The sequence below is a fragment of the Erythrolamprus reginae genome, chromosome 10 (assembly GCF_031021105.1).
Source record: "Erythrolamprus reginae isolate rEryReg1 chromosome 10, rEryReg1.hap1, whole genome shotgun sequence".
In the NCBI taxonomy this organism is placed as follows: domain Eukaryota; kingdom Metazoa; phylum Chordata; class Lepidosauria; order Squamata; family Dipsadidae; genus Erythrolamprus; species Erythrolamprus reginae.
The window spans coordinates 14,509,814-14,581,612 of record NC_091959.1 but is presented as its reverse complement, the minus strand read 5'-3'; the positions used below and the strand labels follow the sequence as shown (position 1 = coordinate 14,581,612).

Sequence of the window (71,799 nt, the reverse complement as noted above, 5' to 3'; positions counted from 1 at the left end):
TTTATAATGAAAATTCACTTAAACTAAGCCCTCTTTTGGTATAGCAAAGAGCACTCGTCTCCAAACAAACTGGTAATTTGTACAAGACCCTTATCAGTTCTGTGACACTTAGCTTGCAGCTGTGAGGCAATTCACAATCCTTCTTCTTTCACAAAGTGAAACACACTTTGCTCTGGTTTAGTTTCAAAGCAGGAAAAAATAGCACACAAAAGGTCAAAGTCAGTAAAGCAGGCACGAAACACAACGATCAGATAATCCTCCACAATGGCCAAACCCACAGGCTGCTATTTATAGCAGCCTCACTAATTACCACAGCCCCACCCAACCACAGGTGGCCTCATTTTCTTTGATAATAATCTCTCAGTTGTTGTTGCCTATGCATCGCTCTCCGCATACCTGGCTGTATCCTTAACTCTTGTTCTGAATCCAAGGAGGAGCTAGATAATTGATCTCCTTCTGAGCTGTCTGCCACACTCTCCTCCTCCCTGTCACTCATGTCTTCTTGGTCAAAGGAGCCTTCAGCAGATTCCACCGGGGGCAAAACAGGCCTGCAGCATGTGGATGTCTCCCCCACATCCACAGTCCTTGGGGCAGGAGCTGGGCCAGAGCTAACCACAACATTATGTAGAAACGTTTTGTAAGAAGAAGCAATTTCCCCCATAGGAATCAATGTAAAAGGAAATAATGCGTGTGATTGGGGAAACCACAGGGAGGGTGGAGGCCCTGTTTCCTCCCAGGAGATTCCTAGGGAGGCCCCACGGAGACTTCTCCCTGCCTTTTCCAGTTACAGTTTCAGAGGCTCAGGTTTGTAAGTGAAAAATGGTTCTTGAGAAGAGGCAAAAAAATCTTGAACACCCGGTTCTTATCTAGAAAAGTTCGTAAGTAGAGGCATTCTTAGGTAGAGATACCACTGTACTAAAGGCCCAAACAAGAACAATGTCCTGGAGGAAGAGAGACGAAGGACTCCAAAACCCAGCATGCTTGCACAAAGAGATCCATCTGAATGCATTTCCTCTTTGGAAGGTTCTTTATGGGAATCTGGACAAGGGGAAAAGGGGAAAACCACAGCATATATGTGAGGACATAGTTATGCAAATGTTATGACTGACGCATACTTGCATAAGTCGTCCTGATCATGTCAGTCATCCTTTTTGGCATCATCACAATCAGCTGAGATGTTGCAACTTCTTGTCAAATCTTTTCTTTGCAGTGGGCACACCCCTTCTTTTGTCTTCCTTGATAACCTATCCAAAAAAGGACCTTCCAGCAGGATTCAGTGGGAAATATGAATGGGAAAACACCCACAATGAACCCAAAGATTCAGATACTTGGGTTTGACAGATAAAATATGAGTGAATGGTTTCAAAATGCATTTAAGGGCTTTTAACAGAAATAAAAGCCAGCACTAATAAAAGGTCATGGTTGTTGTGTTGCAAGATTAGAAACATTATCAAGAGGAGGGAAAAATCTCCCTGAATCAAATCCATCTTACCGTATTCTGCCCGCCATTGTCCTTGGAGAGGGGTGGCATACAATTTTTAAAAAAATGTTTATTGGTTATATACATTAAAAACAGGGTACAGAAAAGTAAATGGAATATATATAATGTACATTCTAGCAATTATAGTTTACTTATATAGCATGCGTGATTGGGGAGGGAGAGAGAAAGAAAGAAAGAAAGAAAGAAAGGGAAAAGGATTTAGAAAGAAGGGAAAGAAATACAAGAGGAGGACGAATGGAAAAATAGAGCAAAAAAAGAGTAGTAAGAAGAGTGGGGGGGCAGCGTTAGAGCTGGGGCTTCTATGTTTTGCGGCCTGTGGTTTAAGCATATAGGTGGTGTAGATTTTCCTGAAGTTTTATCCATATGTATTTGACGTAGTTGCTAATGCCATCATTTATCAGTGATTTATGAGTTTGTTCATTCAGTTTCTTTGTAGTTCAAAATTTGTGTCGATCGATGTTTACAGTTTATCATTTCAATTTGGTATTATGATTCATGTCATTGTTTACTGGTTTTACATGTTGTTTTAGCTGGACATTTTTCTTGATGTACAAAAGCCCGGCCGATTTGGAGATTGTTCATGTTGCACACGTAGTTTCTTTCGTCCCTCGTCGCCAGTGAAGTAGACCCAGAGGCAGGGTTTGTTGAGAACGGTACTTTTATTCAGCTCAGCATAGGTAAGTGACTTTCAGCGAGTACCGTCTGCTCTGCTTGGGAGAAACCGCTTCTTTTATACATTTGCGGTTCCCGCCAAAGCAAGAGCAGGGCGCGTCTGAGCCAATCAGGAGCGACTTCCTGATTTCCAGCTCAGACAGCGCTTAAGCAAGGAACAAACTATTTACAGAGATACAAGGTAGCCATTACAGGATACAACACAAATTATTATTATTATTATTATTATTATTATTATTATTATTATTATTGCGCGGTCTGCAAATTTAATGAGTTCCTCTTCTATCCCTTCATCATGAATGATCTAGCTGAGTGGATACAAGGAGAACTCGTCAAATTTGCAGGCGACACCAGGCTGGGTGGAGGGGGAGATTAGCCAACACTTTGGAAGACAGGCTCAAGATCCAGAAGAATCTTAACAGACTTGTCCAACAAAATACAATTTAATGGTAAGAAATGCAGGATTTCACACTGTTATGCAAGAAAACCCAAATGCACAGGTACAGAAGAAGTGGTACCTAGCACAACAGTAGCAACTGTGAGAGGGATCGAGGTGTCTTAGGGCAGTGTTTCCCAACCTTGGCAACTTGAAGATATTTGGACTTCAACTCCCAGAATTCCCCAGTGATGCCGAACCTTTTATTTCCTCAGGTGCTGAAAGATTGTAAGCATGTGCTATCGCGCATGCACGAGTTCCCACACCCATAATTCAATGCCTGGGGAGGGCGAAAACAGCTTCCCCCACCCCCCAGAGGCCGGAAATGGCCTGTTTCCCAACTTCTGGTGGGCCCATTAGGTATGTGTTTTGCCCTCCTCAGGCTCCAAAGACTTCCCTGGAGCTGGGGGAGGGTAAAAATGCCCCCCCCGAGCCTCTGTGCAAGCCAAAAACCAGCTGGCTGGCACACACATGCAGGTTGGAGCTAAGCTAGGGAAACAACTTGCGTGCCAGCAAATGACAGTGAGAACAATTAAACAGTGGCTTGTCTTCCGCAATTGTTGGTTATGACCTATAAAGCCCTACATGGCATCAGACCAGGATACCTCCAGGACCGCCTTCTGCCGCACGAATCCCAGCGACCGATTAGGTCGCATAGAGTTTGTCTTCTCCGGGTCCCGTTGACTAAGCAATGTCATCTGGCGGGGTCCAGGAGAGGAGCCTTCTCTGTGGCGGCCCCAGCCCTCTGGAACCAACTCCCCCTGGAGATTATGACCGCCCCCACCCTCCTTGTCTTTTGTAAACTTCTGAAAACTCCTCTATGTCGCCAGGCATGGGGAAATTAATATACCCCTTAGTTATTATAATTTATGTATGGTTTATTTGAGCTGTATGACTATTTTATAAGGGTTTTAAAAATTGTTTTTAGCTATTAGATTTGTATATTGTGTATTGTCTTGTTGTGAGCCACCCTGAGTCCTCGGAGAGGGGCGGTATACAGATTTAATAAATTATTATTATTATTATTATTATTATTATTATTATTATTATTTATTAATTGTTGGTGCTTCATCACTAATAGTTTTTAAGAAGAGATTGGACAACTATGGCAGTTAGAAACGAAACCGAGTCTTCATTTAATAATTGCTGGGATCCCTTCTACTGTTGGTTAAAAAAAAGAGAACAATTCGCTTAATAAATGAAATGAATTGTATATATTTGAACAGATACAAATCTGGTATAAAACTTTTCCTTTTTTTCCAATAGTCGTAAGAGATATTAGATATTTAAATATGGAATGTACTTTTTATTTTCAAAATCTCTATACCGTGATTTATTCAAAGTTTGCTTTTACCTGTTCATATTACCAATTTCGATGTAAGGTAATGAGCTACTGAATTTAAAAATAGTTCATATTCTTAACTCAGCTCCATCGCACACTCACACACCTTTTTCTTCCTTTCTTTCTCCTCTTTTTCTCCTTTGTTTCTTTCTTACCTTCTTTCTTTCCTTTCTTTGTAAGTTTATATGTTTATTGATTGTTGTGTTTTTATATTTTGGCCTATCGTTTAAACACACGACTATTGCCTATGTAATGTGCTAGGTCTCAATTGTCAATTGTCATTAACGTCTTTTATGTATTTATTGTATATCTGTAAATAAAAACTTTTATATAAAAAAAAGAGATTTGCAACAGCAAAATGATTTTGGCTGCTGCAATAAAAGAATGTTTATTGGTGCTTGTTCCAAAAAAAAAAAAAAGAATGAAAGAGGCAGGAAGTTCAACGAACAAAAAGGACATGGAGGGAGAATGGAATACAATGACAGAAAGCCATGGAGAACTGGAACTCTATTTCCAGGCTTACTCGTAAGTCCAGAAATACAGAATAAGAGTTAGCAAAGTTTTAAAAGAAATTCCTTCCAGGATAGTCTATATTTAGCAGACAAAAAATAGATATTTTTCAAATTTATTATGTCTACAAAAAGAATTAGAGCTGGTGTGCAAGTAACATAATTTTAGGAGTTTGTAATTCTCATGGCTATTAAGAAGTTAGGTCTATAATAGAAACTTAAGACTCCTCCTTTGGTTGTGGTTTCACATTTTTGCACCATATATGGTCCTCCCAAAAAGGCAGAACCAAGACCTTTAAGCCAATTCCCAAAGCTCTCCCGGCACAGCAGCCTCTGAAAACTCTATTTTCACATTGACTCTTGGCTGTATTCCAAGGGAAGATTTATTTCTCCAGAATTATTTATAGCTAACCCAAGTTCCTTCTTAGCTATTTTATTGTCTCTTGTGAATGGTGTATAAGAAAAGTCTGTAAAATAGAGGGCGTTTCAGAGATATGAATACTCCATTTTATGTTTTATACAAATCGTGTGCAAAGTGGTGCATAAATGTGTATAAAGTAGAGATAAACTGAATTTTAAAAAACCATTTACAAGAGTTAAAAAAAGCTCAGAAAGAAAAGGAAAGATCATAATGTCTCCTCTTCAGCAGCCAACACCTATTATTATTATTATTATTATTATTATTATTATTATTATTAATTAGATTTGTATGCCGCCCCTCTCCGAAGACTCGGGGAGGCTAACAACAATGAAAAGACAATGAAAACAAATCTAATATTAAAAATAATCTTAAAAAACCCAATTAAAAGAGCCACTCATACATACAAGCTAGATAAGTAGAAAGCCTAATGAAGGAACAAACAAGGAGCAAACCCCACAGCCGACACAGGGAGGGCAAACAGCTGCATATAAACAGGAAACAACCCACCCAACTCACTTGGTTATTTATTTATTTATTTTATTTATTTATTTGTTTTGTCTAGTATATAATGTAGGTGTGTGAAGATACAATCATATTAATATACATGAATAAAACATTAGAAAAAACATTAGAAATGATAGTACAGTGGTACCTCCACTTAAGAACGCCTGTACTTAAGAACTTTTCTAGATAAGAACCGGGTGTTCAAGATTTTTTTTGCCTCTACTTAAGAACCATTTTATGCTTAAGAAAAATTTCCCAGGAAATTTGAGAGCAGCACGAAGGCCCGGCCAGTTTCCTGCCATTCTCGCTTTAATCCCAGCCATCTTGGCTGCCAGAGGAGCCTTTTGGTGGCACTTAAGGAGGCTTTGGCAGTCCAGAGCGAACGAAGCATTTTCCTTTCTCTGGGCACTTGGAGAGGGAATAAACCTCTGCCAGCACCCAGAGAAAAGAAACGCTCCCTTCGCTCTGGGCAGCCAAGGAGTCACCACAACGAAGGAAAGGCGCCGTGTATTGGAGGTGCGTGCTCTTCCTCGCTGCCTCTGAGTCCCTCTTTTTTTATTTAAGCCTTAAAGTTTTGGATTTTTTTTTATTCCTCTCACCTTACCTTCTTCCTTCTGCAGCGACTGTCCTCCTCCTCCTCTTCTTCCTCCTCCTCCTCCCACTCAAGTTCCAAGCTTTTATTTCTTTCCTAATGGGTTTGCACGCATGATTTGCTTTTATATTGATTCCTATGGGAAAAATGCTTCTACTTACAAACCTTTCTACTTAAGAACTTGGTCACAGAACGAATTAAGTTCATAAGTAGAGGTACCACTGTACTTGGAGGTTACAGGGGGCTGGATGGGAAGGACCAGGCTTAAACTCCACCCAGTTCGGACTGTTGCCTTCTGGCAGAAGATAGAGAACAATTAAAACTTGGACCACGTGTTTTCGGAATAGTTTTTATCCCAAAGCTATAATTGAACTTAACTAAAGGGTCACAGCAGTGAGCTGTTGGGGAGTGTTACTTGGTCTGTTGCGTGGGTGTCTGGATGGTTCAGGGTGGGGAATTTGTGGTGGGTGGGGCATGTTTTTGGGATTGTTATATATGTTGGGTTTGGTCTTTAAGTGTTATTGAATTTCGTTGCATGGATATTCTGTGTATATACAGGGTGCGTTCCAAAAGTCATGCAATTATTTTTTTTAAAGTAATTTATTGAACAGATTTGCACAAACACTTAAAATTCTTCAAAGTACTGTCCTTGGGCCTCTACACATTTTTTCCAGTGACTCTGCCATGACCGGTACGTACCCCGGAAGTCATCTTCAAGGACCTCTCGCAGGATCTTCGTCACGGCTGATTGGATCTCTTCTATGGATGAAAAATGCGCCTTGCCACAACGCGCTACCAGTCCGCAAGTTCCTCGCCAAACACCAGGTGCCAACACTGCCCCACGCTCCCTATAGAAACATAGAAACATAGAAGACTGACGGCAGAAAAAGACCTCATGGTCCATCTAGTCTGCCCTTATACTATTTCCTGTATTTTATCTTACAGTGGATATATGTTTATCCCAGGCATGTTTAAATTCAGTTACTGTAGATTTACCAACCACGTCTGCTGGAAGTTTGTTCCAAGGATCTACTACTCTTTCAGTAAAATAATATTTTCTCATGTTGCCTTTGATCTTTCCCCCAACTAACTTCAGATTGTGTCCCCTTGTTCTTGTGTTCACTTTCCTATTAAAAATATAGTTCTGCCGTCACCTCAGATGACTTCTTTTTGTTCCCAGACCTGAAAGGGGAGGGTCTTAGGGTGTCATTTTGTGTCATTTTGGTTGGTGGTGTGCCCCAGGATTTTGTAAATGTAAAAAAATGTGCCGCGGCTCAAAAAAGGTTGAAAATCACTGCATTAGAGGACTAGGTAGCATCATCCTTGGACTCCTTAGGGTGGCTTACAACATGTTAGCATTAGCACTTTTTAAAACAGCCAACCTATTTTGCCCCCCACAATCCGGGTCCTCATTTGACCCACCTCGGAAGGATGGAAGGCTGAGTCAACCTTGAGCTAGTGATGAGATTTGAACCGCTGACCTGCAGATCTAGCAGTCAGCTTTAGGGGCCTGCGGTACTGCACCACCTTGGCTCATTGGTTCCTGGCTCCTTGCCCAGGCAGTCTTCCAACTGGAACTCAGTTGTGCCCAATTAGCCTGTAAGGACCAGTTCCACAGCTTTTTCTTCCCCCAGCAACACAATCACCCAACTGGTGTGGGAAAGTAGAGTGTTGCCCCTTCGTGTGTGAGAAAGCTGGGTCTCAAGCGAAGTAAATTGATAGAGTTTACCCTTTGCCCTCTAGCAGTTCTGTGCTGAGACAAGACGTGGCTCCTTCGGGCTAAATCAAATGCTCTTTATTCTAGTGCTTCTAGAGTTGGGGGGCTGAATTGAAATTCGTATGAAAACATTTGCTCTTGACATTGGATATTGCCTATCTGACATCAACACAATTGAGAGAGTCCAGAAATATTTCACAAGAAGAGTTCTGTGTTAGCAAGTACTTCAAAAGAAAAGGATTTAGGGGTAATGATTTCTGACAGTCTCAAAATGGGTGAACAGTGCAGTCAGGCGGTAGGGAAAGCAAGTAGGATGCTTGGCTGCATAGCTAGAGGTATAACAAGCAGGAAGAGGGAGATTATGATCCCGCTATGTAGAATGCTGGTGAGACCACATTTGGAGCACTGTGTTCAGTTCTGGAGACCTCACCTACAAAAAGATATTGACAAAATTGAACGGGTCCAAAGACGGGCTACAAGAATGGTGGAAGGTCTTAAGCATAAAACGTATCAGGAAAGACTTCATGAACTCAATCTGTATAGTCTGGAGGACAGAAGGAAAAGGGGGGACATGATCGAAACATTTAAATATGTTAAAGGGTTAAATAAGGTTCAGGAGGGAAGTGTTTTTAATAGGAAAGTGAACACAAGAACAAGGGGACACAATCTGAAGTTAGTTGGGGGAAAGATCAAAAGCAACATGAGAAAATATTATTTTACTGAAACAGTAGTAGATCCTTGGAACAAACTTCCAGCAGACGTGGTAGATAAATCCACAGTAACTGAATTTAAACATGCCTGGGATAAACATATATCCATCCTAAGATAAAATACAGAAAATAGTATAAGGGCAGACTAGATGGACAATGAAGTCTTTTTCTGCCGTCAGACTTCTATGTTTCTATGTTTCTATGAGTCCTTCATTCCTCTTCTCACAACAAAATACCTTACTCCGCCAGACTTGAAATTCTTGGTTTAGACAACTTACAACTCCGTCGTATCCGTTCCGACTTAAATATAGTTCATAAAATCATATACCAAAATGTCCTCCCTGTTAATGACTACTTCACCTTCAACCGCAACAACACATGAGCACGAAATCAATTTAAACTAAATGTCAACCGCTCCAAACTTGACTGCAAAAAATACGACTTCAGCAGCAAAGTAATCAACGCCTGGAATGCACTACCTGATTCTGTGGTTTCTATTCCTAACCCCAAAACCTTTAACCTTAGACTATCTACAATTGACCTCTCCTCCTTTCTAAGAGGTCTGTAAGGGGCGTGCATAAGCGCACCATTGTGCCTACCGTCCCTGTCCAATTGTCTTCTTTTGTTACTTTTTATCATTACTTATCTAATGTTTAATATGTACAAATTATCACCCTATAATTGTTTGACAAATAAATAGAAACATAGAAACATAGAAGTCTGACGGCAGAAAAAGACCTCATGGTCCATCTAGTCTGCCCTTATACTATTTTCTGTATTTTATCTTAGGATGGATATATGTTTATCCCAGGCATGTTTAAATTCAGTTACTGTGGATTTATCTACCACGTCTGCTGGAAGTTTGTTCCAAGGATCTACTACTCTTTCAGTAAAATAATATTTTCTCATGTTGCTTTTGATCTTTCCCCCAACTAACTTCAGATTGTGACCCCTTGTTCTTGTGTTCACTTTCCTATTAAAAACACTTCCCTCCTGGACCTTATTTAATCCTTTAATATATTTAAATGTTTCGATCATGTCCCCCCTTTTCCTTCTGTCCTCCAGACTATACAGATTGAGTTCTTAAGTCTTTCCTGGTAAGTTTTATGCTTAAGACCTTCCACCATTCTTGTAGCCCGTCTTTGGACCCGTTCAATTTTGTCAATATCTTTTTGTAGGTGAGGTCTCCAGAACTGAACACAGTATTCCAAATGTGGTCTCACCAGCATTCTATATAGCGGGATCATAATCTCCCTCTTCCTGCTTGTTACACCTCTAGCTATGCAGCCAAGCATCCTACTTGCTTTCCCTACCGCCTGACTGCACTGTTCACCCATTTTGAGACTGTCAGAAATCACTACCCCTAAATCCTTTTCTTTTGAAAAGGATTTAGGGGTAATGATTTCTGACAGTCTCAAAATGGGTGAACAGTGCAGTCAGGCGGTAGGGAAAGCAAGGCGGTAGGGAAAGCAAATAAATAAATAAGATAAAATAAATGAATAAAATAAAAAAATATTTTGGGACAACAGGGTTTTCTGTCTACTACATGCGCTGAGTTATTCTAGCTAGGAGAAGAAAAAAAACCAAAAAATGAACATGATCCAACTGTCAGGATCTTCCTGCTATTCTGTTTAACTTGGATTGTGGCCTGTAGCCTGTATTTAGAAGCATTGCTTATATTTGTGGGGGGTCATTCTTCTTCGTTTTATTGTGCAGCTTTGGCTGGAAGGATCTTTTAGGATGATGGATGCCAAGTCACCCACCAATGCTCTGGATTTGCTATCCAGTAATATTTATTTTACCTTCCTTGGTGTTGTGGTTAGCTCTGGCCCCGCTCCTGCCCCAAGGACTGTGGATGTGGGGGAGACATCCACATGCTGCAGGCCTGTTTTGCCCCCGGTGGACTCTGATGATGAAGGCTCCTCTGACCAAGAAGACATGAGTGACAGGGAGGAGGAGAGTGTGGCAGACAGTTCAGGAGATCAATTATCTAGCTCCTCCTTGGATTCAGAACAAGAGTTAATGATACAGCCACGCATGCGGAGAGCGATGCACAGGCAACAACAACTGAGAGATTATTATCAAAGAAAATGAGGCCACCTATGGTTGGGTGGGGCTGTGGTAATTAGTGAGGCTGCTATAAATAGCAGCCTGTGGGTTTGGCCATTGTGGAGGATTATCTGATCCTTGTGTTTCGTGCCTGCTTTGCTGACTTTGACCTTTTGTGTGCTGATTTGAAACTAAACCAGGGCAAAGTGTGTTTCACTCTGTGAAAGAAGAAGGACTGTGAATTGCCTCACAGCTGCAAGCTAAGTATCACAGAACTGATAAGGGACTTGTACAAATTACCAGTTTGTTTGGAGACGAGTGCTCTTCGCTATACCAAAAGAGGGCTTGGTTTAAGTGAATTTTCATTATAAAGAACATTGTTTTGAATTTTCAAACGTGTGTGTGTGTCTGAAATTTGTACCTGTGCATTTTTGGGAGGATTCTACCAGAGAGCTCGACAGAACATTTGGTGGGAAGGTAACAGTGTTCCATGCGCCTTCGGTGTTTAGCCATGCTGGCTCCATGACCCTGAACGCCTCTTCGAACAGCGCTGGCTCTTCAGCTTAGAAACGGAAATGAGCACCGCCCCCTAGAGTCGGAAACGATTCACAGGTATGTGCGAGTGGAACCTTTACCTTTAAAAATATTTATATTGCCAATGAGATGGCTTCTTTGCAAAGTATCCGAAAAATATTGCTGCAAGCTGTATATTAATGTGGAAATGACTTGGTAACTCTTACCTTATCCTGTGGCATTTTAATTGATTGAAAGTCATCAACTGGTGTTCTGAAATTCTGCTGTTGTTAAAAACATGCAAGGACTTGCACCTGCCACTTGTATTAAACCAGTTCCTCTCCCTTCCGGCGAATTTATAATTTATAATTTATTAGATTTGTATGCCGCACCTCTCCGAAGACTCGGGGCGGCTCACAATAATAATAAACAGTCTACAAATCCAATATTTGTCTTTTTTACTGCTGTTAGCCACCCCGAGTCTGGCGGCATAGAAATCTAACTAATAAATAAAATAAATAAATAAATATTAAAAAAACAATTTAAAAACCCTTATAATAAAATAATCCCACAATCCATTCAAACCATACACAAACCAAGATAGTTGGGGGATAGTTTCCCCATGCCTGGCTACAAAGATGAGTTTTCAACAACTTACGAAAGGCAAGGAGGGTGGGGGCAGTTCTAATCTCCAGGGGGGGTTGATTCCAGAGGGCCGGGGCCGCCACAGAGAAGGCTCTTCCCCTGGGTCCCTCCAGATGACATTGTTTAGTCGACGGGACCCGGAGAAGGCAAAATCTGTGGGACCTAATCGGCCTCTGGGATTTGTGCGGCAGAACGCGATCCCGGAGGTATTCTGGTCCGGTGCCATGTAGGGCTTTGTAGGTCATAAGCAACACTTTGAATTGTGACCGGAAACTGATCGGCAACCAATGCAGACTGCGGAGTGTTGGTGTAACATGGGCATATTTGGGAAAGCTCATGATTGCTCTCGCAGCTGCATTTTGCACGATCTGAAGTTTCCGAACACTTTTCAAAGGAAGCCCCATGTAGAGAGCGTTACAGTAGTTGAACCTCAAGGTGAGCACTGACTCCCGGTCCAGATAGGGCCGCAACTGGTGCACCAGGCGAACCTGGGCAAACGCCTCCTTCGCCACAGTGTTAAAGAGACATGGGCAAATCTAGGTAGCCGAGAATGTTTACCGGCAGGTCAATGGATTCCCTACTTGCCTGGCTGGAGCCCAGAAGCACCCCAGTAGACCCTCAGCCGCCACCTGGAAGACAGAGAAGGCCGATGCCCGTAATAGGGGAATCCTGGAAAACCCCTGGGGGGGCATCTTGAGAGGGTGGCGGGACGGTTGGAGGGAGGGAGGGCTGGGCAGGATATTTAGCAATTGGCCACTTCATGCTTCCTCGATTATCCTCCTTTTCCTAAAACCACAAGACAAGTGCCCAAACCAGTTGTGCCAGCCCAGGGCTACACCCGCAAGACTCTCCTTGCCAGGAGCACTTGGGACCGAAGGACCGAGCAAAGGCAGGCGGGACTCCCTCCTCATCAGGCAGGTCGGGATTGCCCTCTGGCCACTGTCCGCAGAGGCGTTTTCCAGTCACCCCGAAGGCTCAGGTTTGGGATTTGGCCGCGACCTCCTGCTTTGAAAATGTGCTATGGGGATGGGGGTAGAATGGTTGAGGGAGGGGTCATTTCAGCAGCTGCTGGCTGAGACCCTTGGCCATCTATCACAGCGCAGAGCTCCTGGCGCATCGACAAGGGTGGGGATGGGTGGGCTGGCTCTGGGCTTCGGGTGGGTTCTCTCAATGTGCCCGTTTCAGCAGGACGAAGGTGCCGCCTTCTGCAGCTTTGAGTAGGAGGCAGCTGCTCAGTTTCACTCCACATCCCGTTTACTCCGAGTGCAGAGCCCCCCACTCCCGAGAGCCCATACAACAATCCAGCAGCGCAGCAATTCTCAGCGTTGCTGAGCAACTGGCTCTTCCCGTCGTCCCTCACCTTGAGGACACAGCAGGGTGGCCTTTGTCCATCTGCTCCCAGGGGCCAGGCTGTGCCAGGCAGGGGAATGGCAGTGCCAACTTGGTGGTGGGAGACTGGGCAGATTGCTTTTACCAGCCTCTGCTGGCCTCCTCTTCCACCTGGAGACGCTCAGAGGCCGGCAGCTGCTCTCCAGCCTGTGCAGCCTCTTCTCAAGGGAAGCCCTTCCCTCCCTGAACAGCCTCTTGGGGTGCATGTACATGGGGCTACTTTTGAAAAGTGTTCGGAAACTTCAGATCGTGCAGAATGCAGCTGCGAGAGCAATCATGGGCTTCCCCAAATATGCCCATACTCCTGCATTGGTTGCCGATCAGTTTCCGGTCACAATTCAAAGTGTTGGTTATGACCTATAAAGCCCTTCATGGCACCGGACCCGATTATCTCCGGGACTGCCTTCTGCCGCACGAATCCCAGCGACCAGTAAGGTCCCACAGAGTTGGCCTTCTCCGGGTCCCGTAAACTAAACAATGTTGTTCGGCGGGCCCCAGGGGAAGAGCCTTCTCTGTGGCGGCCCCGGCCCTCTGGAATCAACTCCCCCCGGAGATTAGAATTGCCCCCACCCTCCTTGCCTTTCGTAAGCTCCTTAAAACCCACCTCTGCCATCAGGCATGGGGGAACTGAGATATTCTTTCCGCCTAGGCCTCTACAATTTATGCATGGTATGTTTGTATGTATGATTGGTTTTGTAAATAAGGGTTTTTTAGTTGTTTTAGTATTGGATTGTTACAAGCGTTCGCTGGCTGGGGAATTCTGGGAGTTGAAGTCCAAATATCTTCAAGTTGCCAAGGTTGGGAAACACTGCTCTAAAGCATCGACAGCCCCTCTCCCTTTGGCTCAAGCAACCAAAACTTCAGAAACATCCCAAAGGCAAAACATAAATCTTGTAAGCAAGTAGATGAACATCTGGAGGAAGAGGAAATCCTGCCCATTCCCCCACCACCACCTCCTGCTGCTTCCAAGGCTGGGTTCCCACACTTGGAGGGTCCAGTTCAGACCCAGGGTTTGCATTTGCACAAGAGTCCCCCGGGAAGGAGGCTCTCTAGACCCCTTTGGATCCCGGGTCAGGCTGTGTCTGGTGATCTGTTTCAGCGGGAGACGCTCCCTGGGCTTTCTGTCTTTGGGGGGGGGGGGCTCCTCCTCTGAGCGAGGGTCACAAATCGCTGACGGCGAGGGAGCCCCCCCCCCCCACCACTAGGCCCAGGAAGGGCTGCCTGCCTGCGCGGAGTAACTCGGGTTCAATGCCAGCCAGCCGGAGCTGCGCTTTGCGGCCGTCCAGGCGGGGCCCCGAGGCCGTTTCCGCGCTGCCCGTCGGGGGGCAGAAGCGCGGGCTGCTTCGCCCTCCAGCCGCGGCCGCCCTTTCCACACCCCCCCGCGCCCCTGGCAGCCAGCCGGCCGGTCTCCCTCCCGAGGGCGGCGGGGCGCCCGCAGATGCTTTCCAGATGTGGTGGCCTGGCCGCTGACGGGGAGGCGGGACCAGTCTGGCTGTGCCGCGTCCGGCCCGGTCGGAGTCCCCGCCAGTGGCCAGCCCGCCCTGCCAGGTGACGCAGCCGCCGCCCACGGCCAGGACCCCCCGACTGCCCAGCCAGCCCCAGGCCAGCGGCTCCGGGACGCGGCCAGGGGGCCGAGCAGGTGAGTCGGCGCGCGCGGCCGTCCGGAGAAGGGCAGTACTGGCCCGGTGCCGTCGGGCGGGCAGGGTCAGACGGATCCAGGCGTCGCGGAGCCCCGTGGCCGCCTCCCTTTGGCCCCCGCGGGCGTCGGGCAGCCGCTCTCCTCCAGGGGCCGCGCGTGGGCCGGGCTGCCTCTCCCCCTCCCCGTCGCGGGCTGTGAAGTAGACCCAGAGACAGGCAGGCTGGACCCCGAAGGACCCGCCATGCTCGGCCGGGAGCCTCCCACGGGGCTTTTCCCGGGCATCCGACGCCGGCCCGGAGCCTTGCGGGGAGAAGGCGGCGACTCTGCCCGGAATCCGATTGGGAGACCCGGGAGGCGTCTAACTTCCCCCGCGGTCCCCCCCCTTCCCCGCTCTGTTTATTGGTTTGGAAATTGCCGCCTGTTCGCTGATGGCAACTCAAGGCGGCTCCGAGGAAAGAACGTCGCCTCCCTCCCACCCTCCCGGGTCTTGCTCGAGGGCCGCTGCCGACTTTCCGCCTCCTTCTCCCTGCTGCGCGTCTCCCCCTCCCCTCGTGTGTGTGTGTAGTAAAAAACGGCAACTCCCTGCCCCCCTCGTGCAGCCACGTGGCCCACGTCACTTTTCAGGATGCCCCCAGCTCGGGTGCCGGACCTTGGAGGCTTTGCGGAGCGCTGGGCGGGGGGCTGGGGCAGAGGTGGGCTGCTAAGCTGGCCCGGGGACGTGTGCTCGCCCCCGGGGCTCTGAGGGCTAGCGGAGTCCAGCGCAATTCCGCCACGGCACCTGGGCAGGGAGCGAAATCGTGGCGCCCCTGCGTGTTGGCGCGCGATTTCTATATTATTATTATTATTATTATTATTATTATTATTATTATTATTATTATTATTATTAGAAGGGTGGCATACAAATCTAATAAATTATTATTATTATCATCGTCATTATTATTATTATTATTATTATTATTAAGAGAGGGGTGGCATACAAATTTAATTTAATAATAATAATAATAATAATAATAATAATAATAATAATTTATTAGATTTGTATGCCGCCCCTCTCCGAAGACTCACAACAACAATACAGAGTACAAATCCAATGATTAAAAACCAAACAGTTAAAAACCCTTAATTTAAAAAGCACCCAATCATACAACCCAAACAGACCACACATAAAACGGAACAGCCGAGGGGTATGTCAATTTCCCCATGCCTGGCGACATAGGTGGGTTTTGAGAAGTTTGCGAAAGGCAAGGAGGGTGGGGGCAGTCCTAATCTCTGGGGGGAGTTGATTCCAGAGGGCCACCACAGAGAAGGCTCTTCCCCTAGGCCCCGCCAGATGACACTGTTTTGTCGACAGGACCCGGAGAAGGCCAACTCCGTGGGACCTAATCGGTCGCTGGGATTCGTGCAGTAGTAGGTGGTCCCGAAGGTATTCTGGCCTGATGCCATGAAGGGTTTTATAGGTCCTAACCAACACTTTGAATTGTGACCGGAAACTGATCGGCAACCAACTCTACCTGCCCAGGTGCAGTTGCAGAATTGTGCTGGACTCTGCTAGCACTCAGAGCCACAGGGGCAAGCACCTGTCCCCGGGCCACCTGAGCAGCAGGGTGAATAAGAAACTTGGTAATTTTGCCCTCCAATGCTGCTGGCCGTTTTGAGCCTTCTGGATCTTTCCTCTTCCTGCAGGAGAGTGTGAGTGTCCCCCCCCCCTTGCTGCACCTGATGTGGTTCTGGAAAGGGAGAAGTCAGCACTTCCTTCTGCCCATGGCCCCCCAGGAGTAGAGGAGACAGCAGAAGCAGGCATCGCCCTCTGCCTCCCCAACACCGTGTTCCTTCAGTAATCAACCTCTCAACCTCTCCTGGTTATCAGTGTGTTCCTTTCAGCAATGGTATCTAATCATCCCCCCTCCCAAACTGATAATGTCCAGGGTTCATTTCAATTCTGCCCATGCCAGCAGCATTTCGTAAACAGATAAGGGCACCAATTTGAAAGATACTTTGCACACCCGCGGCATGAATACGCCATCGTAAACGCAGCCATAAAAAAATCAATGATTTCCTAAAGAGAACGGGTGAGAGGCAGGGTGGGGTGGGGATGAAGACACTTCGGGCAGCCCCTCACTCTCAGCCCTAGGAAGCGGCCGATGATGTCACTTCTGGGGGGGAAAAACGCACCAAGAAAGACTAAGTAGTTTCTGAGAATTGAGCATGACTGAACGGAACAAAAACTAAAATTAGGCAACTCTAAGGAGAGTGGGCTTGACAGGTGGTTAGGCAACAGGCTAGATATTAGGAGGCTGACTTCTAGTCCTGAACCACAAAGCCAGACACACTCTCCTGGAAAGCAGGTAAGGGAAAGCCACAAACCTTACCAAGAAACTGCAGGAACTGGCTCAGGTGGTCACCAGGTGTTGAGAGAGACTGACTCAAAGGGGAAAGAAGGAAAGAAAAAAAGACCCGCCAGAGAGAGTCTCCTCCAAGGAGGCCTGAAATACCTTCTCGGGAGCTCCAGACCTGTGTAAGTGGCTCTCACCAATGCTGCCAAGGGGCCTTTCCTGCTCTTTGGCCTCCTTGCTTGGGCGCTGTTTCTAGACCAATGGCCAGGACTCGTTCTCTAGGGCAGTGTTTTTCAACCAGTGTGCCGCGAGACATGGTCAGGTGTGCCGCGAAGCTCAGAGAGAGAAAGAAAACAAGAGTGAGAGAGAGAGAGAGAAAGAATGCAAGAGAGAGAGAAAGAAAGAGAGAGAGAGAGAAAGCAAGAGAGAGAAAGAGATAAAGAAAGAAAGAAAGAAAGAGAGAGAGACAAAAAGAAAACAAGAGAGAGAGAAAGAAAGAAAGAGAGAAAGAGAGAGAGAAAGCAAGACAGAGAGAAAGCAAGAGAGAGAAAAAGAAAATGAGAGAGAGAAAGAAAGAAAGAAAGAAAAGAAAGAAAGAGAGAGAGAGAAAGAAAGCAAGGGAGAGAGCAAGAGATAGAGAGAAAGAAAGAGAGAGAGAGAAAGAGAGGGAGGGAAGGTGGGAGAGAGAAAGACAGAGGGAGGGAGGGAGGGAGGGAGAAAAAGAGCAAAAAAGAGGAAGGAAGGAAGAGAGAAAGAAAAAAAGAGGGATGAAGAGAGAAAAAAAAGAAGGGAGAGAAAGCAGGAGGGAGAGAGAAATAAAGCAAAAGGGAGGAAGAGAGAAAAAAAACTTGTCCAAACTTTTTTTAGCCGTCCCCCCCCCCCCCCAATGTGCCCCAGGATTTTGTAAATGTAAAAAATGTGCCGCGGCTCAAAAAAGGTTGAAAATCATTGCTCTAGAGAAGTGTTTCCCAACCTTGGCAACTTGAAGATATTTGGACTTCAACTCCCAGAATTCCCCAGCCAGGAATTCTGGGAGTTGAAGTCCAGATATCTCCAAGTTGCCAAGGGTGGGAAACACTGCTCTAGATGAGCCACCTCTGAGCTTCACTGCCCCCCCCCCCCGAAACATTGCTACCTGGAAAAGGGGCCACCACTTCTCTGGCTTCAAGCTTTGCTTCTGTTCCTCCTGTCCTTCAACCCTGCCTTCCCCCCAACCTCTCTGACATGCTGTCAACCAAACTCCTGGCTGGGATCAGCCTTTCCCAGCCAGGGGAAGGATAGCAAGGAGTCCCTAGTGGCATGGGGGCTTCTTTGGAAAAGGTCTCTTGGGGAGGTGGGTGGCGGTCAGCTGGGTGAGGAAGCAACTGAGAAACCCAGCTAGAGGAATCCCACAGGAAGAACAGATTTTGGAGAAAATTACACACTGTGCAGAAATGGTCAAATTAACATTAGAATTAAGAAATAACGAAGAATCTTTATTTTATAACTGCTGGGATTTATTTTATCATTGGCTTGGAAAGAAAAAAAAGGCCGAAACCGTCATAACATATGAAACTGTTCAAGGGTAAAAGAAAATTACCTGGTGATAAAGTTGAGTGTCTAAAGGAGATTAAGATATTCATATTAATTGAGACTATCATCTTTTTTCTGTTTCCCTTTTGTCAATTTAATTATTATTAATAGTATTAATTAGTATTTATTGCTATTATTTATGATAGGCTATAGGGAATGCACATAGTTAATGTTATTACACAGACTTGTCGCGCACTCGCCCACTTCTCATTGTGAGTTTTAATTTTGTATGTTTGTATTGTCTTTGTGCATTTGTTTATATATGTAAATAAAACTTATTCGTTAAAAAAAGAATGAAAGAAACCCTTGCCAGAATCCCATCATAGAGATAGTACAGACCACAGTCCAGGAATCGAAAATATTTTTTTGGCGATACCAATTCTTTAGCCAGTGGGTCACTTCTAGAATCCTTTGTTCTCTTACCGGATTTTGACATTTTGTTGGCAATACAGTACAGCACAGCACAACGGTTTACTATACAGTATGCTGTTTACTACTGTTGTTAGCCGCCCCGAGTCTACGGAGAGGGGCGGCATACAAATGTAATAAATAAATAAATAAACTTCCCTTTTCTGCTTAAACCTCTTGGAGGTTTTAGGTTACAAGCTGCTTCTCAAACTTTTGACTGAACTTAATAATAATAATAATAATAATAATAATTAATAATAATAATAATAATAATAATAATAATAATAATAATAATAATTTATTGGATTTGTATGCCGCCCCTCTCTGCAGACTCGGGGCGGCTAACAACAATAATAAACACAACATGTACAATCCAATAATAAAAAAACAACTTAAAACCCCTATTATAAAACCAAACATACACACAAACATGCCATGCTTAACTTGTAATGGCCTAGGGGGAAGAGCTATCTCAACTCCCCCATGCCTGGCGGTATAAATGAGTCTTGAGTAGTTTACGAAAGACAGGGAGGGTGGGGGCAGTTCTAATCTCAAAAATAATGCTCAAAAATAAATAAATAAAGGGAACACTTAAACAACACAATATAACTCCAAGTCAATCAAACTTCTGTGAAATCAAACTGTCCACATAGGAAGTAACACTGATTGACAGTCAATTGCACATGTTGTCAGCACATTCAAGTTTGTGCAGAGCAAAGTATTCAATGAGAATATTTCATTCATTCAGATATAGGGTGTGTTCTTTGAGTGTTCCCTTTATTTTTTTGAGCAGTGTATATTAGTTGCCTGAGAAGAAATGGGCTAGAGATTTCCCCTTAAATCCATCCACCAGAGATTCTTGACCAAGTGCTGCCTGGTCCTTATTCATTTGTCCAATACACAATACATATGGAAGAGAATAGACATGAAGTAATATACTGTGTTCAGTTCTGGAGACCTCACCTACAAAAAGATATTGACAAAATTGAACGGGTCCAAGGACGGGCTACAAGAATGGTGGAAGGTCTTAAGCATAAAACGTATCAGAAAAGACTTAATGAACTCAATCTGTATAGTCTGGAGGACAGAAGGAAAAGGGGGGACATGATTGAAACATTTAAATATATTAAAGGGTTAAATAAGGTCCAGGAGGGAAGTGTTTTTAATAGGAAAGTGAACACAAGAACAAGGGGACACAATCTGAAGTTAGTTGGGGGAAAGATCAAAAGCAACATGAGAAAATATTATTTTACTGAAAGAGTAGTAGATCCTTGGAACAAACTTCCGGCAGACGTGGTAGATAAATCCACAGTAACTGAATTTAAACATGCCTGGGATAAACATATATCCATCCTAAGATAAAATACAGAAAATAGTATAAGGGCAGACTAGATGGACCATGAGGTCTTTTTCTGCCGTCAGACTTCTATGTTTCTATGTTTCTATATATAAAGATAATATGTAAAAATAGAGGAGAAGATATATGAAAGGAAGAAAATATATATGATATATGAGATAAAGAAAAGACAATTGGACAGGGGACAAAGGGCACACTAGTGCACTTATGTACGCCCCTTACTGACCTCTTAGAAACCTGGACAGGTCAATCGTGGATAGTCTAAGGGAGATATGTTAGGGGTTGGGGGTTGACACTATTGAGTCTGGTAATGAGTTCCACGCTTCAACAACTCGATTGTTAAAGTCATATTTTTTACAGTCAAGTTTGGAGCGGTTAATATTAAGCTTGTATCTGTTGTGTGCTCTTGTGTTGTTGCGGTTGAAGCTGAAGTAATCATTGACTGGTAGGACGTTGCAGCATATGATCTTGTGGGCAATACTTAGATCGTGTTTTAGGCGCCGTAGTTCTAGGTTTTCTAGACCCAGGATTGTTAGTCTATTTTCGTAGGGTATTCTGTTTCCTTCACCTCCTCATTCCATGAGCTCAGAACCTGCCTTCCTGATTCTCCCACGGTTTCTGCTTGGTCATCCAGTAGGCAGGTATTTTGGTCCTCCGAGTCAGCACTTGTTTGGAGGTGATCTTTTCCCTTTCACAGATAAGTATCAGTTCACCTGCCGACTTCCTCCTTTGGAATTCCCCAGGCAGCTCCCATTTGCTCCACCTGTTTTCATCTTTCGAAGGCAGAATGTGTCCTCCGAGTTATCCTTCGAGAAAAGAAAGGCATTTGAGAAGCAAAATGATGCGAGATTCCACCCCAGCACTGTTTGGACATGCAAGGCTTTCCCTGCTCTCAGCTCTATTTGGGGAAAAAGTCTTCTCCCCCTTTCTAGCTCCATTTGGGAGCTCTCCCGCCGCTGTTTTATGATGATGTTCTGCCGGGCTCTCTGGTAGGAGCCTCCCGAAAATTCAAGGGTATAAATTTCAGACACACACACGTTTGAAAATTCAAAACAATGTTCTTTATCCCAAAATTCAAAATAAACGAAGCACTCTTTTTGTATTGCAAAGAGCACTCGTCCCAAAACAACCGGATAGTCTGTACAATTTCCCTTAAGCAGCCATTAAGTACTTAGCCAGCAGCTGTGAAGAAACTTCAGACCCCTTCTTCTTCTGTTTTCTCTGCTTTGGTTTCAAAGGCGTGAAAAATCAACAAAGTCCAGAAAACAGCAACACAGGACTCCTGAAGAATTGCGATCAGATACTCTTTCACAACGACCAAACCCACACACTGCTATTTATAGCAGCAGCCCTAATTACTGGAGCCCCACCCAACCACAGGTGGCCTCATTTTCTCTTGTAATAATCCTTTAGTTGTTGTCTCCTATGCATCACTCTACGCATGCGTGGATGTGTCATTAATTCTTGTTCAGAATCCAAAGATGATACAGATGATTGATCTCCTCCTGGGCTGTCTGCCAAACTCCCCTCTTCCCTGTCACTCATGCTGCCTTGGTCAGAGGAGGCTTCATCGGCAGATTCCATCGGGAGCAAAACAGGCCTGCGGCATGTAGATGTCTCCCCTACATCCACCTGCACATTCCTTGGGGCAGGAGCTGGGCCAGAGCTAACCACAACAGATGTTAGGACAAAAAACCTCTGCTGGTGGAGCACCTACAACTTCTGGAGGGAAGCTGTTCATTGGTCAGTTATTCTCGTTGTCAGGAAATTTCTCCCTGTCTTGCTTCGGTCTTCGATTAGATTCTGCCCGTGGCTTCTGGTCCTGCCTTCCGGTGCCTGCTCAGTCCTCGCTCTTCCCAGATCCTTTCCCCTCCCTCCCTCTGAGTTCTATAGGACGAATTCTATGCTGCCTCAATCACACAGGTGGCTCTAGGTCAGTGTTTCCCAACCTTGGCAACTTGAAGATATCTGGACTTCAACTCCCAGAATTCCCCAGCCAGCATTTGGTGGCTGGGGAATTCTGGGAGTTGAAGTCCAAATATCTTCAAGTTGTCAAGGTTGGGAAACATTGGTCTAGGCAACACAGAACATGTTCAAGCAATAGAAGCAAGGGCAAAAATAAATAAATGACAGCAAATGAATATATATTACTGTGTCAGAGGAAGAAACACAAACAAGAGCTGAACGTATCGGTATCAGGGTGGAGTCCTAGAGCAATTCTGCCTTGGGCTTGTTGACAGATGGAGATCGGAAGGGCTTTCCCAAATGAAACTGCTTTGGGGCCCTGGAGACTCCAGGACGTGCCTCTCCTACAAGACAGCTGCAGCCACCAGAATGCAGATCTCACAAACTGATATATTTCAAGGATGTGCCTGGTGCAAGATTGAGTAGGACAGGCCGACATAACTGGGGAGAGGCAATCCTTTATATAAATGGGCCTGAGCCGGAAAAAGCATTAAAGGGGGTTAGCAGCACCCAAAGCCTTGCTAGCAACCAGTGTTGCTTACAGAGCAGTCATATTGTCTAGGACAGTGTTTCCCAACCTTGGCAACTTTAAAAAAAAATATATATTTTATTGGTTTTGCACATAAGGCTACATAAAACAAACATAAAACAGTGCACAGTGCATGTGCCCATCACCCGACTGACAATAACCATCACCACCACCACCACCACCAATTGCGGGGGGTGGGTGTTTCAAATATTTAATAGATTATGTTCTTCTTCTTTTCCCCCCCTTAGCTCTAATTTGCATTTGTTTACTATTCAAAGAGTGATTGGAGTTTATTTTTCACATTTTCGTCACAAATTCTACTATAATCTTTCACCTTATTCCATCGTACCATCAGCTTCCCCAATTTATTTTCATCAAACTTATTTAATCTTATTTCCATGATTTCAAGATGAATGTGATCCACCATGTACCAATACCAGTTCTGTAGTGTCCATTTTATAGACTCTTTCCAACCCAATACCACTACCGCTTGAGCGCTTTCCAATGCTGCAGTTTTTATTTCTTTAAAATCTCTTGGTTCTCTTTGTTTAATTAATATCGCTATTTCTTTTGTAATTATCCAGTTAATATTTAGCATTTTATTTATTTCGTTCTGCACCTCCTTCCAAAATTTCTGAACTTTAACACACTCCCAGAACATATGCATGAAAATTCCTTTCCTTTGGCAACCATGCCAGCAACTTGAAGATATCTGGACTTCAACTCCCAGAATTCCCCAGCCAACGGCTTGTGCTGCCATATTTTGGACTCTCTGTAGAATCATAGAATCATAGAGTTGGAAGGGACCTCCAGGGTCATTGGGTCCAACCCTCTGCTCAATGCAGGATTCACTAAACCATCCCCGAAAGATGACTGTCCAGTCTCTGTTTGAAGACCTCCAGTGAAGGGGAGCTCACCACCTCCTGTGGTAAACTGTTCCACTGGTTTATCACCCTTACTGTTAGAAATTTTTTTCTGATATCTAATCTAAATCTGCTTGCAGCTTCATTCCATTGTTTCTAGTCCTTCCATGAGAACAATGCTGAGCCCTCTGCTCTGTGACAGCCCTTCAGATATTTGTAGACAGCTATCAAGTCCCCTCTCAGTCTTCTCCTTGGCAAACTAAACATCCCTAGATCCTTTAACCGTTCCTCATAGGACGTGGTTTCCAGACCACTCACCATCCTAGCAACTCTCCTTTGAACGTAGCTTCTGAACGGTCTTCAAAACTCATCCCTGTAGGGTGTATTGCAATAGGCCAACCATGAATAGCCATGAGTTCCCAAACTAGGGAAGTGTGTCATTAGTGCACAGTCTGGCCACAGATGCCATCTACTTTTCAATCTAGACTTTGAGATGGGCCCAAATTATGTGTGGTTATGACCTATAAAGCCCTACATGGCATCGGACCAGAATACCTTCGGAACCGTCTTCTTCCGCACAAATCCCAGCGACCAATTAGGTCCCACAGAGTTGGCCTTCTCTGGCCCCATCGACTAGACAATGTCATCCGGTGGGCCCCAAGGGAAGAGCCTTCTCTGTGGCGGCCCTGGCCCTCTGGAATCAACTTCCCCTGGAGATCAGAACCGCCCCCACCCTCCTTGCCTTTCGTAAGTTACTGAAGACCCACCTATGTCATCAGGCATGGGGAAATTGAGCCCCTGGGTTTATATTATTTATGTATGGTATGTGTTGTATGGTTTTAATAATGGGTTTTTAGATGTTTTTTAAATGTATTAGATTTGTTTATACAGTATTGTTGTTATTGTTGTGAACTGCTCAGAGTCTTCAGAGTCTTCATAGAGGGGCGGCATACAATAATAATAATAATAATAATAATAATTATTATTATTATTATTATTATTATCATCTGGCATCTGTAATATGGTAAATGATTTAGCTTTACTAGATAAATGGTCAAAGCAATGGAAACTGCAGTTTAATGTTTCCAAATGTAATATACAGGTAATGCACGTGGGGAAAAGGAATCCTCAATCTGAGTATTGTATTGGCAGTTCTGTGTTAGCAAAAACTTCAGAAGAAAAGGATTTAGGGGTAGTGATTTCTGACAGTCTCAAATGGGTGAACAGTGCAGTCAGGCGGTAGGGAAAGCAAGTAGGAGCTTGGCTGCATAGCTAGAGATATAACAAGCAGGAAGAGGGAGATTATGATCCCGCTATATAGAGCGCTGGTGAGACCACATTTGGAATACTGTGTTCAGTTCTGGAGACCTCACCTACAAAAAGATATTGACAAAATTGAACGGGTCCAAACACGGGCTACAAGAATGGTGGAAGGTCTTAAGCATAAAACATATCAGGAAAGACTTAATGAACTCAATCTGTATAGTCTGGAGGGCAGAAGGAAAAGGGGGGACATGATCGAAACATTTAAATATGTTAAAGAGTTAAATAAGGTCCAGGAGGGAAGTGTTTTTAATAGGAAAGTGAACATAAGAACAAGGGGACACAATCTGAAGTTAGCTGGGGGAAAGATCAGAAGCAACATAAGAAAATATTATTTTACTGAAAGAGTAGTAGATCCTTGGAACAAACTTCCAGCAGACCTGGTAGATAAATCCACAGTAACTGAATTTAAACATGCCTGGGATAAACATATATCCATCCTAAGATAAAATATAGAAAATAGTATAAGGGCAGACTAGATGGACCATGAGGTCTTTTTCTGCCGTCAGTCTTCTATGTTTCTATGTTTCTATGAGTACAATTCCATCAAGAAAAGAACCCAGAAATGGAGGGCCTGTGAATCCACAGCCACCCAAGTGTTGTTCCGCCTGAACTTGTGCTGTCACACCCAGAGGTCCCACCGTCCAGGCTCCAAGACACAAGCTGAACAGCAGATGTGCAACGGGGCCTCCTCTGCCTGTTGACGATACCTGATCCCATGCCAGTGAATATCTTTCCTGGGAACCTCATGTAGATGTAGTAGGGGATAACTTGGCTCTCGTTTTCCAAATCTCTGCCCGTGTGAACATGTTGGTTAATTTGAATCAACCCGTTGTTTGTGATGAGCTCAGCATCTTGTATCAACTCGGCTGAATGAAAATAGGTCAAACTCTTACGCTGTTACACTAGTAGTGTGGCAAAACAAAACTTCGGTGCTTTTGGCATGGTTTCTTTGGTGAACCAAAACTTCTCAGCTGCCCTCCCTGCCACTGAGTCAATACCTGGACCAGCTTGTAGCAGATACGCTTTGTACTCTGTAAGATTAAGAAGATCAGCGACTACTTCAGCTTCAACCACAACAAAACGCGAGCACACAACAGATACAAACTTAAAGTAAACTGCTCTAAACTTGACTGTGGTGAATTATGACTTTAGTAACTGAGTAGTTGATACATGGAACTCACTACCTGACTCTGTAGTATCATAGAAACATAGAAGACTGACGGCAGAAAAAGACCTCATGGTCCATCTAATCTGCCCTTATACTATTTCCTGTATTGTATCTTACAATGGATATATGTTTATCCCAGGCATGTTTAAATTCAGTTACTGTGGATTTACCAACCACGTCTGCTGGAAGTTTGTTCCAAGGATCTACTACTCTTTCAGTAAAATAATATTTTCTCATGTTGCCTTTGATCTTTCCCCCAACTAACTTCAGATTGTGTCCCCTTGTTCTTGTGTTCACTTTCCTATTAAAAACACTTCCCTCCTGAACCTTATTTAACCCTTTAACATATTTAAATGTTTCGATCATGTCCCCCCTTTCCCTTCTGTCCTCCAGACTATACAGATTGAGTTCATGAAGTCTTTCCTTATACGTTTTATGCTTAAGACCTTCCACCATTCTTGTAGCCCGTCTTTGGACCCGTTCAATTTTGTCAATATCTTTTTGTAGGTGAAGTCTCCAGAACTGAACACAGTACTTCAAATGTGGTCAAACCAGCGTTCTATATAAAGGGATCACAATCTCCCTCTTTCTGTTATACCTCTAGCTATGCAGCCAAGCATCCTATGATCCTTCCGCAAGTCACCTAACCTCCAAAACTTTACCCTTAGACTGTCCACTGTTGACCTCTTCCAATTCCTAAGAGGTCAGTAAGGGGCGTGCATAAGTGCACCAGAGTGCCTTTCGTCCCCTGTCCTCATGTTTCTCTCTTACTAGTATCATGTACATAAATATTTTTATATCTTTGTATACTACCAATACGTATGTGACAAAAATAAATAAATAAAATAAATAAATAAGATTGCCGCAACTGGGCCAAAGAGAGGACCAGGAGGTTTAGGACGTGGGTGAAAAGCTCTGTTCACCCTGTTTGCCCAAACAGGTAGTAACAAGTGCTTATGGTTCATCGAACTGGTAGTAAAAATGCTTTTAAAAAGTAAAAAAAAAAAAGTTCCTTTGACCAGGGGTGTGGCTTTCACAAGATAAATGGTGCAGACTGCCAGATATTTGAGAATAATAAGAGGCAGCTGATTAACCCTTTATTAACCCGAGTCTTCGGAGAGGGGCGGCAAACAAATCTATTAAATTGAATTGAAATTGAATTGAATTTATTCATGGCTAGACTGGTTTTGTTCCAGTCAGAGTTTGTTGGTGTTTTGTATTGTTTTTATTATTTTATTTTATTAATTGGACTTGTATGCTGCCCCTCTCCGAGAACTTGGGGTGGCTCACAACTTATCAAAATACAATATTCAACGAAACATCTGAAATCCAAATAATATAAATAACTCATCTAAAAACCATTGTAAAAACCTTGAAATATTAAAAACCATTCATTCCAATTCAAACTCATACAACATCCTCGTTGGCCAGAGGCTAGGGTCTGGTGACCCCAAGCCTGATGGCATAAATAGGTTTTCAGATTCTTGCGGAAGGCGAGGAGGGTGGGGGCAGTGCGAATCCCCGGGGGGGAGCTGATTCCAGAGGGCTGGGGCCCCCACAGAGAAGGCTCTTCCCCTAGGCCCTGCCAGGTAACATTGTCTAGTTGACGGCACCTGGAGAAGACAAACTGTGGGACCTGACCGGCCATTGGGACTCATAAGGCAAGTAATCTGGTCCGAGGCCATGTAGGGCTTTATAGGTCATCACCAACTGTTCTATCTGGGTCACTCCAGAAGCCAATACCAACCCAAAAAGAGAAGCCAGACACACTGGTAAAAGGCAAAGGCAGTTTTATAAAATTCAAGAAAAACACAGGTAACAGAAAATGTCCTTACAAACAGGAAAATGCTGTATCTTCAGATATATCCACGAAGGCAAAAGTCCATGCAGCAATACAGAATTCTTGCTGCCAAGCCGAGGCTGTAGATAGCAGACCTACACCTCCCACGGGTCTTCCAAAGCTGCTGGGCCACAAGCCAGGAACAGAGACGCCGAGAAACAAGACAGGATAACGCAATTCCAAACTGATAACACTCCACATGGCTTCAAGGGCTTGCCTGCCTTTTAAACCCTGCTAAGGAGGACCACACCCAAGCCCAGCTGTTCCTAATTCAGTGCTGATAATACTTCTTTAATTGCTCCTTTCTTTGATCTGACCGTCTCTGTCGCATGTCAATGACGGCTTGAGCTTCATCACCTAATGACTCCAAACTACTGGCTGGGGAGAGCCCCCCCCCCCGGGGCTCTCATGCTGTTCTCCTTCATCCCATTCCTGATTTTCCTCTCCCCCGTCCGACTGTTCAGCCCCCTCCTCTTCGCTGTCATCCTCCTCCGGGCATGGAGCCAGCAGAGACACAGCCGGTCCCTGAGCAGCCTCAGGCTGAACCACAACACCAACACTTTGAGTTTTACCTAATAAAAGGATTTTATTAAGGAGAAGTCTGGCTGACCTGTAAGACACAACACGGCTGATGAACCTTTTGAAAACTTTTTAAAAGGCAGTTTTTTACTACCTCTTTGCCTGAACTGTGACTCTGTGAGGTTCTTGCTTGTTCCAAGGGCCATTTTGTGTGAAGTCCAGCTGCTTCGGCATTGTGTGTGAGTCAGTTGTGTAGCTTTTGTGGTTGTTTGTATGTGAAATGTGAAAGTTGGTTTTTGAGCTCTTTGTGGCTCTGTGAGGTCCCTGCTTGTTGTTGCAGGGGTTATTTTGTGTGCGTTTCCATTGTGTGTGAGTCAGTTTTATGGCTTTTGTGTTGTTTGCGACATGTGAAAGTTGGTTTTTGAGCTCATTCGGTCACTTGACCATGACCACCAAGCCACGCCCATCTAGTCTCATGATCATCAAGCCACGCCCACAGAAACCAGTGGGGAAATTTTTAGATTTCACTACTGGTTTAGGAAAAAGAGCAACTGTGTTAACATTCCATGTGTCATTCTAGCAATTTTGGAAACTTCTGTCATGATTCTATCCTCTCCGTTTCAGGGAACTTATTCATAAGATGATGTAATGCCCACAACTGAGTTCTTATCATAAAGGGAGAAAGAAGATAGAACATAAAATAACGAGGATGGGAGAGACATAGATGTGCTTCTGGCCCAACCCTTTGCTTGAGAAAGAGACCTTATACCAGTGATGGCAAACCTATGGCATGGGTGCCAAAGGTGGCACGCGGAGCCATATCTGCTGGCACACAAGCTATTGCCCTAGCTCAGCTCCAATGTGCATATGTGTACTGATAAGCTGGTTTTTGGCTTGCACAGAGGCTCTGGGAGGGCATTTTTGGCTTCCAGAGAACCTCCAGGGCGATGGGGGGAAGACTTTGGAGCCCAGGGAGGGCAAAACTAAACAATGCCGTTGGTGGGACCCTGGGGAAGAGCCTTCTCTGTGGCAGCCCCGGCCCTCTGAAATCAACTCCCCCCGGAGATTCGAATTGCCCCCACTCTTCCCGCCTTCCGCAAGATGTTGAAGACCTATCTATGTCGCCAGGCATGGGGGGACTAACTATCTCCCCCCCCCCACCTTTTTTCTGACTGTAATACATGAAAATGGTGTGATTGTGCAGTACCGATTGTTTTTAATGTTTATGGGTTTTAAATTTAGCTTTTTATCTAATATTGGACTTGTATTCTGTATATTGTATTATTGTTGTTGTGAGCCGCCCCGAGTCTTCGGAGAGGGGCGGCATACAAATCTAATAAATAATAATAATAATAATAATAATAGTAGTAGTAGTAGTAGTAATAGTAATAGTAATAGTAATAATAATAATAATAACAACAACAACAACAACAACAACAACAACAACAACATGAGCCTACTGGGCTCACCAGAAGTTGGGAAACAGGCCTCCAGAGGGCCTCCAGGGGGCAGACAAAGATGTTTTTGCCCTCCCAAGGCATTTAATTATGGGTGTGGGCACTCGCGCATGCACAATAGCGCACGCCCATGCTTTTTTGTCACCCAAGGAAAAAAAGGTTCACCTTCACTGCCTTATACCATTCTGGACAAATGGCTGTCCCATCTCTTCTTGAAAACCTCCAGGGATGGAGAGCAGCCCCAATTTCTTTAACCAAGTCATCTCACTGATTAATTTTTCTCATGGATGGGAAATTCTAAGGTGGAGCTTCTCTCTTTGATTGTCCTTGGATAAGCTGGGAAATGAAAAAAGAAAAGACGTTCAGTTGCCATGACTCTGCTTCCAGATCTCCCTCTGGTCATCTTCGCCCGCTGCTTCTTGTCCTGCCCTCAGGTGCTTTGGAGAATAGGCCAAGCCTCGCTTCTCTTGCAGCTGGGGGTTTGGATGTAGATTTATGGGAATCCTCGGTTTATCAAAGACCTGTTTGGTTGCCAGCTGAATCAGACAATGAAACTGGCTCACAATCAGAGGCAGACAGTGGGGGAGAGGAGACAGACAGCGAGATGGGTGCAGCCAGCCGACCAGTCACTTCTCCAATTAGGGAGTCATCAGACGCTGTTATGGAGGACCACATTTTGCATCCCCGTGTGCGCAGGATTATGGCCCATAGGGAGCAGTTGCACAGGCGTCAAAGGAGATAAGAGAGGACAGCTGTTCAAGGGGTAATTAAGCTAATGAGTTCATGCTTAATAAGGGAGGCCGGGGCTGCTGGCATGTGGGCGTTTATCCGTTTGAAGGGAGAGAAAGAGAGAGTTTCTGGATTAAAACAATGAAAAGGATTTGCTGTTTGTTCAAGGACTCTGGAGAACTCTGCATATGTCACTGTCAAAGAGCTTTGAGGATTTTTTTGGCATGTGAGCAGAATGGTTTCGAACTGCATCATTGACTCTTTTGTTTTGGCAGGCTCCAGAATCAAAGGACTTTTGGGGGAGAGTAATTTGACTCCTCTGGGGGAATGTTTCTGCAAGTTTGTTCACAAACTCGATTTATTACTATTGGCTGTGTGTTTGACATTTACTCTGAACTCGCTGGGGGCTAATTGCCAATAGCCTGGCATAACATCAGTGATGGCAAACCTTTTTTGGTTCACATGCCAAAAGGGGCATGTGTGTGCGTGTATGGCATGCACCCCTGTGCTCACACCCATTCCCTTTCTGCCCCACACAGGCACACGCACCCTGCATTGCCCCTGTACATGTGCACAATCCCCCCATCCCTTGCACAGGCCACACTGAAGTGGTCCCATAAGTAGTTTGGTCTGATGCCATGTAGGGCTTTATACGTCAACACCAACACTTTGAATTGTGTCCGGAAACCGATCGGCAACCAATGCAGCCCATGGAGTGTTGACAGATTAATATAACAGATTAACAAAGTTGGAAGGGACCTTATAAATCATCTAATCCGACCCCACCCTCTGAACAATGTAAATCTCTCCAGCTGTGTGTTCCAATTTGGCTGCCTTCATCTACTAGGTCTCAAAGGTCACCTTGTTTGTTCCTCATATTTCAAGTGTTAGCCTTTAGATACTTGAGTCCTTTTTGAATGACCCTACATTTGCTTCCTGTTTGTTCTGTACCCTTGATTTATTGTCTTGGGTTTATATTTGGGATTAAATTCTAAAACCTTCCACCCCTCGGATTTTAATTCAAAGTCCTTTGGATAACACACATCAGTCATTTTCTAAGACTGTTCTTCCTGGTTCATATGTGGTGCAGCTCAGCCCTTACACCTGTCACACAGATCAGCCAGAGATTGAGAGTAGCTGAACAGCCTGGCTCTGATGGGAACATGCAAGGTCCCACCACTGGTTCAAAAATGACCTCTGTAATGTTTTACAGACAGCACCCCCTCCACCCCCCAACAAAGTGCTTGGGTGTCAATCCTGACTTGATATTTAAAATGTCTGTGATTGGCTTTAGCAGAGGTCATAGGTTGAAATGGGAATGCTTTTGGCTTCAGTTGCAGCGCTGAGAGTGATTTGACTACAATGAAACAATAGAGGCAGGAAAATTACACCTTGTGATCCTAGTTCAGGGCGACCCGGAATTCATAGAAGTGACCGCAAACATTTTTTGAAAAACGTTCACAACCTTCTCCAAGATTCAAGAACCATTTTCTACTTAAGAACCCGAGCCCGGAAAAATTTCCCAGGAAATTTGAGAGGAGCACAAAGGCCCGGCCAGTTTCCTGCCATCCTCCCTTTAATCCTGGCCATCTGGGCTGCCAGACGAGCCTTTTGGTGGTGCTTAAGGAGGCTTTGGCAGTCCAGAGCGAACGAAACATAGAAACATAGAAGTCTGATGGCAGAAAAAGACCTCATGGCCCATCGAGTCTGCCCTTATACTATTTTCTGTATTTTATCTTAGGATGGATATATGTTTATCCCAGGCATGTTTAAATTCAGTTACTGTGGATTTATCTACCACGTCTGCTGGAAGTTTGTTCCAAGGATCTACTACTCTTTCAGTAAAATAATATTTTCTCATGTTGCTCTTGATCTTTCCCCCAACTAATTTCAGATTGTGTCCCCTTGTTCTTGTGTATACTTTCCTATTAAAAACACTTTCCTCCTGGACCTTATTTAACCCTTTAATATATTTAAATGTTTCGATCATGTCCCCCCTTTTCCTTCTGTCCTCCACACTATACAGATTGAGTTCATTAAGTCTTTCCTGATACGTTTTATGCTTAAGGCCTTCCACCATTCTTGTAGCCCGTCTTTGGACCCGTTCAATTTTGTCAATATCTTTTTGTAGGTGAGGTCTCCAGAACTGAACACAGTATTCCAAATGTGGTCTCACCAGCATTCTATATAGCGGGATCATAATCTCCCTCTTCCTGCTTGTTATACCTCTAGCTATGCAGCCAAGCATCCTACTTGCTTTCCCTACCGCCTGACTGCACTGTTCACCCATTTTGAGACTGTCAGAAATCACTACCCCTAAATCCTTTTCTTTTGAAGTATTTGCTAACACAGAACTGCCAATACAATACTCAGATTGAGGATTCCTTTTCCCCAAGTGCATTATTTTACATTTGGAAACATTAAACTGCAGTTTCCATTGCTTTGACCATTTATCTAGTAAAGCTAAATCATTTACCATATTACAGACGCCTCCAGGAATATCAACCCTATTGCACACTTTAGAGTCATCGGCAAATAGGCAAACCTTTTCCTTTCTCTGGGCACTTGAGCAGGGAATAAACCTCTGCCAGCATCCAGAGAAAAGAAATGCTCCCTTTGCTCTGGACAGCCGAGGAGTCACCACAGCGAAGGAAAGGCGTTGGCTACAAAGCGAGCGAGTGAGAGGAGAGGGGAGCCCTTCAGCATGGGAAGGAAGAGGAAGCAGGTAGCAGCAGTAGCAGCCAATGTATGGGAGGCAGTGTATGGGAGGCAGCCTTGCGCCGGGTGTATTGTAGGCACATGCTCCTCCTCGCCGCCTCAGAGTCCCTCTTTTTTTTTAAGCCTTAAAGTTTTGGATTTTTTGATTCCCCTCCCCTGCCCTTCTTCCTTCAGCAGCGACTGTCCTCCTCCTCCTCTTCCTCCTCCTCCTCCTCCCACCCATATTCCGAGCTTTTATTTCTTTCCTAATGGGTTTGCACACATTATTTGCTTTTACATTGATTCCTAAGGGAAAAATGGCTTCTACTTAAGAACGTTTCTACTTAAGAACCTGGTCACGGAACGAATTAAGTTCTTAAGTAAAGGTACCACTGTATGCTGAAGAATACTGGGCCCTAGACAGAACCTTGAGGTACCCCACTGCATGCCTTCCTCTTTGTAGATATGATGAATGCAGTTTATTTATTTATTTATTTATTTATTTATTTATTTATTTATTTATTTATTTATTTATTTATTTATTTATTTTGTCCAATACACAATGAGAGTTTTAGTGGGTGTATATATACAGATAGAATTGTCGGCTATCAATAAAATTAACTGCCTTGGAAATGGCCCTGGGTTGGGCCGAGAGGCAAAAAAGGAGCTGTGATGTTCCTTCAATATACCAGGGTGATTCGACACAAAATGTAACCCTTCCCTGGTACAGAGCTGAAGGGATTGGATACTGTAGCCTAGAGGATAATTCTCTGCCTTACAAGGCAAAGGTTGCAGGTTCAAGTCCCAGTGGGTATGGCTAGCTGATGAGGCCAAAATAAGGCCGAAATAGATCTATCCTAGTCTCCCTTAATTTTCAAATTCAGCTTAAACATGTGACACACACACACACACATATATATATATATATACATACACACACACACACACAGTAAAATACATGATGAAGGTTATAGAGGAGATACTCATAGTAAAATGTATCAATGAAAGAATAGAAGAAGAGATATAGAAATAGAAGAAAGGTATAGGAGATATAGGAGAGCAATAGGACAGGGGATGGAAGGCACTCTAGTGCACTTGTACTCGCCCCTTACTGACCTCTTAGGAATCTGGATAGGTCAACCGTAGATAATCTAAGGGTAAAGTGTTGGGGGTTTGGGGATGACACTATGGAGGCCAGTAATGAGTTCCATGCTCCGACAACTCGGTTACTGAAGTCATATTTTTTACAGTCAAGTTTGGAACGGTTAATATGAAGTTTAAATCTGTTGTGTGCTCTTGTGTTGTTGTGGTTGAAGCTGAAGTAGTTGCCGACAGGCAGGACATTGCAGCATATGATCTTGTGGGCAATACTTAGATCTTGTTTAAGACGTCTTAGTTCTAGGCTTTCTAGGCCCAGGATTGAAAGTCTAGTCTCGTAGGGTATTCTATTTTGAGTGGAGGAGTGAAGGACTTCTATGCCGCCCAATCCCAAAAGACTCAGGACGGCTTACAACAACAGTAGAAGTACAGTGATCCCTCGTTTTTCGCGCGGGATGCGTTCCAAGACCACCCGTGAAAAACGGACTCCTGTGAAGTAGAGGAAATAAATTTTTTAATGTATTTAACAAGCATTTGGACTTTTAAAACCCTCCCTTTGCATTAAACAGTCATTCTATAATGTTTCTCAGCTGGAACTACATGTGATATCCTACCAGTTTCTTTAGTAGGGTACAGTAGTGTTGTAGAAGAATTTTATGAATTTTTAATGGATTTAAATATTTTAATGGATTTAAGCCCCCTTTGAAAACCCGTGAAATAGCGAATCCACGAAAGATGAACCGTGAAGTAGTGAGGGATTACTGTACAATAAGAATAAATACAAAACAGTAAAAAAAGGTGAACAGTTAACTGAGGTTAAAACAGTTGGTTAGGCAATTGCATATCCATTTGATGTTGTTACTGTCTATCCCACACACAATCCCAAGAAGAAGGCTGTGGTCTACTTTGTCAAATGCCTTACCAAAGTCTAAGTAAGCTATGTCCACCAGCATTTCCCTTGTGTACTAAATTAATCACTATATTCAATTCAATTCAATTCAATTTATTAGATTTGTATGCCGCCCCTCTCCGAAGACTCGGGACGGCTCACAACAATAATAAAAACAATATAACAGTAAACAAATCTAATATTAGATATATAAGAAAATATATATAAAACCCCAACAATTAAAACCATACAACACATACATACCCAAACATAAAATATAAAAGCCTGGGGGAGGTGTCTCAGTTCCCCCATGCCTGGCGATATAGGTGGGTCTTGAGTAATTTGCGAAAGACAAGGAGGGTGGGGGCTGTTCTAATCTCTGGGGGGAGTTGATTCCAGAGGTACGGGGCCGCCACAGAGAAGGCTCTTCCCCTGGGCCCCACCAAACGACATTGTTTAGTTGACGGGACCCGGAGAAGGCCAACTCTGTGGGGCCTTATCGGTTGCTGGGATTCGTGCGGTAGCAGGCGGTTCCGGAGGTACTCCGGTCCATTGCCATGTAGGGCTTTAAAGGTCATAACCAACCAAAGAAATAAGGTATATTTGACATGATCTGTTTTTAATAAACCCATGCTGATGTCTAGCAATCACTTTGTTGATGTCTAGATGTTCACAAACCTACTACTTGATTATCTTTTCCAGGATTTACACAAGTATTGATGTCAAGCTGACTGGTCTATTGTTTCTTGAAACTTGAAACAGTATAGTAGAATACAATACTGTGAAATAATAAAATGACGCACGAGTGAAAATGCAGCAATACGATGTAATAAGATACATTCAGATGGTTGTGTTCAAATGGGAATCAATCTTTAAAGGCAAATATGTTTTAGTCAGCTGAGATTTCTTAAAAGATGTACAGTGTTCCCTTGATTTTCGCAGGGGATGCGTTCCGAGACTGCCCACGAAAGTCGAATTTCCGCGAAGTAGAGATGCGGAAGTAAATACACCATTTTGGGCTATGGACAGTATCCCAAGCCTTCCCTTAACACTTTAAACCCCTAAATTACCATTTCCCATTCCCTTAAAAACTATTTACTCACCATTATTACTGGTACTCACCATTGAATAAGACACTTAGTGATCCTGATATTTATAAACATAATTATTTATTAACAATAATTATTTTTTTTGTTATTTATTTGCAAAAATTATTAGTTTGGTGATGACGTATGATGTCATCGGGCGGGAAAAACCATGGTGTAGAAAAAACCCCCCGTGAAGTACAGTATTTTTGAATTAATATTTTTTTGAAAAATCGTGGTATAGGCTATTCGCGAAGTTCGAACCCGCGACAATCGAGGGAACACTGTATTACAGAGAATGCAGTCCAGTGGGGAAGAAGATCAGGAGCCATCTAAAGAAGTCAATGCAGTTAAGCAAGAAAGCTTACAAAGGAACTGAGATTCCAGAACGTACTTGCTATCGATGGAGGAAAAGTCTTTTTAAAAAACCCCTCAGCTCAGAAATGAAGCAAGACTACTGCAACGCTCTGTACATGGGGCTACCTTTGAAGAGTGTTCGGAAACTTCAGATCGTGCAGAACGCGGCCGCGAGAGCGATCACAGGGCTACCTAGATTTGCCCACGTCTCTCCAACACTCCAATTAGGTCCCACAGAGTTGGCCTTCTCTGGGCCCTGTTAACTAAACAATGTCGGTTGCCGGGCCCCAGGGGGAGAGCCTTCTCTGTGGTGGCCCCACCCTTTGGAATCAATCCCCCCCAGAGATTAGAACCGCCCCCACCCTCCTTGCCTTTGGTAAATTGCTAAAGACCCACCTATGTTTCCAGCCATGTCCAGTCAACGAAGCAGTGGAAGTGATGTGCCGGTGCCTGGAGGCTGTTGGGGCCTGGATGGGTGTCAACAAACTCAAACTCAACCCAGACAAGACGGAGTGGCTGTGGGTCTTGCCTCCCAAGGACAATTCCATCTGTCCCTCCATTACCCTGGGGGGGGGGGACTACTGACCCCCTCAGAGAGGGTTCGCAACTTGGGCGTCCTCCTCGATCCACAGCTGACATTGGAACAACATCTTTCGGCTGTGGCGAGGAGGGCGTTTGCCCAGGTTCGCCTGGTACACCAGTTGCAGCCCTATTTGGACAGGGAGTCCAAATAATAATAATAATAATAATAATAATAATAATAATAATAATAAGCACTTCAGGAGGGGCTTCTCTAAAAGAAGAGTCGGAGTGGCACAGCAGGTAGAGTGCTGTACTGCAGGCCACTGGAGCTGACTGTAGATCTGAAGGTCAGCGGTTCAAATCTCATCACCGGCTCAAGGTTGACTCAGCCTTCCATCCTTCCGAGGTGGGTAAAGTGAGGACCCGGATTGTGGGGGCAATAGGCTGACTTTGTTAAAATGTTGGCTATTGCTAACATGTTGTAAGCCGCCCTGAGTCTAAGGAGAAGGGCGGCATAAAAATTGAATAAGTAAGTAAGTAAGTAAGTAAGTAAGTAAGTAAGTAAGTAAGTAAGTAAGTAAGTAAGTAAGTAAGTAAGTAAGTAAATAAATAAATGTGTCAACAAAAGGGGTGGTGGACTCCCAGCTTCTTTCTGAAGGAGAAAACTGTACATATGACCCCCCCCAAAAAGTGGAGGAACTCCTATTTGATTTTGCCTCTGTCTTTGCATCCAAAAGAATTGGTGGTTTCAGTGACATAGGGGTGGGGGCAGAAGACCCTCTAGCTAATTGGTGCCAGGAGCTCTGCTAGGAATCATGGTGTGTATGTGTGTGTGTTTGTGTGTGTGTGTAAAACTGGAGAGAAACCACAGCTGGAGGATCCTAGAGATTTCTCACCAGGGAAAGAGGTGATTGCTGGCAATAAAGCAGGCATTAAATCAGCAGTGCTGATTGCCAAGAGGAAGCATGGTTTTCTAAAAAAAACCCCAACGAAGTCAGAAGAATCAAAACTTATCTTTGTTTTTTGACAGGTTCACTGTTGGACAAGAGGAATGCTTTGATTCTAATCTGCCTTTGGTGAAGTTCCCCAAACATTCTCATTGCCAGACTAACAAAGGGTGGCACTACAGCAAGGTGGGTCCACAACAGGTTGATGAACCACATTGAATGAGTGACATTAACTTGGAAAGTGGCAACTGGTAGGTTTTCATGGGGATTTCTCTTGGAGTAGTATTATGCAACATTTTTATTAATGACCTAATAATGGACTTGATGGGCTGCTTTCTAGTTTTGTGGATGACATAACATCTGAATGGGTTGCCGTTTAATCGGGAGAAGTTGGATAGAGCTGGACTCCACTAGCACCTGGGTGTCTGCAGGCGATTCTGGTACCTGCCCAGGTGCTGTAGAGGAGTGATTTTCAACCATTTTTGAGCTGCGGCACATTTTTTTTACATTTACAAAATCCTGGGGCATCCCACCAACCAAAATGACACAAAATGACACCCTAAGACCCTCTCCTCTTTTTCCATCCCTGTCTCCTCCCCCCCCTTGTGTGTGTGTGTGTGTGTGTGTGTGTGTACACACTCTGGAACCATTTCCAAAAACAGGTGAGGGCTGGGGGTTTTCTCTCTCTTATTCTTTGGTTGCTTTTTATCATATGCTTTAAATCAAGAGTCACTTCTCTCTCTCTTTTGTTTCTCTCTCTTTCCTCTCATTCTCTGTCTCAATCATTTTCTCATTTCTCTTTTTTCCCTCCCCTTTTTGCTCATTTCTCTCTTTCTCTCTCCCTCTCCTTTTCTCTCCCTCTCTCTTGCTTTCTTTCTCTCTTTCTCTCTCTCTCTCTCTCTTTCTTTCTTTCTTTCTCTTTCTCTTTTCTCTCTCTCTCTTGCTTTCTCTCTCTCTTGCTTTCTTTCTCTTGCTTTCTTTCTCTCTTTCTTTCTCACTTTCTTTCTCTCTCTTTCTCTTTTCTTTCTCTCTCTTGCTTTCTCTCTCTCTTTCTTTCTTTCTCTCTTTCTTTCTTTCTCTCTTTCTTTCTCTCTCTCTTTCTCTCTCTCTCTCTTGCTTTCTTTCTCTCTCTTTCTCTTTTCTCTCTCTCTCTTGCTTTCTCTCTCTCTAGCTTTCTTTCTCTCTTGCTTTCTCTCTCTCTTTCCACTTTCTTGAATTAAGTCTTGGGGTCCCGTGGCCGTGACCCATGGCTGCAAAAGGTATTTAAAGGGGCAGGGATCCGTGGGGAAGAAAATGTTGAGAACCACATTTTTTAAACATAAATGCAATACTTTCAAGAAAAAGCCCTATGCTTTTTAAACACATGAAAACAATAATGACAAGGGTGACAAAAGGGTCTCCAAGGACCCCCAGGGGCTGTCCTGGTAAATACACCTAGTAGTGGTCACAGTGGCTGGGCTTTAATCACATGCCTGTCTTCTACTGGCAGGGCCAGCCATTCCTCCTGAGTCCCAGGGCTGCCCCTCCGGGACCTGGCCTTGTGGGCCTGCTGGGGGAGACCTGGGGCAGGTCCATTAAAACGGGCTGATTTTCTCCCCAGGAACCACGTCAAGGTGCCTCCGGTTCTCCATTAACTCTCTCCCAAGATAAGAGAAGATGTCCACGGAGCAGAAGTGACCTTTGCCCACCATTCCCGGCTTAATAATTGACATGTTTCATTGCATTAATAAATCCCCAGAGGCAACACATATATAAAGGAGCTGCAGCGTCGGAGCAGATCCCTTTGTGTGCGAGCCACTCGCCGGCCCCTCCTCCGCCATGGCCAATGGGTTCTTCATCAGCAAGTCCTTGGGGATCGTGGGCATCGTCCTGGGCCTGGGGGCCGTTGCCACCATCATCGCCCTCTCCGTTGTGTACAGCCAGGAGAAGCAGCGGGCGGATGACGCGCTCGCCCAACAGGGCCCAAGCAGCACCATCATAGCTGGCGCCACTGTAGCCAGCACTGCCCAAGCCACTGGCACTAACACAGCCGGCGTCACCAGCACTGTCACAGCCAAGCCTTTGGAGCCTTGGGACCACATGCGGTTGCCCAAAACTTTGATGCCCACGGTTTACACTATCTCTCTGCAGCCATTTCTGACACCGATCACCCCAGACTTCTACATTTTCAAAGGCGACAGCACAGTGGAGTTCCAGTGCAAGCAGCCTACGGACCTCATCATCATCCACAGCAAAAAGCTGAACTACACTATGCAGGGGGAGCTCCATGCAACCCTGAAAGGAATCGGTGTCCCTACACCTGCCATTGAAAGAACTTGGCTGGTGGAGAAAACTGAGTACTTGGTGGTGAAACTCAAAGAGACGCTCCAGAAGGACGCGACTTACCAGCTGCACGCCCAGTTCACCGGGGAACTGGCGGATGATCTAGCCGGCTTCTACCGCAGTGCCTATACGGAAGGAGGGCAGTCCAAGTACGTGGAAGGGACAGAGGTGGCGGAGGGGGAGTATGGGGATAGGACCCACGGAGATCTGTTCCATCCGTGGGTTTCATAACAGGGTCGCCGCTGCAGCTTCCGGGACTTGGGCTGGGGCTGGGATTGGAGGCCAAGGTGCCTCTTCCTAGGGAGAAGCCGGTGGCCCATCAGTGGATCCACCACGGACTGAGTCTCTCCCTTCCTTTGGTCTCAGGAAATGTAGCAGCATTCCCCTTAAGGTGCTTAGTAGTAAATTCTGAGAAATAGAAACGGGACGAAGGGAACTTAGAACTTGTGGGGGGAGCAGAGGCCTTCTCAACAGCGAGTCATCCCCCCCGGGCCTCTGCCTGTCCCCCACCTGGGCTGGGAGGTCTTTGCTCCCCAAATGGATCTTATCCTGTGGTTGTCGGTCTCCCCCCTTGAGAGGAGGAGCTGGGCCAGTTAATAGGACGGTCCCTGGGTGTTTTGACTGACCCTCTGGTGTCCTTCTCCAGGGTGTTGGCTACCACCCAGATGCAGGCGGCTGATGCCCGCAAAGCTTTTCCCTGCTTCGACGAGCCCGCTATGAAGGCTGTCTTCACCATCACGCTCCTCCACTTGCCTCATTATAAAGCGCTCTCCAACATGCCTATTAACAGTAAGTGCCTGACTGGGCGGGTGGGGAGGTGGGGGGGGGGCCAAGGAAAGGCAGTGGGGAAGACTGGTGGTGCTCTCGCTCTTGGCTCTCACCGGGCTTCCCCTAAGAGGCTGGCAAAGCTACTTCCCTCTAGGTCAGGGGTCCCCAAACTTTTTACACAGGGGGCCAGTTCACTGTCCCTCGGACTGTTGGAGGGCCGGACTATATAAAAAAAAACCATGAACAATTCCCTATGCACACTGCACATACCTTATTTTAAAGTAAAAAACAAAATGGGAACATACTATTTAGAGGGGGGGGGGAAGAAGTCTGAAATTCATATATGTTTATGTTTTAATTTTCTTTTGTTAACATCTGATTGGCTAGACAAGGTTTTCTTGGCTTATGAAAAATGTATAAAGAAAGAAGGAAGCACTTTGGCATAATGGGTAATAAGTTAGAAATAGAATTGGTGTTGCACTTTTTGAAGGAACATTGAGGAGGGAATCTAATTAAGAGAAAATGAATGTAACTGGATGACAAAATTAGAAAAAAAAACTTTTTTGATGATTGATATTAGTTATTAATACCACATTTTATTCATACAGGCTAGAGGGAACAGTGGCCAGGAGCACAGGATATGAACGCATCCTGTGCTCCTGTCATCACCCACGGGCCGGATAAATGGCCTCCGCGGGCCGCATGTGGCCCCCGGGCCGTAGTTTGGGAACCGCTGCTCTAGGTGGAATCCGGAGGCTGAACTGAAGCAAAGGGGGGCAGGAATGGGGTTGGGAGAGAAGGTGCCAGATGGCTGGCTCAGCGGGATGAGAATGCTTTGGGGGGGGGAGTGTCTGAGGGTGTGGAAAGGAGATTCTGTGGAGGGGGGAGACTCCTTCAGGCCAGGTTTTAGCAAGGTTTGGTTGGCTAGCGGCAAAATCTGCCGCCGCCACAGAAGACGTCAGGGGGCTCCTAGGGCTGAGATGAGGAAAGTGATAGGAAAGTGAACACAAGAACAAGGGGACACAATCTGAAGTTAGTTGGGGGAAAGATCCAAAGCAACGTGAGAAAATATTATTTGACTGAAAGAGTAGTAGATCCTTGGAACAAACTTCCAGCAGACGTGGTTGGTCAATCCACAGTCACTGAATTTAAACATGCCTGGGATAAACATGTATCCATCCCAAGATAAAATACAGGAGATAGTATAAGGGCAGACTAGATGGACCATGAGGTCTTTTTCTGCTGTCAGTCTTCTATGTTTCTATGAGAGATGCGCCCACCCACTTGTGCTCCCCAGCCTCTTAGGGAAAGCCCCGGTGACAGCCAAGAGCAAAAGAAAGTGGGGAGAGGGAGGGATCGGAGAGGGCTCGTATTTGTGATGACCCTCACTTGAAAGCTTTGCCCCCTGTTGGCCGTGGATCAGAACTACGGGAACACACCTGAGACCTTTCAAGGTTCTGTTGGCTCAAAGGTGCCTCCTCCTCACGGGACACATTGTAGAAAGTCCATGGGACAAAGGCCGCAATGCAAGGTTTTTGCTGCATTTAGTGGTGGGGGGAATCCCCGCTTATGGCTACAATTTCCCCCTCTGCCTCCAAAGGGGAGGGTCACTCTACTTTAACACAGGGCATGTAGATCCCTCCCTACTGGCCCATCAGTGGACTTTGCCAGTGAATGAGAAGGGGCTGGGGGCCTTTTGCCTAAAAGGATGACCGGGCTGAAGGGCAAAAGGAGAAGGGCACCCAGCCTCCTTTGGGAACTTGTGTTTGGGGAGGCAGAACCCCTTCATCCTGGGGAGGACAGTCAGGGAAGGGGACGCCAATCTCACGCCTTCTCCGCTCTGCCTCTTTTTCTAGAGACTGAGGAAGTAGCAATGCCGGACGGATTAAACTGGACGCGGACGAAATTTGAACCCACCCTCAAGATGTCTACCTACTTGCTTGCTTTTATTGTCAGCGAGTTTCAGAAAGTGTCTACTACAGAGAATAACACCCTGGTAGGCCTGCTCTCACGGGGGACCCACTGCCCACAACAGGGGGCATCCTCTAGGTCAGGGATGGGCAATGAATTTTGCCATGGGGCCGCATGAGAAATTGGGATGGTTTTAGAGGGCCGGACTAATATAATTAACTCAGTTCTACCCAATACTGTGAAGATCCAGACCCTGGCCTGACCTAAACACCCAGACCCACTCTACAGACCCCTAATTGTTTGCTTTACGGCAACACGGTGCACCACCGTCACTGCGCTGGAGTGTTTGCGTGGTTTCTGTGCCCGGCTGCTCTCGGTAGGAGGTCGGGGTCCGTTCCAATGCGAGGATGAAAGAGCTCACCGCGTCTGCCGAAAGCAGGAACAGGAGCAGATCCCGATCTCCGCGGATCGGACACAGATAGTGGGCAGGCAGGCCGGTCATAGACAGCAGGCGTGCCGGATGTGGCCCGCAGGCCGCCCCTTGCCCAGGTCTGCTCTAGGTTGCTGTGCCTGGAAGAAGGGCCTTTCCTGAGTGGTCTCGGCTCCTGTTTCAGATCCAGATCTGGGGCCGCCCCAAGTCGATCCAGGACGGCCAGGGGAACTACGCACTCAATGTCACCTACCCCATTCTCAACTTCTTCGAGCAGCAGTACAATGTGCCTTATCCTCTACCGAGATTAGGTAGGTGAGGGGGGATGAGTCACTGGTGGGAGTCGTGATTCTGGGCAGGGGGTGGGCAAACCTGAGGAGCCTTCAGTCCTGACGGGTGTCCTGTGGGCGTGACCCTCCCCCATGTGCTTAATCTCCTTCCAGCATTCATAGAATCTCCTCCTAGCATTCATTCGCTGCACGAATCCCAGCAACCGTTTAGGTCCCACAGAGTCGGCCGTCTCCGGGTCCCGTCAACTAAACAATGTTGGTTGGTGGGCCCCAGGGGAAGAGCCTTCTCTGTGGCGGCCCCGACTCTCTGGAACCAGCTCCCCCCAGAGATTAGAACTGTCCCTACCCTCCTTGCCTTTCATAAACTCCTCAAAACCCACCTTTGTCGTCAGGCATGGGGGAATTGAGATATCTCCTCCGGGCCTATATAATTTATGTATGGTATGTTTGTAGGCATGTCTGCTTAAAAATGGTTTTTTTTTAACTATTTTAAATTTTAAATTGTATATTATTAGATTTATCATGAATTGTTTTATTGTGTTGTGAGCCGCCCTGAGTCCATGGAAAGGGGCGGCATACAAATCTAATAAATAAATAATAAATAAATAAATAAATAGAGAGCCTTGAGCACTGCTGGCAACTGCTTAGCACCAGGCAGAAGAGCATCAGTGAGCGAGACCCTCGCATTTAAGCTTCCTGCTGCTTTTGCGCGGCCGCAGCGGTAGATGCTTTGAATTGGGGGATGGAGAGATGCTTTGATCAGGGAGGGCGGCCCAAGGTTGAACAAGGAGTCCTGGGGTGTTTTGGGCCGAGCGAGCAGGGTCTTCTTTTGGCAGACCAAGTCGCCCTTCCGGATTTCAACGCTGGAGCAATGGAGAACTGGGGGCTGATCACGTACCGTGAGAGTGCGCTACTCTTCGACAGGGAGTTCTCTTCCATCAGCAACAAGGAACGGATTGTGACCGTGATCGCTCATGAAGTTGCCCACCAGGTATTTCCGCCACTGTACCCTTTGCAGCCACGGAATCCCTCCCTACCGACACGGAGAGCCTGCAAGCAGCAATCGGCAGCCATTTTTTTTACTGTCACACTGTGGGTGTGGCTTATTTTGTGGGTGTGGCTTGGCGGTCACGTGACTGGGAAGGAGTGGCTTGCTGGCCATGTGACCAGGCAGGAGTGGCTTGAACGATCGTTCAAGTGAACTGTTATTGCCGCACGATGCCTTTTCATCTCAGCTGTGGCCACAGTCAGGGCTTCGCGAGGGGAAAAAGGCCACAGCGCAGACGGCTTCAGCGCAGCGTGGCTCTCCTGGCCTTGGGAGGTGGCCGCGTGAGGCTGGAGGGGAGCCGGGCAGGAGGGAGGGAAGCTCGTCTGAGGCCAGGAAGGAGGAAAGAGGAAAAAAGCAAGGAGCGTTGCAGCAGCAGGGGAAAAAAGGAGAGCTAAGCTGTGATCGGTAATCCAGGAAGTTACTGGAGCTGTGCGTGCGGCTTTATTTCCACCGGTGGAACTGTTTTCCACCCTGTCCTGCCTGCTGCCCACCCCTGCCTGCAAGGGAACCTCTGGGCTCCTAGAATAAAATGCTCACAGGACTAACCGCCTTCCTCTCCACAGTGGTTTGGAAACCTGGTCACCCTGGAGTGGTGGAATGAGCTGTGGCTGAACGAGGGCTTTGCGTCGTACGTGGAATATTTGGGTGCCGATAGAGCTGAGCCCACGTGGAATATTGTAAGTGCCATATGAAGGGGGGTGGTGGTAACAGGGGCACCACTGAGCCAGGGCAACTGATTGGCCGAGGGCCGGAGCAGTGCAGTACAACAGGAGTGGGGTTTTTTCCAAACTCACACTAATCACTGTGTGTCCCAGTCTGGACCCTCCAAAAAGTGCATTTTGAGGGTAGGCCATGTCCAACCGCTGCAGAAGGGAGAGTTGGCCAGCGTCTATGGAGAGGGGCGGCATACAAATCTAATAAATAATAATAATAATAATAATAATAATAATAATAATAATAATGATCTAGACTGGCTAAATACCTACGGGACCGTCTTCTACCGCATGAATCCCAGCGGCTGATTAGGTCCCACAGAGTTGGCCTTCTCCGGGTCCCGTCAACTAAAAAATGTCGTCTGGCGGGACCCAGGGGAAGAGCCTTCTCTGTGGCGGCCCCGTCCCTCTGGAATCAGCTCCCCCAGAGATTGGAACTGCCCTCATCCGCAAGATGTTGAAGACCCATTTATGTCGCCAGGCATGGGGGGGGGGGCTAATCACCTCCCCTTCTAACTTGTAGCATTGAGTGTGGTATGATTATGTAGCATTGATTGTTTTTAGTAATTTATTTATTTATTTTATTTTATTTATTTGTTAGATTTGTACGCCGCCCCTCTCCGGAGACTCGGGACGGCTCACAACAACAATAAAACAATGTCCAACAAATCTAATAATTTAAAACACTAAAAAACCCATTATTAAATGCAAACATACACACAAACATACCATGCATAAACTGTATAGGCCTGGGGGGGAGGATGTCTCAATTCCCCCATGCCTGACGACAGAGATGGGTTTTAAGGAGTTTACGAAAGGCAAGGAGGGTGGGGGGCAGTTCTAATCTCCGGGGGGAGCTGGTTCCAGAGGGCCGGGGCCACCACAGAGAAGGCTCTTCCCCCTGGGTCCCGCCTAACGACATTGTTTAGTCGACGGGACCCGGAGAAGGCCAACTCAGTGGGACCTAACCGGTCGCTGGGATTCGTGCGGCAGAAGGCGGTCCTAGAGCTGAGTCCTGGGTTTTAACTTGTTCTTTTTAAGGAAAAGGGGGGAGGGTCTTGCCTTCTCTTTCGGCTCAAGATCCCCATGGACAATTGGTGGGCCACTGTGGGACACAGAATGTTGGACACAATGGGCTTTGGCCTGATTCAGCAGGGCTCTTCTTAGGTTCTTTTTATTATTATTATTATTATTATTATTATTATTATTATTATTATTATTATTATTATTATTATTATTATTTAGATTTGTATGCCGCCCCTCTCCGCAGACTTCTTAGGTGGCAATAAAGTTGCTGCCCAAGAGACCTTTGGTGGAAGAAAGTCTCGGTAGCCGGTCAGCTTGCCTTGAGAACTGACTTTAAGGCTTTTGTTTTCAGAAAGACCTGATTGTGCCGAATGACGTCTACCGTGTCATGGCAATTGATGCACTAGCTTCCTCCCACCCCCTCTCCAGCCCGGCAGATGAAATCAACACTCCAGCCCAGATCAGTGAAGTCTTTGACGCCATTTCCTACAGCAAGGTGAGGAGGGGGCTTGGGAAATCCTGCCTGACTTTGAGAGTGGGAGGGATTTGTTAGCAGCTTCACCCCAGGGGGGGGATTCTGGGAAAATTTACCCCAATGCCAGGAGCAGGAAAGCCCATCCCCCAGCATTCCCATCCTAACCCCTTAGACCAGTGTTTCCCAACCTTGGCAACTTGAAGATACCTGGATAATATTAAGTTTGAATCTGTTGCGTGCTCTTGTGTTGTTGTGGTTGAATCCGCAAAAGATGAACCATGAAGTAGCGAGGGATTACTATATTCTCCCTCAGATGATCCCCAAGGCTCTCCACAATGAATCTTAAACAAGATCTAAGTATGGCCCACAGGATCATATGGTGCAATGTCCTGCCTGTTGGCGACTACTTCAGCTTCAACCACAACAACACAAGAGCACACAACAGATTTAGACTTAATATTAACCGCTCCAAACTTGACTGTGAAAAATATGACTTCAGTAAGCGAGTTGTCGAAGCGTGGAACTCATTACCGGACTCCATAGTGTCATCCCCAAACCCCCAACAATTTACCCTTAGATTATCTACGGTTGACCTCTCCAGATTCCTAAGAGGTCAGTAAGGGGCGAGTACAAGTGCACTAGAGTGCCTTCCGTCCCCTGTCCTATTGCTCTCCTATATCTCCTATTCCTTTCTTCTATTCCTATATCTCTTCTTCTATTCTTTCATTGATATGTTCTATTACTATATCTTCTTTTCTATTATTTCGTCGATATATTTTACTATGTATCTCCTCTATAACCTTCATCATGTATTTTACTATGTGTGTGTATATATATATATATACGAAAACAAATATATATATATATATGTCAAATGTTTTTAGCTGAAATTTTAAAATTAAGGGAGACTAGGATGGTACCATTTCGGCCTTGTTCTGGCCTCATCAGCTAGCCACACCCTTCTTTACTGGGAATATATATGTATGTAGATTGTTCTGAGTTCGGGTTTTGCCCTGTGTAATATTTTGAGTGTCTATGCGACGTTTCGGTGAAATCACATTCACCATCATCAGGCTGAAGTTGTAAGCTTCGTGCTGCTGTAAATATAGAATGTGGTGAATGTGATGATGGTGAATGTGATTTCACCGAAACGTCGCATAGACACTCAAAATATTACACGGGGCAAAACCCGAACTCAGAACAATCTACATACATATACCCGTGAAAATCTACGAATTTGCTGAATTTGAAAATTAAGGGCTATACCCACTAAAACCCACATTGTGTATTGGACAAAATAAATAAAAAATAAATCTGGGGCCAGGACTACTCCATGCCCTGCAGGGCCCTCTTGAAACTTCCTTCCTGGACAGACCCTCCCTTGGAAGAAGAAAGGGGGAGGGCTGTGCTTGCCTTATTACAGCTTCTTTTCTCCATGCAGGGGGCCTCTGTCATCCGAATGCTCTCCGAATTCCTCAGTGAGTCCGTATTCAGAGAAGGGTTGCAGGTAAGGGGCTGCCTTTCCCTCCCCTCCCTGACTGAGGCACAGGGCTGGGCCGCAGGCAGGACGGTGTGGAACACCAGCTACTCTTTGCCACAGTGTGGCAGTAAAAATTTTTGGCTGCCCATTACTGCTAAGGCCCAAGTTAATGCAAATGGGTGAAAGATTAGAAGTAATGTGAGAAAATATTATTTTACTGAAAGAGTAGTAGATGCTTGGAACAAACCTCCAGCAGACGTGGTCGGTCAATCCACAGTCACTGAATTTAAAGACTTAATGAACTCAATCTCTATAGTCTGGAGGACAGAAGGAAAAGGGGGGACAGGATCGAAACATTGAAATATGTTAAAGGGTTAAATAAGGTTCAGGAGGGAAGTGTTTTTAATAGGAAAGTGAACAGAAGAACAAGGGGACACAATCTGAGGTCCGTTGGGGGAAAGATCAGAAGCAACGTGAGAAAATATTATTTTACTAAAAGAGTAGTAGATCCTTGGAACAAACTTCCAGCAGACGTGGTCGGTCAATCCACAGTCACTGAATTTAAAGACTTCATGAACTCCATCTGTATAGTCTGGAGGACAGAAGGAAAAGGGGGGACAGGATCGAAACATTTAAATATGTTAAAGGGTTAAATAAGGTTCAGGAAGGAAGTGGTTTTAATAGGAAAGTGAACACGGGAACAAGAAGGCACAATCTGAGGTTAGTTGGGGGAAAGATGAGAAGCAACAAGAGAAAATATTATTTTACCGAAAGAATAGTAGATGCTTGGAACAAACGTCCAGCAGACGTGGTCGGTCAATCCACAATCACTGAATTTAAAGACTTCATGAACTCCATCTGTATAGTCTGGAGGACAGAAGGAAAAGAGGGGACATGATCGAAACATTTAAATATGTTAAAGGGTTAAATAAGGTTCAGGAGAGAAGTGTTTTTAATAGGAAAGTGAACACAAGAACAAGGGGACACAATCTGAGGTTAGTTGGGGGAAAGATCAGAAGCAACATGAGAAAATATTATTTTACTGAAAGAATAGTAGATGCTTGGAATAAACGTCCAGCAGACGTGGTCGGTAAATCCACAGTCACTGAATTTAAAGATGCCTGGGATAAATATATATCCATCCTAAGATAAAATACAAGAAATAGTATAAGGGCAGACTAGATGGACCGTGAGGTCTTTTTCTGCCGTCAACCTTCTATGTTTCTAAAGTTTGGGAATTCTGTTCACCTGGCTCTCCTTTCTCCACAGTCCTACTTTTTGACCTACCAATATGGAAATACCGTCTGTGATGACCTCTGGGAACAACTGCAGATGGTACGTTTTCAAACCCATTCCAGCTTTTTCTATAGAATGTCTGGATCCCGGAAATGGAAGGAGGTTTTTCCACCCCCTGCGTTCCTTCTTCAGTGGTGCTCTATGAAGAGGCTTTAGAAAGGGACCCTTGTTTTGGTTTTTACAGGAAAATGTATAAGGAATGGAAGAAGGCACTTTGATGGCTTATATAGATTTGCAAGATAATAAGCATAATGAGTTAGCATTGTTAAAAGGAAGTTAATGTTGAGTTTAATTAGAAGAAAAGTGGTTATCCGGATCAGTGTTTCCCAACCTTGGCAACTTGAAGGTATCTGGACTTCAACTCCCAGAATCCCCCAGCCAGTAGAAGTTGAGGTTTGGGCCTCCTGTGGGCCCATGCTGCCAGCAACCAGCCCAGTTGAGGAAGAGACAGATCCACGATATAAGAGAGATGGGGGGGAGAGGGGAGAGGGAGGGAGGGAGACAGAGAGAGAGAGAGAGAAAGAGAGAGAGGGAGAGAGAGACAGAGAGTGAGAGAGAAAGGGAGAGAGAGGGAGAGGGAGGGAGGGAGAGAGACAGAGAGAGAGACAGAGAGAGGGAGGGAGAGACAGGGAGAGAGGGAGAGAGAGACAGAGAAAGGGACAGACTGAGACAGAGGGAGAGAGGGAGAGAGAAGGGGGAGGGAAAGAGAGAGAGAGAGACAGAGAGAGAGGGAGAGAGAGGGGGAAGGGGGAAAGAGAGACAGAGAAAGAGGGAGAGAGAGGGGGGAGAGAGGGGAGAGGGAGGGAGAGAGAGAGACACACACATAGAGAGAGAGAAAGAGAGAGAGAGGGAGAGAGACAGAGAGAGAGAGAGAAAGGGAGAGAGAGGGAGAGTGAGGGAGAGAGAGAGGGAGAGAGAGAGAGACAGAGAGAGGGAGGGAGGGAGAGAGAGAGGGAGAGAGAGGGAGAGAGACAGAGAAAGGGACAGACTGAGACAGAGGGAGAGAGGGAGAGAGAAGGGGGAGGGAAAGAGAGAGAGAGAGACAGAGAGAGAGGGAGAGAGAGGGGGGAGGGAGGGAGAGAGAGGGGGAGAGAGGGAGGGAGGGAGGGGGAGACAGAGGGGGAGAGGGAGACAGAAAGGGAGGGATAGAGGGAGGGAGAGAGAGAGAGACAGAGAGAGGGAGAGAGACAGAGAAAGGGACAGACTGAGACAGAGGGAGAGAGGGAGAGAAAAGGGGGAGGGAAAGAGAGAGAGGGAGAGAGAGAGGGAGAGAGAGGGGGGGAGAGAGAGACAGAGAGAGGGGGGGAGGGGGAGACAGAGACAGACAGAGAGTGGGGAGAGAGAGAGGGAGAGAGAGGGGGGGAGGGAGAGGGAGACAGAGGGGGAGAGGGAGACAGAGAAAGGGAGGGATAGAGGGAGGGAGGGAGGGAGAGAGAGAGAGGGAGAGAGAGAGAGGGAGAGAGATGGAGAGAGACAGAGAAAGGGACAGACTGAGACAGGGAGAGAGGGAGAGAAAAGGGGGAGGGAAAGAGAGAGAGAGAGAGGGAGAGAGAGGGGGGGAGAGAGAGACAGAGAGGGGGGAGGGGGAGACAGAGACAGAAAGAGAGTGGGGAGAGAGAGAGGGAGAGAGAGGGGGGAGGGAGAGGGAGACAGAGGGGGAGAGGGAGACAGAGAAAGGGAGGGAGAGAGGGAGGGAGAGAGACAGAGAGAGAGAGAGAGACAGAGACAGAGACAGAGACAGAGACAGAGACAGAGAGACAGAGAGAGGAGCTACACTTTAAAGGCTGGTGGTACTGCCTGGCAATTGGCCTCCACCATCTGCTTGGGATGCATTTCCTGACCGGAAGTCCGAGTCTTGAGATTAGGCCTCTTGGAAGACCAGAGCCAGGAGCCCCCTTCTCAAGTTCAGTCTCTTTGTGATGCTTCTGCGACAGGTGGTGAACAAGAGGAACATGACCCTCCCGCGCAGCGTCAAGGACATCATGGACCGCTGGACCTTGCAGATGGGCTTCCCGGTCCTCACCGTGGACACCACTACAGGCCACATCACCCAGAAACATTTCCTGCTGGACCCAAAGAGCCCCATTAACCGGCCCTCACAGTTCAAGTGAGTCGGGAGCTTTGAGCCTCCGTCGGGAGGTCAGACCTCAGCCTGGGAAGAGCCTCGTCCAGAGGCAACGAGAGGGAGGGGGGAATCCTCTCGGCTAGAGCAATTCTTGGCGACGGGGGCCACATCCTGCGAGGCTCACGCAGCCCAGGAACAAAGAGGGCCCGATGGAGGCAAGGGGAGGAACAGGGTGTCAACTGACAGCCGTTTTCCTGCAGTTACACCTGGATTGTCCCGGTCTCCTGGCTGACCAAAGGAAAGGGGGCAGAGATGTACTGGCTCACAGAGACTTCAGGTATCGTTCATTTCTACCACTTCGGTTGTCGTATGGAGTTGCACAATTGTGCTTAGAGTGTTAGGAGATTTGACGGCGCTTGCTTAAGGCTGTCCAGGTGGTTTTTGCTAGCTGGCTCAAGAGGGTTGAAGGTGCACCCACCTAGCCTGCCCCGGCTTGACCGGCTGCCAGTTAGGGGCAAGGAGAGGGCCTCCCTTGTTGCTGGGGGGGGGGAAGCCTGGGGGCCTCCTCCTCTTCCTCCCTTCCTGATTTTCAAAATGGAATTTGGGAGTCAGTGTTGTACGTTTGAAACTGTGCAAAACCGCTTCGTAAGGTTTACCTAGTGTTCTGTCGGGCTCTCTGGTAAACTCCTCCCGAAAATTCACAGGTGCAAATTTCAGACACACACACACACATTTGAAAATTCAAAACAATGTTCTTTATAATGAAAATTCACTTAAACTAAGCCCTCTTTTGGTATAGCAAAGAGCACTCGTCTCCAAACAAACTGGTAATTTGTACAAGTCCCTTATCAGTTCTGTGATACTTAGCTTGCAGCTGTGAGGCAATTCACAGTCCTTCTTCTTACACGAAGTGACACACACTTTGCCCTGGTTTAGTTTCAAAGCGGGGAAAAATCAGCACACAAAAAGTCAAAGTCAGTAAAGCGGTCACGAAACACAACAATCAGATAATCCTCCACAATGGCCAAACCCACAGGCTGCTATTTATAGCAGCCTCACTAATTACCACAGCCCCACCCAACCACAGGTGGCCTCATTTTCTCTGATAATAATCTCTCAGTTGTTGTTGCCTATGCCTCGCTCTCCGCATGCGTGGCTGTATCATTAACTCTTGTTCTGAATCCAAGGAGGAGCTAGATAATTGATCTCCTTCTGAGCTGTCTGCCACACTCTCCTCCTCCCTGTCACTCATGTCTTCTTGGTCAGAGGAGCCTTCATCAGCAGATTCCATCTGGGGGCAAAACAGGCCTGCAGCATGTGGATGTCTCCTCCACATCCACAGTCCTTGGGGCAGGAGCAGGGCCAGAGCTGACCACAACACCTGTGGACCCTGAAAAGGAGCAGGGCAGCTCTTGCGGTAGAGAGAGTCAACCCCTCTTCCTTTTTTTTTGCAGCTACAAATTCCAACTTCTCCACCTCTGGGGACCCTGACCAGTGGCTGCTACTCAATGTTAATGTCATGGGCTATTTCCGGGTCAACTATGATTTGGGAAACTGGAACAGGCTCATGGACCAGCTGAACGAAAACCATACGGTAGGCAGTCAAAGCGCCACCTGCCCTCTCGGTCCCGGACATGGCTCTGGTGAAATAGCCCCATCTCCAGGCCCCATCTCTGACCGCCCTCTGTTCTCTGTCTCCCGAGTCTCAGCTGACCAGGAGGAAATGGGGATTTTGCCGTATTCTTTCCACGCCCCACCACCTAGAATTTTAAAAATGTGAACCCCACCACTAGATGAGAGGCTCCACCATCTCACCGGACCCTCTTACAGTGGAGGAAGCCCTCTGCCCACCCGGCTAGCAATGGTCTCCAGGCGGGATGTGAGGTTCCGGGATTCTGCTCTCTTGCCCACCGCCTGATTTTGCTAACTCTCAATTCGGACTGCTGTGTCCTTTTTTGCAGATGATCCCCACTCTAAATCGGGCTCAAATCATCGAGGACGCCTTCAACTTGGCCAGGTGAGAATCCCTTTGTCTCCCCCTGCTGCTGGGGAGCAGAATTGCGACCAGATGGTCTTCCACGTCTATGGAAGCGCTAACTGAGGGCTGATGGGAGGGGGGCATCCCAGGACAGGAGTGACAGGGGGCCGGTCTGTGGGAGGCTGCTGCACCGACCCACTTTTGGGCTGAGCCTGGGGGCCGAGCGGAGAGAAGCCCCACAGCCAGCCCTTCTACATGGGGCTCTCTACAGGCTCTCTACATGGGGCTACCTTTGAAAAGTGTTCGGAAACTTCCGATCATGCAGAATGCAGCTGCGAGAGCAATTATGGGCTTCTCTAAGTGTGCCCATATCACTCCAACATTCCGCAGTCTGCATTGGTTGCCGATCAGTTTCTGGTCACAATTCAAAGTGTTGGTTATGACCTATAAAGCCCTTCATGGCATCGGACCAGAATATCTCCGGGACCGCCTTCTGCCGCACGAATCCCAGCGACCGGTTCTGTCCCGCAGAGTTGGCCTTCTCCGGGTCCCGTCGACTAAACAATGTCGTCTGGCGGGACCCAGGGGAAGAGCCTTCTCTGTGGCAGCTCCGACCCTCTGGAACCAGCTCCCCCCTGAGATTAGGATTGCCCCCACCCTCCTTGCCTTTCGCAAACTCCTTAAAACCCACCTCTGCCGTCAGGCATGGGGGAGCTGAAACATCTCCCCCTTGCCCATGTAGTTTTGGTGTTAGATTGATTGTGTGCTTGTTTTTTAATATTCTGGGGTTGTTTTTTTATGAATTTTTTAGCTTAAAGTTGTAATTGGATTGGTGGGTATTGGATTTGTTATTATGTATTGTTTTTACCTTGTTGTGAGCCGCCCCGAGTTTTCGGAGAGGGGCGGCATATAAATCCAATAAATCTAATCTAATCTAATCTAATCTAATCTAATCTAATCTAATCTAATCATCTAATCTAATAATCTAATCTAATCTAATCTAATCTAATCTAATCTAATCTAATCTAATCTAATCTAATCTAATCATCTAATCATCTAATCATCTAATCTAATCTAATCTAATCTAATCTAATCTAATCTAATCTAATCTAATCTAATCTAATCTAATCTAATAATCTAATAATCTAATCTAATTTAATCTAATCTAATCTAATCTAATCTAATCTAATCTAATCTAATCTAATCTAATCTAATCTAATCTAATCTAATAATCTAATCTAATCTAATCTAATCTAATCTAATCTAATCTAATCTAATCTAATCTAATCTAATCTAATCTAATCTAATCTAATCTAATCTAATCTAATCTAATCTAATCTAATAATCTAATCTAATCTAATCTAATCTAATCTAATCTAATCTAATCTAATCTAATCTAATCTAATCTAATAATCTAATCTAATCTAATCTAATCTAATCTAATCTAATCTAATCTAATCTAATCTAATAATCTAATCTAATCTAATCTAATCTAATCCAATCCAATCCAATCCAATCCAATCCAATCCAATCCAATCTAATCCTTCTGCCGCACTTCCAGAGCCAAGTACGTGGACAGCAACCTGGCCCTGAACACCACCCGCTACCTGTCGCAGGAGAGGGACTACCTTCCTTGGGACACAGCCCTGGACAACCTGCACTACTTCCGCCTGATGTTCGATCGCAGCGAAGTCTACGGGCCGATGCAGGTGCGAGCTCCAGCCAGTCTCGGCCCGACCGAGCGGCTGCTGGGGTGGGGACGGGGGCAGAAGGGTTGCTTCCCAGCTTCGTCCCTAGTCAGACCTTCCTCTCCCTGTTGCAGAAATACATCCAGAAGCAGGTCACCCCTTTGTTTGACTACTTTAAGGACGTCACTCTCAACTGGACCCAAATCCCAGATGGCTTGATGAATCAGTGAGTCTCCAGGGGTGAGGAGGAATCGGGTGGGGGGGCTTGGCAAGAGAAAGGGAGAGGGGCAGTCAACGGCAGACATTGGGGGCGCTACTGGAACGCTCCAGTGGTGGTGGGGAGTGTGCACGCACGCACGCACACACACCCTTCAGTTGTGGCCTGACTGACCGGCCCCATTGACAGCAGGAGCGGCCGCAGAGGCGCCCCAAGTCCCCCGGATGAGTGCTGCGCTCACTGGGCCCGCTACAGTGGCGGCAGCAGTTAGTCCCGGCCGGAGCTGCCAGCGGGAAGAAATCTTCCAGGAAGAAGACTAACTCGTCGGGGAGACAACGCTCCCCCTCCGCCCCCATTGCTCACTGGCCAGAGTGTCCCCGACGATCTGCTCTTCTTCCTGGAGGATTTCTTCCCGCTGGCAACTCCGAGCCGGGACTGACCGCCACTGTCGTCGCGCCTCGCAGGACATAGCCCTGCGGCCACCGGCCGGCTTCATCGACATCAGTAGCAGAGGTGCCCCACGCCCACCAGAGGAGCACTGTGCTCTTTATAATGGGACTGGAAAAGGTGCAAAAAAGGGCAACAAGGAGGATCAAGGAAATGGAGCCCCTCCCTTATGAAACCAAGTTGCAACGCCTTGGTCTCTTCAGCCTTGAAAGACGGCGTTTAAGGGGTGACTTGATTGAAGTGTATAAAATCATGCACGGGATAGAAAAGGTGGATAGAGAAAAATTATTTTCTCTATCACACAATACTAGGACGAGGGGGCCCTCCCTAAAGCTCATAGGTAAGAAAGTGAGGACAAATCAAGGGAAATATTTCTTCACCCAGAGGGTCGTTGGTTCATGGAATTCACTTCCAGAAGATTGTGACAGCTGTCAGCCTGGATAGCTTCAAGGCAGGATTAGACAGATTCATGGATGCCAAGTGTATCATAGGTGATAATTGAAACGGAGTATTATTATTATTATTATTATTATTATTATTATTATTATTATTATTATTATTATTATTTATTGGATTTGTATGCTGCCCCTCTCTGTAGACTCGGGGCGGCTAACAACAGTAATAAAAACAGCATATAACAATCCAATATTAAAACAAAAAAAACCCAAACATACAGACATACCATGCATAAATTGTAAAGGCCTAGGGGGAAAGAGTATCTCAGTTCCCCCATGCCTGGTGGCAGAGGTGGGTTTTAAGAAGCTTACGAAAGGCAAGGAGGGTGGGGGAAATTCTAATCTCTGGGGGGAGTTGGTTCCAGAGGGCCGGGGCCGCCACAGAGAAGGCTCTTCCCCTGGGTCCCGCCAAGCGACATTGTTTAGTTGACGGGACCCGGAGAAGACCCAGTCTGTGGGACCCAACTGGTCACTGGTATCCATGTGTCACCTCTATGTTGGTTGAAGCAGACAGGATTCCCTTGGGTACCATTTGTTGGGGGTCAAGGGAAAGGGAGGGTCTTGCCTTCTCTTTCTGCTCAAGATGCCCAAGGACCATTGGTGGGCCACTGTGGGACACAGAATGCTGAACTCCATGGGCTTTGGCCTGATTCAGCAAGGCTCTTCTTAGGTTCTTATGTTCTTATATTCTTATGTTTGGGCCCACCTAGCAGGGGGCGCTGTTGCTGCTGGCTGGGGCAGTGAGATTCAACTACTGCACAGGCACAGAAGCCAAATCTCATGTCCACGGTGTGTGCACGGCTGGCGGTGATGGAGCTGCCCGCACAGCCTCATTTCCGCCGCTGGGAGGGTTTCCCCTGCCGTCCCAACTTCTGCCCACCCCTGTGGGGAGTTGTGTGTGTATCACTACCCTGGCACATAGTTCCCTCTAAGCTGAGCAGTGAGCAATCGCTCACTTAAAAATCATCATCAACTCAGAGTTTTCCAAACCTGCCCAGAAGCCGAGAGGGAAAGAGTGAGAGGGAAGGAGAGAGAGAGGAAGAGAGAGAAACAGATAGAAAAAAGAGAGGAAGGAAAAGAGAAAGAAAAAGAATGGGAGTAAGGAAGAGAGAAAGAAAATCAAAGTCTAGTTTGAAACTAGCTCAACTATTTAAGTGGCATTTTGATATTGATAGAGTTGCCCTATTATGAGCTCACTGTTATAGACACACAGTACAGTATTTTATTTTGAAATTCTCTGAGGCAAAACAGGGTGGGGTTTTTATTTGTTTGTTTGTTTATTTGTTTGTTTGTTTGTTTATTATTTCTGTGCCGCCCAGTCCCGAAGGGCCTGCCGCTCAGACACTATACTTTTCCGCCCACCCCCCAAAAAAATTAGAGGGAACACTGCCCTGGCATCTCTACCCTCGCCTTCTCTTCCTTCTTCAGATACAACCAGATGTTAGCCATCCGCACGGCCTGCTCCAATGGCGTCCCCGAGTGCAATGAGCTGGCCTCCAACTGGTTCAAGGCCTGGAGAGCCAATCCCAGCAAAAACACGTGAGAGAGCGCCTGGACCTGGGGACCCCAAGGGGGGGCGAGGGGGAGTGTTGAGCAGGGGAAGCCCAATTGGGGAGCGGGGAAGTGGAGCTGCTTTCCAGGCAGGCCGTCCTCTTCTCTGCAGGGCCGGTCTCTCCTGCCCAAGTGGCCTTTAACCGCTCTTAACTCCCTGGGCTTGTCCAGCTCCCAAAGAGGGGCAGCTACAGGAGGGGCCCTGCAACTCTGCCCACCTCTTTCCTTCAGATGCTGAGCCAGAGATGAGCCCCCCCACCCTGCTTTTTGGATGGATGGATGGAGGGATGGATGTAATCATGGATGGATGGATGGAGGGAGGGAGGGAGGGAGGGATGGAGGGAGGGAGGGAGGGAGGAATGGATGGATGGATGGAGGGAGGGAGGGAGGGAGGGATGGATGGAATCATGGATGGATGGATGGATGGAGGGATGGATGGAGGGATAGATGGATGGATGGAGGGATGGAGGGATGGATGGAGGGAGGGATGGATGGAATCATGGATGGATGGATGGAGGGAGGGAGGGAGGGAGGGAGGGATGGAGGGAGGGAGGGAGGGAGGGATAAATGGAATAATGGATGGATGGATGGATTAATGGATGGATGGAATCATGGATGGATGGATGGATTAATGGATGGATGGAGGGAGGGAGGGAGGGATTAATGGAGGGATTAATGGAGGGATGGAGGGATGGAGGGATGGAGGGATGGAAGAATGGAATCATGGATGGATGGAGGGAGGGAGGGAGGGATTAATGGAGGGATTAATGGAGGGATGGAGGGATGGATGGATGGAAGAATGGAATCATGGATGGATGGATGGATTAATGGATGGATGGATTGAGGGAGGGAGGGATTAATGGATGGATTAATGGATGGATGGATGGATGGATTGGATTGGATTTCTATGCCACCGCCGCCCCCTCCGAGGACTTGGGCCAGCTCACACCATCTAAAATATCCAATACATAATATAATCCAATTAACGTCTCTCCGTGACGTTCTCGCTTCCAGGATCCCGCCCAATCTGCGCTCCGCCATCTACTGCAGCGCCATCAGCACCGGTGATGAGGCGGCCTGGAACTTCGTCTGGGAGCAGTTTCGGCAGGCCCAGGTGATCTCGGAGGCCGACAGGCTGCGCTCGGCCCTGACCTGCAGCCAGAGCCCCTGGATCCTTCAGAGGTGAGCGGGTGGCGGCTCGTGGGCCTCATCCGGTTGCCCGAGACGAGCGGGGAGGGCACCAGGATTTCTTTTTTATTTATTTTATTTATTTATTCGTCAAACAATTATAGGGTGGTAATTTGTACAAATAAAACATTAGAGAAGTGATGGTAAAAAGTAGCGATAGAAAATGGTGCACTGATGCGCGCCCTTTACAGACCTCTTAGAAAAGGGGGACAGGTCGATGGTAGATAGTCTAAGGTTAAAGGTTTTGGGGTTAGGAGTAGAAACCACAGAGTCGGGGAGTGCATTCCAGGCGTTGATGACTCTGTTGCTGAAGTCATATTTTTTGCAGTCTAGTTTGGAGCGCTTAACATTTAGTTTAAATCGATTTTGTGCTTGCGTGTTGTTGCGGTTGAAGGTGAAGTAGTCGTTAACAGGTAGAACATGTTGGTATATGATTTTATGAACTATAGTTAAGTCAGAACGAAGACGACGGAGTTGTAAGTTGTCTAATCCAGTGTTTCCCAACCTTGGCAACTTGAAGATATCTGGACTTCAACTCCTAGAATTCCCATCCCCATGACTTTTCAGAGAAGGGGGTGTTTTAGTGATTGAGCCAACCCCTCTGTATCCCCGTTTTACAGTAATGATAAAAAGTAGACAATAGGACAGGGACGGTAGGCACAATGGTGTGCTTATGCACGCCCCTTACAGACCTCTTAGAAAGGGGGAGAGGTCGATTGTAGATAGTCTAAGACAGTGTTTCCCAAGCTTGGCAACTTGAAGATATCTGGACTTCAACTCCCAGAATTCCCCAGCCAGCAAATGCTGGCTGGGGAATTCTGGGAGTTGAAGTCCAGATATCTTCAAGTTGCCAAGCTTGGGAAACACTGTACTAGGTAACCAGATGTGGGCTGCTAAGGTAGAACGGTGACGTGTGCTCGCTCCCGTGCTAGCGAAGTCCAGTGCAATTCTGCATTCTTTGACTGGGGAATTCTGGGAGTTGAAGTCCAAATATATTCAAGTTGCCAAGGTTGGGAAACACTGGTCTAATCCAAGAATTTCAAGTCTGGCGGAGTAGGGTATTTTGTTGTGAGAAGAGGAGTGAAGGACTCTTCTTGTAAAATATTTTTTAGCACCTGGGCCGACTTCAGGCATCCCACCGAGGTGGGCGGTCCCAGGTGAAGACCTGCCAAGGAAGGGATGGAGAATTCCCTGATTGGTGCGGCTGCCCAGCAATCCCCCTTTGGAGGCGGGCCTTTCCCACCTCTGGAGGACTTTGGGGAAGAGGCTGACCAGCAGCTGCCTCTCAGGGATGCTTTTCCTGTATCCAGCAGAGGGTTGGACCAGAGGGTCCTTGTGCCCCCGCCAAACGGCACATTTGTACAATTGCATGAAAAGAAAGGAAGCTTATTGACAAAATATATAGGTGTGTAGATGAAATCACAAACTCAATTAAGGGAATTAAAAGCAAAGAATCAAAACGACCATGGTACAAATGGCACGAATGGATTCAAAAGAAAAATAAAAAATGTTACAATACAAAAAGTATCAGTATATATAGAGAAAATAACAAATACCTTGCAAATATCAATAGAAACGAAGTACAGCGTTCCCTCGCTTTTCGCGGGGGATGTGTTCCGAGACGGCCCGCAAAAGTCGAATTTCCGCGAAGTAGAGATGCGGAAGTAAATACACTATTTTGGGGTATGAACAGTATCACAAGCCTTCCCTTAACACTTTAAACCACTAAATTGCAATTTTCCATTCTGTTAGCAACCATTCAGATTATTACTCACCATGTTTATTTATTAAAGTTTATTAAAAAAAAATATTTATTAAAGGCAGACGAAAGTTTGGCAATGACATATGATGTCATCGGGCAGGAAAAACCGTGGTATAGGGGGGAAACCGCAAAGTATTTTTTAATTAATATTTTTGAAAAACCGTGGTATAGACTTTTCGCGAAGTTCGAACCTGCGAAAATCGAGGGAACACTGTTTAAGCATTTTCTTCTCTGTTTCTTTTATTTCAAAAATGTGTTCTACCAATGATATATATAATTGAATGTATACTATTCAATAAAAGATATAAGGAAATGAAAGATATATACAAAAGGTAATAGAGATGGAATAAGATCTGTAAAACCTAAACAAAACACGTGAGAAATATTTTTGAAAACAATAAAGAAACTTTTAAAAAAAGAAAAGAAAGGAAGCTCGGCTGCAGCTGTTTGGGGAGGGAGGGTGCACATTCGTGGAGCTGACCATGTATCCCTTGCAGGTATCTTAAATATACCCTGGACTCCAACTTGATTCGCCGCCAAGATGCAACATCCACCATCAATGGCATTGCCGGCAATGTGGTGGGTCAGCCCCTGGCCTGGAATTTTGTGCGCATGAAGTGGAGGACCCTCTTCCAGCAGTGAGTGTGCTTAATAATAATAATAATAATAATAATAATAATAATAATAATAGTATTAGTATTAGTATTAGTATTAATAATAGTATTAATGTATTAATTAGTAATATGGTAAATGGTTTAGTTTTACTAGATAAATGGTCAAAGCAGTGGAAACTGCAGTTTAATGTTTCCAAATGTAAAATAATGCACTTGGGCAAAAGGAATCCTCAATCTGAGTATTGCATTGGCAGTTCTGTGTTAGCAAAAACTTCAGAAGAGAAGGATTTAAGGGTAGTGATTTCTGACAGTCTCAAAATGGGTGAGTAGTGTGGTCGGGCAGTAGGAAAAGCAAGTAGGATGCTTGGCTGCATAGCTAGAGGTATAACAAGCAGGAAGAGGGAGATTGTGATCCCCTTATATAGAGCGCTGGTGAGACCACATTTGGAATACTGTGTTCAGTTCTGGAGACCTCACCTACAAAAAGATATTGACAAAATTGAACGGGTCCAAAGACGGGCTACAAGAATGGTGGAAGGTCTTAAGCATAAAACGTATCAGGAAAGACTTCATGAACTCCATCTGTATAGTCTGGAGGACAGAAGGAAAAGGGGGGACATGATAGGAAAGTGAACACAAGAACAAAGGGACACAATCTGAAGTTAGTTGGGGGAAAGATCAAAAGCAACGTGAGGAAATATTATTTCACTGAAAGAGTAGTAGATCCTTGGAACAAACTTCCAGCAGACGTGGTTGGTAAATCCACAGTAACTGAATTTAAACATGCCTGGGATAAACATATATCCATCCTAAGATAAAACACAGGAAATAGTATAAGGGCAGATTAGATGGACGATGAGGCCTTTTTCTGCCGTCAGTCTTCTATGTTTCTATGTTTCTATGTTTCTATGTTTCTATGTTTCTATGTTTCTATGTTTCTATGTTTCTATGTTTCTATGTTTCTATGTTTCTATGAGTATTAGTATTAGTATTAGTATTAGTAATAATAATAATAATAATAATAATAATAATAATAATAATAATTTATTAGATTTGTATGCTGCCCCGCTTTGGGAACTCGGAGCAGCTCACAACAAGCAATACATAGTATACAAATCCAATATTAAAAACAATTTTTAAACCCCTTATAAAAAACAATCATACAACTCAAACAAATCATACATAAATTATAATAGCTAAAGCAGTGGTTCTCAACCTGGGGGTCGGGACCCCATTGGGGGTCGAACGACCATTTCGCAGGGGTCGCCTAAGACCATAGGAAAACACAAATTTCAGATGGTGTTAGGAACTAAAGCTTCTATTCTGGCGCTTTGGAACATATTTTTACAATCAGGCGTTTACAGTGGGGGTGACCCTCTGACCTCCCTGCCAATCAGCTTAAAGCTCTGTTGGGAGAATTGGCACTGGACTTATGGTTGGGGGTCACCACAACATGAGGAACTGTATTAAGGGGTCATGGCATTAAAAGGGTTGAGAACCACTGAGCTAAAGGGTATATTAATTTCCCCATGCCTGACAACAGAGGTGGGTTTTCAGGAGTTTACTGAAGGCAAGGAGGGTGGGGGCAGTCCTAATCTCTGGGGGGACTTGATTCCAGAGGGCTGGGGCCACCACAGAGAAGGCTCTTCCCCTGGGTCCCAACAGACGACATTGTTTTGTCAATGGGACCCAGAGAAGGCCAACTCTGTGGGACCTAATTGGCCGCTGGGATTTGTGCGGCAGAAGGCGGTCCTGGAGGTATTCTGGTCCGATGCCATGTAGGGCTTTATAGGTCATAACCAACACTTCCTCTCCCCCCCACTGCCCAGGTTCGGGGGAAGTTCCTTCTCTTTCTCCAGCCTCATCCAGACGGTGACCCAGAGATTTTCATCTCCGTTTGAACTTCAAGAGGTGAGGCTGCCTGGGGTTCGGGGAGGGCTTGGTGGGGGGCACCCGGCTTTGCCAAGAGCGACAGCCTCCTTTTAGGAGCAGCCAAGTCCCTGTTTCATGTCTCTGCCCAGTGAACAAAAGCACTGGAGTCCAGAGAACCAAGCCAAGGCACCTCCAAACGGTGCTGCTTGCAAAGGGGGCACCAAACCAGCCCTTTTTACCTGGCTAGGGCAGTGATGGTGAACCTTTTTTCCCTTGGGTGCCGAATGTGTGTACGCACGCACTGTTGCATCTACATGAGTGCCCCCATCCATAATGCAATATATTGACTTTCGCAGGGGATACCTTCCAAGACCGCCCGCGAAAGTCAAATTTCCGCGATGTAGAGATGCTCCCTTCCTTTCCTTCCTTCCTCCCCTTCCCTCCTCCATTCCTGGTTTTACTTACGCCCAGAACCTTCAGGGGCAACAGGGCGGCAAGCAGGGGGCTTTGCTTTGCTCGCTGCGGGGGCGGGCAGCAGTAAGGCTCTGCTTCTATTGGAGCGTACCAATGCTCCAAGAATTAAAGGGGGGGGAGCGGGAGTCTGGGGCGGAAGCGGAGCTTTTATTTAAAGAAGCAGGAGGGCTGGGATGGAGGGAGGGTAGGAGGAGAGTTAAAATGCACAGTATTGTGCCGGAAAACCCTCGGTTTTGCAAAAAAACCACAGTATTTTTTTAATAATATTTTTTTTTAAACCGTGGTATAGACTTTTCGTGAATGTCGGACCCGCAAAAGTCAAGGGAACACTGTACATTTCCTGCATGTCCTGCCCCCTGCACATTGGGTGCATGACACCTATGCGTGCCCGTGTGACACCCCCGCCCCCTGTTTTGGTCTCACATCCCAAAATGGAGCTGGGGGAGTGTGACCCCTGGCGCACCTAAGCAGTACTGGGGTGGAATCGCCACAGATATTAGAAGGCACCAGCCGAAGGAAGTGAGGAGAAAGCATTGCATGTGTAACGTGAAAACCATTTGGCCATCAGGAGACACACACACACATGCCCAATGGAGCTGAGCTGGTCAACAGCTCACGTACCGGCAGATATTGGCAGTTCTGTGCTAGCAAACACTTCAGAAGAAAAGGATTTAGGGGTCGTGATTTCTGACAGTCTCCAAATGGGTGAACAGTGCAGTCAGGCGGTAGGGAAAGCAAGTAGGATGCTTGGCTGCATAGCTAGAGGTATAACAAGCAGGAAGAGGGAGATTGTGATCCTGCTATATAGAATGCTGGTGAGACCACATTTGGAATACTGCGTTCAGTTCTGGAGACCTCACCTGCAAAAAGAGATGGATCAAATCGAACGGGTCCAAAGACAGGCTACAAAATTGGTGGAAGGCCTTAGACCATCAAACTTATCAGGAAAGACTTCATGAACTCAATCTGCATAGTCTGGAGGACAGAAGGGAAAGGGGGGACATGATCGAAACATTTAAATATGTTAAAGGGTTCAATAAGGTTCAGGAGGGAAGTGTTTTTAAATAGGAAAATGAAGCCAAGAACAAGGGGACACAATCTGAGGTCAGTTGGGGGAAAGATCAGAAGCAACGTGAGAAAATCTTATTTGACTGAAAGAGGAGTAGATGCTTGGAACAAACTTCCAGCAGACGTGGTTTGTAAATCCACAGTCACTGAATTTAAACATGCCTGGGATAAACATAGATCCATTGTAAGATAAAATACAGGAAATAGTACAAGGGCAGACTAGATGGACCAGGAGGTCTTTTTCTGCCGTCAATCTTCTATGTTTCTATGTTTCTATATGGCTCTGCGTGCCACGCGTGCCATAGGTTCACCATCACTGTGCTAGGGTTTTGCAGAAGCACCTCTTCCCATCTGATCCTCACGTGGAGGAGGGCGGATGTGAAGGGAGGGTGCCAGTGGGGGGGGGTCCCTTTGGACACTCGGGTGTGGTGGTGGGAGGTCTGATCCAACCCCACAATATCTGAAAGCCGGCAAAGCGGGGAAACGGCTTGGGGAAAACGCTTCTTTTTTCTCTCTTTGACCGGCTAACAGCTGGAGCGGTTCAAGGCGGACAACGCAGATGTGGGCTTTGGCTCGGCCACCCGGGCGCTGGAGCAAGCATTGGAGAGGACGAAGGCCAACATCAAGTGGGTGGAAGAAAACAAGCCGCTGGTCCTGCAGTGGTTCACGGAGAACTCGTAAGGCCAGGGGCTCCGGACAGCGGGTCAGCATCCAGAATGTGGTAGCAGCCTCAGGGACACTCCTTCTGAGCCCCCGAGGGCAGAGGAGCAGGTGGGCTGGGACTCTCTCCGGCCACCGCAAAGCCCCTCCATCCTTTTGTAACCTCAACACTGTAAATTAAAGAGTCTCTTGAATGGAGTGTGTTCGGATCACTGCTGGAGGAGGGGAAAAGGGACACTGCAGGCCATGCGGGGTGGGAGCTGGGGCCAAACCCTGGCAGGGTTTTGGGATGGCAGCCCTCCTGATAATAATTAATTATAATAATTTATTAGATTTGTATGCCACCCCTCTCCGAAAACTTGGGGCGGCTCACAACAATAATAAACAATGTATAAATCCAATATTTAAAAGCACAATTTTTAAAAAACCTTATAATAAAATAATCACACAACCCAATGAGACCATACATAAACACACACACATACACACACACACACACACACACACACACACATGTGCAGAGCTGAAGGGATTGGATACTGTAGCCTAGAGGATAATTCTCTGCCTTACAAGGCAAAGGTTGCAGGTTCAGGTCCCAGTGGGTATGGCTAGCTGATAAAGCCAAAATAAGGCCGAAATAGATCTACCGCCGGGCCTATATAATTTATGTATGGTATGTTTGTAGGTATGTCTGCTTAAAAATGGGGTTAACTAATTTAAATTTTAAATTGTAAAATATTAGATTTGTTATGAATTGTTTTATTATGTTGTGAGCTGCCCCGAGTCTACGGAAAGGGGTGGTATACAAATCTAACAAACAAACAAACAAACAAACAAACAAACAAACAAATAAATAAATAAATAAATACATAAATACATAAATACATAAATAAATACATAAATAAATACATAAATAAATAAATAAATATATCCTGGTCTCCCTTAATTTTCAAATTCAGCAAAAAACATGTGACATATATGTTTGTATGTATGTATGTATGTATGTATGTATGTATGTATGTATGCATTTGTTTTCGTAAATTTTCACGGGTACAGGTATGACGGTCTTGGCATATTCGGGTTTCTTCCCGTGTACGACTCAGAGATTTCTGGCGACGTTTCGACGAGGTCCCACTCGTCATCTTCAGGCTGGTGCTTCTGTCCTTGTTCTGTCCTTGTTCTAGCCCTAGAACAAGGACAGAAGCCCCAGCCTGAAAATGACGAGTGGGACCTCGTCGAAACGTCGCCAGAAATCTCTGAATCCTACATGGGAAGAAACCCGAATATGCCAAGATCGTCATAGATTAGATTAGATTTGTATGCCGCCCCTCTCCGAAGACTCGGAGCAGCTCACAACAAGAGAAACAGTACAAATCCATTAATTAAAACAATTTAAAAACCTCAATATAAAAACAATCATACATCTCATACAAACCATACATAAAACAAAGACAGTCCTGGGGAATCAATTTCCCCATGCCTGAGAACAGAGGTGGGTTTTAAGGAGTTTGCAAAGAGGATGGGGGCAATCCTAATCTCCGGGGGGAGTTGATTCCAGAGGGCCGGGGCTGCCACAGAGAAGGCTCTTCCCCTGGGCCCTGCCAGATGACATTGCTTAGTCGACGGGACCTGGAGAAGGCCAGCTGCAAGGTTGCCTTTATCTGTGGGATCTTCTCTCAATGCCACCCAGGTCAAGAGGACCTCTGGAAAAGCTTTAAACGCATGTTGTGAGTCCTGTTGGGAGGTGACATGGAGACATCATGGGAGGCAGGAGGATATTGTAATCTGTTCTGCCGGGATCTCTGGTAGGAGCCTCCCGAAAATTCAAGGGCACAAATTTCAGACACACACACGTTTGAAAATTCAAAACAATGTTCTTTATCCCAAAATTCAAAATAAACTAAGCACTCTTTTTGTATTGCAAAGAGCACTCTTCCCAAAACAACCGGGTAGTCTGTACAATTTCCCTTAAGCAGCCATTAAGTACTTAACTAGCAGCTATGAAGAAACTTCACACCCCTTCTTCTTCCAACGAAGTGAGACACACACACACACACACACGTTGCTCTGCTTTGGTTTCAAAGGCGTGACAAAGCAACAAAGCCCAGCAACACAAGATTCCTGATGAAACTGCATCAGATATTCTTCCACAACGGCCAAACCCACATGCTGCTATTTATAGCAGCAGCCCTAATTACTGGAGCCCCACCCAAACACAGGTGGCCTCCCTTATTTCCTGTAATATGTTCTTACTTGGTCTCTTCTACGCATAATTCTGCGCTCGCGTGGGTCCAAAATGTCATTTATCTGAATCAATCGAAGATAAGGGAGATTGACTGCCTGGGCTGTGTGCCAACCCTCCTCTGCCGAGTCACTCCCACCTTCTTCTTCGTCCGAGGAAACTAAATTCTGATCTGATTCTGTCGGCAATAACACAGGCCTGTGACATGTTGAATTTTCCCCTGCATCCACCTCCCCATTCCCTATGGCAGGAGCTGGGCCAGCGCCAACCACAACAGAATCCCTGCTTCGGTTCTGGTTGCCAAGGAACTAGGAGGCATGCAGGGAAGAGCAGCAACAGAGGTCAGGAGGTGGGAGAGTAGCTACGAATAGTACGTACACGAACCTGGGAGGTAGGCGAACAGTTTCCCAGGGATGTCCCAGGAAGAAAGTGTGGATACGTTCAGGGATGGGCTGCTAAGGTGGGGCGGTGACGTGTGCTCTCCCCCAGGGCTCCGAGTGCTAGTGGAGTCCAGGACAATTCTGCCACGGCACCTGGGCAGGGAGTGAAATTGCGCATGGACAAGCAGGGGCGCCTGTGGTCCAGATTGTTGGGTATTTTGATTATTATTAATATTTGTATTAGCAGAGTTCAGCTGGCTTAATTTACAGCGGATTTAGCATGGCAAGAAATGTGATTCAGAATCCCATTTGTCAGCAATGAATGACCACTCCTTCATAAAGATGAAAAATACAATCTTTACTTACAATTATGTTGATTCGTGCAATTGCAAATTGCAGGCAGATAAGTTTATATTTCAGTCCATATTAATAACTTCTGGATGGTCCCATGTGTGAGGATGGCTTTGGATTTCATCTCACACATTATTATTATTATTTATTGGATTTGTATGCCGCCCCTCTCCGCAGACTCGGGGCGGCTAACAACAGTGGTAAAACAACATGAACAATCCAATTAATAAAAACAACTAAAAAACCCTTATTATTAAAAACCAACATAAACACAAACATACCATGCATAACTTGTAGTAGCCTAGGGGGAAAGAGTAACTTAACTCCCCCATGCCTGGCGACACAGGTGGGTCTTAAGTAATTTGCAAAAGACAAGGAGGGTGGGGGCCGTTCTAATCTCTGGAGGGAGTTGGTTCCAGAGGGCCGGGGCCGCCACAGAGAAGGCTCTTCCCCTGGGGCCCGCCAAATGACCTTGTTTGGTCGACGGGACCCGGAGAAGGCCAACTCTGTGGGACCTTATCGGCCGCTGGGATTTGTGCGGTAGAAGGCGGTTCCGGACAGCCGAGGACAATGGAGACAATGGAAAGGTCATCAAGGCAAAAAGAGGATCAGAAGAGGGAGGAGCATCTACTCTGCAGAGGTTTATATAGTCTGCAGAGTACCTGCCCCTTTTGGTCATCAAAAGGTGACACACTGGTCAGTTAATTGCGACCTGACCATAGAGATGTGTTTACAAGACAGTGCAAGCATGTAGTAGAGTGGTTAAACCCAAGACACCTGAGATGACCGAGAATCCCCATAGACACTGATTCCAACTCTTCGCATTCCTAGAAAACCCTCCCTTTCCCTGGACCCCCAACAAATGGGACCCAAGGGAATCCTGCCTGCCTCAACCAACATAGAGGCGGCACTTGGACATCCGTTTCAATAACCACCGATACACTTGGCATCCATGAATCTGTCTAATCCTGCGTTGAAGCTATCCAGGATGACAGCTGTCACAACCTCTTCTGGAAGGGAATTCCATCAACCAAGGACCCTCTGGGTGAAGAAACATTTCCCTTTATTTGTCCTCACTTTCTTACCTGTGAGCTTTAGGGAGGGCCCCCTCGTCCTAGCATTGTGTGATAGAGGAAATAATTTTTCTCTATCCACCTTTTCTATCCCATGCATGATTTTATACCCTTTGATCATCACCTCTTCAACACCGTCTTTCAAGGCTGAAGAGACCAAGGCGTTGTTGCAACCTGGTTTCCTAAGGGAGGGGCTCCATTTCCTTGATCATTCTTGTGGTCCTTTTTGCACCTTCCATTATATCCTCCTTGAGGTGCAGTGACCCAGAACTGTACACAGTTCAAATGTACTGTACACTTTGTGGTCTCACCATCAATTTGTACGGAGGAAATACAACACTTGCCGATCTATCTTCGATTCCCTTCCTAATTGTTGTGTCGGGCTCTCTGGTAGACTCCTCCCAAAAATTCACAGGTACAAATTTCAGACACACACACGTTTGAAAATTCAAAACAATGTTCTTTATAATGATAAGTCACTTAAACTAAGCCCTCTTTTGGTGTAGCAAAGAGCACTGGTCTCCAAACAAACTGGTAATTTGTACAAGTCCCTTATCAGTTCTGAGATACTTAGCTTGCAGCTGTGAGGTAATTCACAGTCCTTCTTTCACAAAGTGAAACACACTTTGCTCTGGTTTAGTTTCAAAGCAGGGAAAAAGCAGCACACAAAAGTCGAAGTCAGTAAAGCAGGCATGAAACACAGCGATCAGATAATCCTCCACAATGGCCAAACCCACAGGCTGCTATTTATAGCAGCCTCACTAATTACCACAGCCCCACCCAACCACAGGTGGCCTCATTTTCTTTGATAATAATCTCTCAGTTGTTGTTGCCTATGCATCGCTCTCCTCATGCGTGGCTGTATCATTAACTCTTGTTCTGAATCCAAGGAGGAGCTAGATAATTGATCTCCTTCTGAGCTGTTTGCCCCACTCTCCTCCTCCCTGTCACTCATGTCTTCTTGGTCAAAGGAGCCTTCATCATCAGATTCCACCGGGGGGCAAAACAGGCCTGCAGCATGTGGATGTCTCCCCCACATCCACAGTCCTTGGGGCAGGAGCTGGGCCAGAGCTAACGACAACACTAATCATGCCAAGAATGGAATTTGCTTTTTTTTTTTTACTGCTGCTGTGCACTGGGTTGACATCTTCATTGAGCTGTCCACAAAAACCCCAAGATCCCTTTCTTGGGTTGTCTCATAAAGTTTGGTCCCCAAAGCATCTCTGCCCCAAAGCCCCTCTGCCTCTCCAGCAAATACCGGGACCGCCAGTCTTCTGCAAGGCAGCTGGAGGCCCTGTACTGTAGTTCCTTGTTTATTTATTTATTTATTTATTTTTGTCCAGTACACAATGAGGGTTTTAGTGGCTATATAACTATATACACATAGTAAAATACATGATGAAGGTTATAGAGGAGATACTCATAGTAAAATATATCTAAGAAAGAATAGAAAAGAAGATATAGTAATAGAACGTATCAATGAAAGAATAGAAGAAGAGATATAGGAATAGAAGAAAGGTATAGGAGATATAGGAGAGCAATAGGACAGGGGACGGAAGGCACTCTAGTGCACTTGTACTCGCCCCTTACTGACCTCTTAGGAATCTGGATAGGTCAACCGTAGATAATCTAACGGTAAAGTGTTGGGGGTTTGG

General features: G+C 45.9%; 1 protein-coding gene across 2 annotated transcripts; it reads left to right on the top strand.

The window, feature by feature from the left end:
• Positions 1–14,051: 14,051 nt before the first annotated feature.
• Positions 14,052–66,296, top strand: ANPEP (alanyl aminopeptidase, membrane). Of its 2 annotated transcripts, XM_070763054.1 has the most exons (22): positions 14,052–14,639; positions 38,384–38,486; positions 39,901–40,771; positions 41,269–41,411; positions 43,247–43,386; positions 43,916–44,042; positions 44,858–45,012; positions 45,633–45,746; positions 47,161–47,304; positions 48,725–48,790; positions 50,033–50,098; positions 51,994–52,166; positions 52,385–52,461; positions 53,579–53,718; positions 54,086–54,141; positions 55,664–55,811; positions 55,925–56,016; positions 58,338–58,448; positions 59,475–59,642; positions 61,908–62,048; positions 63,854–63,935; positions 65,970–66,296. In XM_070763054.1, exons 3-22 carry the CDS (start codon positions 40,119–40,121, stop codon positions 66,117–66,119), a joined length of 2,946 nt encoding a protein of 981 aa, XP_070619155.1. In that variant the 5' UTR covers positions 14,052–14,639; positions 38,384–38,486; positions 39,901–40,118; the 3' UTR covers positions 66,120–66,296. The 2 variants fall into 2 exon arrangements, with proteins under 2 accessions (XP_070619155.1, XP_070619156.1); XM_070763055.1 differs by lacking the exon at positions 14,052–14,639 and having other exon boundaries at positions 38,391–38,551.
• The last annotated feature ends 5,503 nt before the right edge of the window (positions 66,297–71,799 follow it).

Coding starts and splice junctions, on each gene's coding strand:
- ANPEP (XM_070763054.1), top strand. CDS start 40,119: ATGGCCAATGGGTTCTTCATCAGCAAGTCCTTGGGGATCGTGGGCATC. Junction 52,167..52,384: donor AACCGGCCCTCACAGTTCAA/GTGAGTCGGGAG, acceptor GTTTTCCTGCAG/TTACACCTGGATTGTCCCGG. Junction 53,719..54,085: donor AGCTGAACGAAAACCATACG/GTAGGCAGTCAA, acceptor CCTTTTTTGCAG/ATGATCCCCACTCTAAATCG.